The 69522-nt window shown below is 42.7% G+C and overlaps 6 protein-coding genes across 12 annotated transcripts; 2 read left to right on the top strand and 4 right to left on the bottom strand.

Moving 5' to 3' along the window:
- The first annotated feature begins 10563 nt into the window (after positions 1 to 10563).
- sox10 (SRY-box transcription factor 10) lies at positions 10564 to 15030 on the top strand. Its single transcript, XM_071539957.1, has 3 exons — positions 10564 to 11009; positions 13598 to 13866; positions 14249 to 15030. Exons 1-3 carry the CDS (start codon positions 10564 to 10566, stop codon positions 15028 to 15030), a joined length of 1497 nt encoding a protein of 498 aa, XP_071396058.1.
- A 4935-nt stretch (positions 15031 to 19965) lies between these two features.
- On the bottom strand, positions 19966 to 22160 carry polr2f (RNA polymerase II, I and III subunit F). Its single transcript, XM_071539952.1, has 5 exons — positions 22033 to 22160; positions 21759 to 21828; positions 21425 to 21555; positions 20752 to 20823; positions 19966 to 20582 (listed from the first exon to the last, which is right to left on the bottom strand). Exons 1-5 carry the CDS (start codon positions 22050 to 22052, stop codon positions 20492 to 20494), a joined length of 384 nt encoding a protein of 127 aa, XP_071396053.1. The 5' UTR covers positions 22053 to 22160; the 3' UTR covers positions 19966 to 20491.
- Positions 22161 to 22903: 743 nt separating this feature from the next.
- Positions 22904 to 32088, bottom strand: LOC139661488 (MICAL-like protein 1). The gene is made up of 15 exons (XM_071539935.1): positions 31822 to 32088; positions 31169 to 31217; positions 30864 to 31005; positions 30455 to 30543; positions 30199 to 30341; positions 29271 to 29920; positions 29080 to 29125; positions 27133 to 28753; positions 26751 to 26870; positions 26277 to 26403; positions 25901 to 25991; positions 25618 to 25691; positions 25387 to 25501; positions 25243 to 25289; positions 22904 to 23362 (listed from the first exon to the last, which is right to left on the bottom strand). Exons 1-15 carry the CDS (start codon positions 31962 to 31964, stop codon positions 23238 to 23240), a joined length of 3582 nt encoding a protein of 1193 aa, XP_071396036.1. The 5' UTR covers positions 31965 to 32088; the 3' UTR covers positions 22904 to 23237.
- A 1178-nt stretch (positions 32089 to 33266) lies between these two features.
- Positions 33267 to 43617, top strand: LOC139661487 (ADP-ribosylation factor-binding protein GGA1-like). 5 transcript variants are annotated; one of them, XM_071539933.1, is made up of 18 exons: positions 33267 to 33319; positions 33914 to 33998; positions 34433 to 34508; positions 35184 to 35282; positions 35443 to 35566; positions 35843 to 35943; positions 36152 to 36232; positions 36752 to 36889; positions 37079 to 37160; positions 38243 to 38360; positions 38521 to 38666; positions 38968 to 39041; positions 39234 to 39409; positions 40390 to 40468; positions 40511 to 40623; positions 40749 to 40914; positions 41309 to 41419; positions 42203 to 43617. In XM_071539933.1, exons 1-18 carry the CDS (start codon positions 33277 to 33279, stop codon positions 42311 to 42313), a joined length of 1923 nt encoding a protein of 640 aa, XP_071396034.1. In that variant the 5' UTR covers positions 33267 to 33276; the 3' UTR covers positions 42314 to 43617. The 5 variants fall into 5 exon arrangements, with proteins under 5 accessions (XP_071396034.1, XP_071396033.1, XP_071396031.1 ...); XM_071539932.1 differs by having other exon boundaries at positions 39234 to 39421; XM_071539930.1 differs by having other exon boundaries at positions 38243 to 38356; positions 38517 to 38666; positions 39234 to 39421; positions 40390 to 40619; positions 40745 to 40914.
- A 179-nt stretch (positions 43618 to 43796) lies between these two features.
- LOC139661481 (probable ATP-dependent RNA helicase DDX17) lies at positions 43797 to 53408 on the bottom strand. Of its 3 annotated transcripts, none has more exons than XM_071539920.1 (13): positions 53180 to 53408; positions 52853 to 53012; positions 52561 to 52657; positions 52319 to 52452; positions 52045 to 52110; positions 51733 to 51874; positions 50464 to 50624; positions 50082 to 50254; positions 49723 to 49833; positions 49448 to 49509; positions 49224 to 49283; positions 45869 to 46105; positions 43797 to 45421 (listed from the first exon to the last, which is right to left on the bottom strand). In XM_071539920.1, the coding sequence occupies exons 1-13, from the start codon at positions 53227 to 53229 to the stop codon at positions 44913 to 44915; spliced, it is 1962 nt and encodes a 653-aa protein (XP_071396021.1). In that variant the 5' UTR covers positions 53230 to 53408; the 3' UTR covers positions 43797 to 44912. The 3 variants fall into 3 exon arrangements, with proteins under 3 accessions (XP_071396021.1, XP_071396023.1, XP_071396022.1); XM_071539922.1 differs by having other exon boundaries at positions 45878 to 46105; XM_071539921.1 differs by having other exon boundaries at positions 52853 to 53009.
- Positions 53409 to 55946: 2538 nt separating this feature from the next.
- Positions 55947 to 67861, bottom strand: LOC139661495 (transmembrane protein 184B-like). Its single transcript, XM_071539944.1, has 8 exons — positions 67628 to 67861; positions 63960 to 64125; positions 60616 to 60706; positions 60375 to 60450; positions 59844 to 59935; positions 58890 to 59059; positions 58605 to 58799; positions 55947 to 56963 (listed from the first exon to the last, which is right to left on the bottom strand). Exons 1-8 carry the CDS (start codon positions 67859 to 67861, stop codon positions 56734 to 56736), a joined length of 1254 nt encoding a protein of 417 aa, XP_071396045.1. The 3' UTR covers positions 55947 to 56733.
- Between the last annotated feature and the right edge of the window lie 1661 nt (positions 67862 to 69522).

Genomic DNA, 69522 nt, shown 5'->3' with positions numbered 1-69522 from the left:
AGAAAAAGGGTGTGACTGAGAACAGTTAGAGAGCAGAGAGTTTGGCTGCTTACTGAGGAGAAAATGTGACAGCATCACATATTTTAAGATCTTTATTTACACCAAAACCCAGACTTTTCGCAACACTACACTCATCTCATCTCATTCCATTTCTCTCTCTCTCTCTCTCTCTTTCTCTCTCTCTCTCTCTCTCTCCCTCCCTCGCTATATCAGTTGATCAGATTCCCTCTTTTTGTGAGAGAGCAGGAATTCCCCCTGGAATGTGTTTGCCCGAACCAGAAAAGGGCAAGAGTTCCCTCATGGAAAAAACAAAAGAACAAAACAATAATGCTTTCCGTCTTTCTTGGAAACTTCTGCCCTTTCTGCATCTTTATTATACTTTTATATCTATACTCTTCTTGGATCTTTATTTCCTACATAACATACAGTATATTTATACATCTATTTTACATTACAACCAGTTGAAACGGTTGAAAGGTTTGTCTTCAACCTAAAAAACAAGTCTGCTGAGAGACTCTTAGCACTGAGATCTATACGCTAACACCACACCAACCACATGACTAACAGATAGGATTAATGGATGTAGATATGAAAACAACTGGATGTATTTCCTAATTTTCATAATGCAAAAAAGCTTTCTCTATCCCTAACCTAAACACCAACTTAGATGTAGGCTGTTTTAATATGCTGAATGTAAGATTTTGTAATTTATATATTGTTGTGAAATTGGCTGTGATGACATTTTAATGTTAGTTTAAAAAAAAAAGTAAATTAATTAAGTCATGCTTCAAAAGTCTAGAGTATAGGGGAAAAACGCAAAACATGCTGACAGAAAGCAGTTCATAGTAGCTATAAAATGTAGCACCAATAGATAAAAAACCTCCAGTGTTGCTTGCAGAAGCATTAGATACACTAGGCCACTTTGCACATTGGTAGCTCCAAATGGCAGCGAGAGGTAACTGTTTGAATAATTGGAACTCCAATACCCAGAAATCCTGCAACGTGACTTCAGTAAACTGCACACAGCTCGCTCATTTTCACTTTATACCAAAGGAAACCAAAGGGACGAGAGAGGAAAAGATCAAACGCTTTCTCTGCTGCTGTTTAGGACACAGTTTGGATTTCACTATGAAGTTTTGATCCATCACTTCCGGTGTGTGGAGAAGAGTCCATACCAGACACTAGAATTTCATTTGGGCAAATAGGCCGAAACTACAGAGTCTCCATTAGGGAGGATGGGACGCTTTTCACTGTCGGAGCCCCAGTTTGTGATTTATGCTGACAGGACAGGTGTATTTTTACATAAAAATCTTACTTATAGTGCAGCTTTAAACCTTTTCACATTTAATCTCAGGGTTCATTAAAATATCTTGTCACGTATTGACCCTCCAGCAATCAGTCTAGGCCCTGACCCACAGTTTGAGAAACCAGGGCCTATATACATGTTGCAAGACATACACAACCGCCCCCATGACTAAAGCTGATTTTCTCCAGTGTCTCTAACTGAAGCTTGCAGGGGGATCTGTCCCGTCCCGGGGCCGAGGGGGGCGGGGCGCTCTCCGCCTCACGGTCACAGGACCGTGTGTCCCGCGTTAGGCTTCTGCCGCCGACCCATAACCTCTGCTGTGGTCACGAGTCCTCCTGACCTCTCACTGTCACCCCAACAGCTGCGTGTATATGTGTGCATGTGCATGAGTGTGTGTGTGTGTGTGTGTGTGTGTGTGTCAGTGTGTGTCAGTCTGCTGGAATGTGTGTATCTCCATGTACGCTCCACAACAAACTACATCATCTGTGTCACATGGCAGGAGACATGTCTGTTCCTCAGCCTCTCGCTCTGTATTATCTGCCTGTGTGTGTGTGTGTGTGTGTGTGTGTTCATGTTCATGTCTGTTTTTATTTGTGCAAGTGATTTTAGTCTTTCTGCTCTGTGTTCCTTGTTTGTATTGTTTTTTAAATCTTTTGTGCAGCACTTCAGTCAACAATGGTTGTGTTAAATGTGTCTTACAAATAGAAGTGAATAGACTTGACTTGACTGAGGACACTTTTGCGAACAGAGACTAAAAGGCTGTAAATATTTACTCTTCTGGCACATGGACACATGCCTTCTACACTGTGGAAATCTCAGTTGCCAGAGATTCCTGTCTGAAATAACAGCCAGCTTTCAATTCTTATCTGCTCTTCGCTTCAGTGCAGCAAAACTCTGCTGCTCTGTCTTGTATTTGGTTTCACCAGCTGACCAACAAATGCCAATATGCTAAATAATCTGCAAAAGCCCAAACTGTCTTTGTTTTCTCTCTTCACATTACCTGAAGGTCAGGGTTAGTGGTAAAAACTGTTGTGATCTGCGGCACAGGCTGAGCCTCAGTAGTTACAGTACTGAGAAATAGAATATATATTCCTCATTTAAATTAAATCAAGACAAAGGAGAGACATTTTTATGAGTAATTAATTGTTCATTATTTGTGGGTAATTTGTTGCATATTCATTAACATACCTTTAGTGACAATGACCCTAGAATTTGGTTTGATATCAATCTTATTACAGAAAGTATGTAGTGTAGTCTCAATTGAATTTTATTTAAATTAAACTTTATTAATGTAAACAATAAATAAAAATCTAACCATCCCTCTCTATTTTGTAGGAGCAAGTAAGATATACAATAAATCACTGACTGCAAATCATTTTTAAAATCATCTACAATCTAGTATCATTTGACTAGATTTGTTTCAAGGCTTAGTATTTTTCTCACATCTTAAAGGTTATTTCAATTAATTTAGGCTATTATTCTACTATGTAATGTACGTTTAAGCTACTCAACGAATTTTTAGCGTCATTATTTGAACACAATCATACATTTTATAATAACGTTACTTGTAACTGTAAAACTGCACTACCAAGCTGTTGACATTGAATTAAACTATTCCCTTTATTTTTCATTTATTGAGGTTGAACTTTATAGACTAATAAGGCGTCAACACAAATACTATCCCCCCCAAAAATAGAACTGCATTGTAATAAGAGTGAATAGAAAAATATTATACAACAATGCACATTGTTTAATATGTTGTTTTAATAATGGTTTGCGCCATGATAATATCACAGGCAGCTTTTCTATGGAAATCTGCCATTTTTATTGAAATTATAAAGGCCTTTATTATCATGATTTACAACACTAAATCATTGTATGATAGGCTAATAGACGGCTTTTATTTTACATTCTTCCACATGCATTACATGTAGGTCTAAATCTTTTTTCAATATCTACCTTTTCTATTCTCTCTTCGCTTTGATATGAACTTCATTTCTTCCAGTGTAAATAAAGTGTGTGCAGGCTGTCGAGACATTCCTCATTCTGAAGGTATTTTCCGTTTCACGGGGGATTTATTGGGGAAATTATTAGGCAGGAATAAATGAATGGTTCTCCCTTCTTACGACTCTGGGACAATTACTTATTCTAGTATTTGTTTCAACGAATGACAAACATAATATAATTATTACGATATTATTCGATTTTGTTCAGTGCTAGACATCATGCCCAACACATGCAATTAGACCTAAATCATGGCTAATCTCAGAGACCAATACATTTCTCTCACGCATATTGTGGCCTTACAATAGACTTTACATCAGCTGACTTTTTATTGTCTTATCTAAACCTCATTAATCATTTCCCTATGTGACATTCTGGTCTTGTCTAAACCCAGTCAATCCATTCCCCTGCTCACACCTTCATCACTTGCGCGCACACACACACAAAAAAAAAACTCACTTCAGTCTGAGGCCGGACCACAAATCCCCAAGTGAAGAGCAGGAAAGAAGTCCCCGGAGCGGCTTTCTACATGTCCCCGGTTTAAAGCTCCAGGAGCCGGACAGTCCCGCCACAGATCCCCGGGCAGAGGAGCCGCGGTCCTGGAGCATTTTGCCCTGCTATATGTCAGCGTTTGTTGAGACGCGGACAAAGAATGGGAGTAAAAAGGGAGACACAAGCCTTTTTCCTCTTTTCTTTTCTTTTTTCATATACACAGAACTGCTTTTTGTTCCTCATTTTTTCATTTAAGGGGGTAATGGGAAGGGGGGTGCTCGTTTTGATCACATGATTACAATTCACCTGAGATAAAACAAAGGGCGCAAAGAAAGGAGGAGAGAGGGGGAATGAAAGAGAGGGAGAGAGGGAGAGAATCAGACAGAGAGATGCACTCATGGTTAGGATTCCCTTATCACAGTCAACATTCATGGATAATGAAAAAAGCGGTGATTTTTTGGATTGGGGGGCAGCGTGTCGCAAGGAGGGAGATACAAGGGGTCATTGTTGGGAAGAACAGCGCTGGTGTTTGTATCCGTGCGGCCCATAATGTTCCCTCCCGTCTCTCCTTTCTATATTTTCTACAAATACTGTTTGGTTTCAGATGTGCGCTCTGTGGATCTAAGTGAGCGCGCGCTGATGCAATTATAAATCTCACACGTGGAGATGAAGAGGCGCACTGTTGGATGCGGCTCATTCCGACACATTCACTCCAAGGGCCAAGTAGGCCTGTTTGAGTTTTACCTACACACACATGCAGTGGTGGATAGATGGGTAATATGACCTCCAGTCAGTCACCATGAGGGAAAAACCACCAGTATAAACAAACATCAATTATATTTCCAGAAACGCACTGATTTATGCTTTTCCCCTTAAAAACCCGATCTGTAAACATCTTACATACGTTTGATAAATACGTTTTGCTTTTATTATGATGCATTGGTACTATGAATTTAAATCCTAAATATATATGGTAAACTGAGTTTAAGTGACTTTACCCTCCATTGCATCCCTGATTATAAACATCCAGTAAACCAGAAATCTGACATGTCCCGTCGAAGGAATATTATTTTTTTTAGTACAAATGCAGATTTGATGGGACTGTGTATATTTCAAGTATTTATTTAGATCAATTCTGTGCGTAAAGGTGCGTAAAATCTGAGTGCTGTTCTCTTTTAAGGCAACAGTTTTTCAAGTGGATACATTTTATTATATTTTGAGAACCTAACAGCAGAGGACCAAATATAAACTGGTGTAAAGTAAGTAAATAAAGACAGTCTGTGTGTCAGTGTGAGGCCCAGTTTGTCCTCCTCTGCTCCTCTACAGGGGGCAGGAACAGGGACGCTGATTCCGCCACAAAGCTTTAAAATTTCCCCCCGACCCCTCCGCTAATTAGGCCGCTGTTCACAGGGATCAAAAGAGGAGACAAGTTTTAAAGATGCGTGTCTCTATCATGTGACCGACAGTGACAGCCAGGAAGCTGTGTTGCCCCCCGGGGCATCTTCCCAAATCTCAAATCAATGGCAAGGGCTTCTAAAAATATCCAACACTATAAAATCATCTTTGTCCATTGGTTTAAATGGATCACATAGCCTCAAGAGGAGTTAATTCACCCTGATTGAACCAGGAAAAATGAAATGTTGATCCTCGAATAACAGCAGAATAACCAGACACAGATTTGGATTTGATTTTGAGAAAATTATAGAATGCACAAATTGTATGTGACTCGGAAACATAACCTCCGCCAAGGAGGTTATGTTTTCGGTGCCGTTTGTTTGTTTGTTTGTTTGTCTGTTAGCAGGCTTACGGAAAAACTACTGGCCCGATTTTCATGAAACTTCGTGGAAGGGTGTAGCATGGGCCAAGGAAGAACCCATTCAATTTTGGAGCGGATCCGGATCCGAGTCACGAACAAGCAATAATAGCACGAACCTTGGCGGAGGTCTGCGCTCTCCGAGTGCCCTTCCAGTATTTATATGTTTTATGTTCTTGTTCATTTGGAATGAAAGGTATGGACTAGCCTATCTAATATGAAAATGCACAATTTTAATTCCAATGAACTAAATTCCCTTTCTCAGTTTGTATGCTGAAGGTAGCCTGGTTGAAATGCTCATTTTGTTTTTTGGGGTTTTTTTTTCTAAAAAGTGGCAAGATTGCCGCAACATCTCAATTTTCACACCAAATACAAAGCCAGTATAATTTCTTGTAGGTCATTTGTAATTTGTGGAATCCATCATGCGAATACGAACGTACATACAGAATATGCATTTTATTGTGGATACCATAATGGCAGCAGGCATGTCCTTTAACCAAATTATCACAATAGGCCAACTGGGTCAAATTATGTGCAACATAAAAATACCGCCACAGGTGGATAGACTTCACATATGCAAAACTATGTGCGTAAAACCTCGTGCGCAAAATTCATGCATAAATCACAAAGGAGATCAATTGCATCCAACTTTAGACTAAAAAAAATCAAGCCTACAGTGTTTTTTTATCTTCATTTGTTAGAAATATCACAAGTTTAGAAATTACACAATTATCAGGTACCCTAATATTAGAGAGAGAGAGAGAGAGAGAGAGAGAGAGAGAGAGAGAGAGAGAGAGAGAGAGAGAGAGAGAGAGAGAGAGAGAGAGTCAAATAATCCCCAGCCAATCACAGTTGCCAGTCTTGCATCCGTGCAAGTTTGCTGCTCCTTTAAGACTTTCCCCCCACTTTTTTTTCTCTCTCAGCCTCATACAAGGGAGCTCTTTAAGCCCCGGTACCGGCACACAGAGCAGGCATTCATAGATGGGCAGCGCGAGCGAGGGGGCTGGGGAGCGAGCGTCACTTTGGAGACTCGGGAACTCACGGATTCTCGTGCTAAACCGGCGACCTCCTTTTTCATGACTGAAGTAAGGCGCTTAGCATTTCCAACTCTTTCCTCTCTGTTGCTGCTGCTGCTCTGACTGCTTATTTCTTATTCTGGTCGGAGTTATAAATTGTAGCCTATCTATGGAGAACCCAGACTCGCAGTTAGAGATGTAATACTATTACTAATGATAATTACCATGATTATTATTGTTACACAGAAAAGGGAGGGTTCTTCTGAGTAGAACCGTAATGACTCAAAGAACTTGGTTTGTTAAAATAATCAGAATAAACAACCCAGCGCTGTTTTTAAACGCATATTTTGCTGATTTGTAACATTTGACGCATTTTACACGGTTCTATGTAGAACCATTTGAAAATAGTGCTATAAAACCCTTTCAAGAAAGGTTCTTTATAGCACCAAAAGGGTTCATTTACAAGGTATAAGCCTAAAGAACCTAAAGAGTTTTCTGGTACTAACCCTCTTTGATAAGAGTGATAATGATAATCATAATGTGGTTATGATTATTATTAATTCTTGGGATGATTTTCCTGTTATCGTGTCAGTGCAACGAATGCTCATTTTCAGTGCATTCCTGCGATGATTTCATTTTTGTACATCTTCGATTAATAAGGTTTTTGATAGTCCTCCAGCTTAGTTTGCCAGATAATTAATAATTCATATTGCTCTATAGGTGGTTTGTTTTTACTGTTCGACTCCATCTCTAACTTTATGAGGCTCCAAAAACTTTTTTTCCCCATAAGAATAAAAGAAAATTGCTAAAGAAGGCGATCTGTCAAAGAAGAGTGAAGCTATGAGTCAATTATTTTTAAATTGTCTTTATGTAAATATTTAACATATCAGCCTTATAACTCGAACAGGAATTGGATCCGGAGAGAAACTACAACGTATTGTCTCTCACTATTTGTCTATTAGCCTATTATTACATTTTTGCATTTTAGATTACAATGCACGGCTTTTAATTGAATTTGTGTTACTGTCTTGTTAAGTGGAGTGGCCTATATTTATAGCCTATTCTTTTGGGGCTATTTGGGCTAGATAACATCATAAATATAAGCTATTGTAAAACTAATTGAAATAAACAGTGATGAAAAAAGGAAAATATTTCCCAACAAGCAAATTAAGGCCAAGTTATTGTTAAGTCAAGCGGCGATAATGAGTTCTCTTTCACATTGCCGTAATTCATTATGGCACACTAAATGCGCTCAGTGATGGAAAATTAGCAACAAATTAAGCATGATTTGAAGGGGGTTTAGAAAACAATCTATATATTGTGAACAGATAATATATTAGATAAAAGTTGTCCAGTGTGGACGGACAGAAATTGGCATGCAGCTCCTTGTAATCAGAGGATAGACGAGCTACTGTCGCCTCTGACTCAATTCCTTATTCACTCACTTTCTTGTTCCTAATTTGAGCCGCAGTCTGATGAGAGCAAAACATTATTTATACATAAATGTGTCGAGTGACGAAAGAAAATCAATCACCACTCAATCAAAATGACTGTCAGTCGTCGCTATATCATTCTTCCATAACAAACGGTTACATTATATTCAGTTGCAGTGTATGGCAACACGTGCGCAATGACGCATTGGGTCGTTTACGCACGATCTTTACGCATTGTCTTTCCACAGAAGAGAGGCAAGATGACACAGTCTGTGAACTGCTACGGTCCAGGTGGCGAGCGAATAGTTTTTAATGCGCCGTGGACAGATGGTGAAGCTGCTGGAACTGGATACGACTCCCGCTGTCACTTTGATGTTAATTAATGGCTGGTTTTCAGAACATAAACTCATCAAACCTTCATTAAGACTGTGATTGAACTGCATAGTCAGCCGAATTTCAACTAAACATTGTTTCTCAGGTGATGAGATGGTAAATTAAAGGTGGGTTAACTAAGACCAGTGGGTGAATATCACAGGGCAAACTACCACCAATATATACTGTATATAACATTTCCTGAAAATCATTTATTTTAATATTTGTGCTTTTACTTTACTAGACATTTACTATGATGTATACGTTGAATTTACGTCTTAAAAATGTATGTCAGCCTAAAAAAAAGTGGGTAATCTATTCCTCGCATAAAAAAGTGGGTGACCTGAGTTTTAAGTGAATTTACCCTCCTCTAATCCTGGCTCCCTCTCCCAGTTACTGCAGCACAGTGAACCCACACATGAAAAATACAGACTATCACATTGACAAGCCATTTCATAATGTCATTGGACGTGGGCGAGAACGGGTGAGATTCCTGTGATTTTTGTTGCAACGCGATACCAAGGTGGAAAACAAACCGGTGTTGTTGAGGTTCACGGGAAGTGCGCTGATTTAGAACGAGAAGGTCGAGGCAGCGTGTTGATTTAATGCACCAAACAACGCCACATTTTGCTCCCCCGGTAGACTCGCCCCTATGTATACTTTGACAAACAGACTGTGTCTAATTCACACACGCGTATAGACACGCAGCAGCGCGGGGTTTATATTTCCAGCGCCAGCCCGTGTTTATCCAAGAGCTGCCGAGTATAAATCCAAGGTCTGTGCTGCTGCGGGCTCATATTATTCCAACACTTTCTCTCCGGGGAGCTTGGAATAACTGCAAAACCTTAAACAGTAGCTTGTTAGGGCGACGGAGGCCTGGGCTTGGAATAACACAGGCACTGCGTTAGTTGGACCAGGACCTCTGCATATAACGTGTTGCACATATAGGCCTGAATTCATTCATTCTCGTTTATTATAAAAATCTATAATAAGTTTTGTGAAGACTCAACCACGCCTTAATGAGAAGGAGCTATAGATAAATTACATTTCGGAAAGCTTCTATCAAGACAAAACTTGAAGTCCCTATGGATATACATAGGGGATAAAACTACTTCTAAGTATAAGATAAGGTCACTATAAACTCACGATTAAATACCACAGACACATCATAAGGCCCTAAAGGAATATTATAGGACTATTATGATTATTTTTCGTTAGGGACTTATATTTCTACAACTGAATACACTTAATCTACTGGATCCATTCATCAATTCAGCTTGCCTCTGGTTTCCCATATATGGCAGTAAACAAATGTGAAATCTTCTAAATCGTGCCTTCCCACTTCCCAATTCCCAATTCCCACTTCCCAGTCGGCCGTGTATTCATGGCGTTTAAATTAATCACTTTCATTGGTGTTAACTGGGTATGGCAAGGTGTGGCACTCGCCAGACCTCAATCTGAGTGAGTCCAATTTTGATCTTAGTTTTTATCATTATAATGGCAAAGATCATGCAAAATCACCAGGGGATTTAGTTGGAAGCCACATCTTAAAAAGGTCATACCAGAGGAGCATCCAGGACCAATAGCCCTAGTTTGGTGACACTGACCAAATAATAACATCTCGTTGCCAGAAATGCAGTCATCATGTCTTGGGTGAAGTTTTGGAACTGACGCTTCTCATCACTTTGTGTCTTTTCAGGTCCTCACCAGTTCATATCGCACTGATCACCCGCAGGACAAACCGAGGACAGAGAAGGGGAAGTAAGGAAGGAATTGAGACTGGGTGGGCTTGGCGCAGAGAGGTGCGAACCGGCGAGTAAACTGGGGTCCGAGGTGCGCACTGAGCCTATGATACCAACAACACGGATGGAAAGAACTTTAATGTGGAACCCTAATAGAGTCCTGCAGCGGAGGCTGAGAGTAGAGACAGACTGGCAGTTTATACAATAGAAGAGAGCAGAGGGAGCCGAGAGGTCAGACAGCAGTCAGCCTACACTCAGCCAGTCTAGCTGTCTCCTTCACTAGAGGAAAGCAGAGGAATAGGGCGCGTGCCAGCAGAGCTGAGCGGATAGGAACAACAGTAGCCTTGCACCCTCTGCGCACCTGGAGGCTTGTATCTTTAGGAAGATGTCCGGAGAGGAGCAGAGCTTATCGGACGTGGAGCTGAGTCCGGGGGTCTCGGACGACAGCCGCTCCCTGTCACCGGGTCACTCCTCCGGTGCCGCCGGCGGCGGGGACTCGCCTCTTCACGGGCAGCAGCAGCCCCAGCTGGCCGGTCTGGGCGACAGCGCGTCCTGCGCGGCGGCGGGCAGGTCCTCCGGCAAATCCGACGACGAGGAGGACCGCTTCCCCATCGGCATCCGCGAGGCGGTGAGCCAGGTGCTCAACGGCTACGACTGGACCCTGGTGCCCATGCCCGTGCGCGTGAACACCGGAAGCAAGAACAAGCCGCACGTGAAGAGGCCCATGAACGCCTTCATGGTGTGGGCGCAGGCGGCGCGGAGGAAGCTGGCCGACCAGTACCCGCACCTGCACAACGCGGAGCTCAGCAAAACCCTGGGGAAGCTGTGGAGGTGAGGGAGGCGCTTCATCTGGACGGTCCAGTGCTGATACTCAAACTATTATCAAGTGACTGTTAGGGGTCACTAACAAGTCTACTGAGTTTCAGGAGGCAGGGGCGTTGTTAGGATTTCTGAACATGAGGCAGTTAGGAGGCATAGTGAGGGGGTCCAGGGGGAAAAAAATTAATTTCAACAGCAAAATCAAATCTGGTCCACTTTGACCATACACAGGTCTTAAATCAAGCAGCATACATCTAAAACTTGATTTATAATCTCAAAACATTTGGCCCGAAAGAAAGCCTCTAGCGATGCCACTAGTATAGATATTCACTGTCTTGGTTAGGGTTAATCTTAAGGTTGGGGTTAGGGACAGAAATAGGTTGAGGTTAGGGTTGGGTTTAGGAATTTGTGAATAATACATTTATTTTGGCTGGAAGAAGCCCGTAAGGTACTGGCACAACATACCAAGAGCTGGAAGCAGAATTGTTGGATCCAATGTATTTTCAGAAAGGAACCACCCTGTGCCGGGTTTAAAGTGGGTTCGGGGGCAGGGTTGGGTTTAGGCTAAGGTCAGGTTTAGGTTTAGTCTGCAGAAATACAGCAAATACACAATTGACTCTTTGTTGACCAACTACTCTGTCACCTGATAGTTCGTTGAGTATCAACATTGGACTAGCCAAATAAAGTGTTACCAGTTCAATTTTCAGAAGTATCTGCATCTGGATGAAGCAATCCTGGCATGTTGTTCCGACATTTCCCCAAATAATTAATAAAAAGATTATGTTTTCTAAGGTCACAAGTGCAAAGTAGGGCAAAGTAGTAGATCCGCAATCAATTGACCTTTGACCCCCTGTGCCCCAATTCTCCATTGTTTTTTCTCCCTTTCCTTCCTTTTTTACTTTCTACTCTTTCAGTCTTTCATGGATTTAAAGTCTTAAAAATTGCGAGTAAAGCTCAACTGATTCTGTTGTATCCCGACATAAATGTGACTTTGTCCATGAAGTCCTGACCAAATAACACAGTATTCCCTCATATAAGTTGATCTTATGGTCACAGCCCACCGGTTGAGAAACACTTGTCGAGAGAGGACGTATCTGATGTAGGGTGAGTGTGCTGTGGTCACATGTTCCTGAATCCAGGCTAATTTCATAGACCACTTAATTCTCAGCCATTTAGTCGGAGCAAATGGCTCCTGAGGGAATTACTGGGCTTTTTCCAAACCCCTCAGCTCAGTTTTACAGCTCAGATTGTTGCAGCACCAACGACAGAATGTTTTTCCATTCATTCATGCATTCAATCATTCATTTATTCATTCATTCACGCAGTGGTATATAGCTCCACACTCTCAATATACACAGCATGTAGTCAACATTTGAATGGTTTAGAAAATCAGACTGTATTTTGCCTCTACAAATATTGCACTTATTTGATGAACTGTATTTCAAAATCAGCAATATTCTCAGGTCAGCCAGAATAAAGTGAGTCTTTATGGCCAACATTGTAAAGAGCCTTTGCATTGTCAGATCGCATGCTTAAGTGTTGGGCCAGTGGTTAACTTCCCTGCCTCTGTGAACACATGTGCCACTGCTGGCCTCGGTTCAAATTCTGCCAGAACATCCTGTGTCTCCTCCGCTCCGTATCCCTCCTTCCTCGCTGCTTCCTCATACAGAATACTCACTATTTGTGGATGAGAAGGTCAGAGAGGGCTAATTCATTAACCTTGTAAGGACCATGGATTAATTTGATGAAGACTTGACCTTGGGCTCAGGCATGATTGGTTAATTGGCCCAGAAACATGATGAACTGGGAGACTGAGAAAGGTCAGGGTTTTCCCATGCCAGTCCTGCCAGTAATAGTTATATGGATCTTGGTTTCGTGTTTGCAGACAGGATGCATCTTTGGCCTTCATAATTGCATTACTGTCCAGCAGTCAAAACCCCCTGGCAGGCATAACTTTAGCTGCAGCTGTGCGGACGTAGTGGAGTGGGCTACCTGGAGAAAAACAAAAGGCAATTTGACACATTGCATATGCGTTAGTAAATGTATTAATATGCACTGAAAATGTATCACGTTGATTATGTGAAAAATATGTTGCCAATGAGGCATATCACTGTCATCAGGGAGAGATCATTTCGACCCATATGCCGTGTGTTGATATTCTTTGATGCTCTTGAATCCAGACATTGGCTCCTTAAATGTAATTTCCTATTCCATTAGCACACGGACCACATGCCAAATTACATAGGAGGATGTTTGATTGGTGCTGGTCAAGGTTATTGACCCCGTCCAGAATATTGAGCGTTAAAGAATTCAGCCCTGCATGTCTGTTATCTTAACGTGCATTTCTTAGTCTTCGCGTTACCAAACACACACGCTCTAAATGTTCTCAGATGACGATCATTTCCTTACACCAACAGAAAAGCTGCCGAAAATGGAGTTCAACACATTTTTCATATCACTCATAGAGTATATGCTGCAGCTTAAAACCAACAATGTGACCTAATGCGGTTCTGATTCTTGGTAGAAATGTGTCAAGAGATACCCCTATTTTTCATTCCATCAATAAACCCACCTACCTACATATTCCCTCTTCACCCAAGGCTCCTGAATGAGAACGACAAGCGGCCGTTCATCGAGGAGGCAGAGCGGCTGAGGAAGCAGCACAAGAAGGATTACCCGGAGTACAAGTACCAGCCGCGGCGCCGCAAGAACGGCAAGCCCGGCTCCGGGTCGGGAAGTGAGGCCGACGGCCACTCGGAGGGTGAGGTCAGCCACAGCCAGTCCCACTACAAGGGCCTCCACCTGGACGTGGCCCACAGTGGGGGAGCCGGGTCCCCTCTGGCCGATGGGCACCACCCTCATGCTGCAGGTGGGCCGCAGGCTCCCTCCCACCACCCCACTGACACGGCACTGCCGCACATAGAATAGTGTGACGCATATACGACCAGTCAAACGTTTGCACACACGCATTTTTCTTTATTATTACTATTTTTCACATTTTAAAATAATAGTAAAGACATCAAAACTATAAAATAACACAAATGGAATGTAAAAGCAAAGGCTTAGCATTTAAGCATAAGCCTTTAGATCAAGATGGCTTTAAGATAATGAAAAACATAGTACATTCAATCAGGTGTGTCCAAACTTTTGACTGGTAGTGTAATTATATGTAATAATAGATACACACCTATTCAAGTCACTGTACAAAGAAAAAGAAGTGTAACTAAATGTTTATTTTTGTGTCTCTACAGGCCAGAGCCACAGTCCTCCCACTCCACCCACCACCCCCAAGACAGAGCTCCAGTCTGGGAAGTCTGGGGAGGGGAAGAGGGAGGGTGCTGGGAGCGGCGGCTCCCGCGGTACAATGGGAGCGGAGGGAGGCTCGGGTTCTGGGAAACCTCACATTGACTTCGGCAACGTGGACATCGGCGAGATGAGCCACGAGGTGATGGCCAACATGGAACCCTTTGACGTCAACGAGTTTGACCAGTACCTCCCTCCCAACGGGCACCCGGGGGTGGGGCAGGGCGCCGGGGCGGGGGCGGCGGCGGCGGGCTCCTCGGCTTCCCCCTACGCCTACGGCATCTCCTCGGCTCTGGCGGCGGCCAGCGGACACTCGGCGGCCTGGCTGTCCAAGCAGCAGCAGCAGCAGCAGCATCACCCCTCCCCTCTGAGCTCGGACCCCTCCAAGGCCCAGATCAAGAGCGAGGCCGGAGGTCCCGGGGGGCATTTCTCAGAGGCGGCGTCGGCGGGGTCCCACGTCACCTACACCCCCCTCAGCCTCCCCCACTACAGCTCCGCCTTCCCCTCGCTGGCGTCCCGGGCGCAGTTCGCCGAGTACGCGGACCACCAGGCCTCGGGGTCGTACTACGCCCACTCCGGCCAGGCCTCGGGGTTGTACTCGGCCTTCTCCTACATGGGACCGTCCCAGAGGCCGCTGTACACCGCCATCACCGACCCGGCCAGCGTGCCCCAGTCGCACAGCCCCACGCACTGGGAACAGCCCGTCTACACCACGCTGTCCCGGCCATGACAGACACCGAGACCAGAGGGCGCCGGCGCAGGTTCGGCCCCTATGTCCGACCCACAGAGGAGCAGCAGCAGCGGTGTGGGGGGTGTTGGGGGTGTTGGGGGCGTTGGGGGTCTGGGCTGGGGGGAGTGGACAGGCACTGGGGGAGTCGGCTGGGGAGGCAGGAGGGGAGGAACCCTGTTCTGGTCTTGCCCAGACGCAGAAAGGCCATCACAGCCCAAGGATGAGCTTGGAGCTCGGCGCTTTTGAAGCACGGTTGATCATCTGGGGTAACACAGTGTAGTCAGAGAATGTATTACTTCAAGATCGAAACCGTGAAAGAAACCTTTGGGGGGTTTGGATCCTCATTAAGGAGGCTGTGACAGAGTGAGCCAAACTCATTCTATATTAAATGGTTTTATGGTATCGGAAGAATGGAGTGCCAAACTAGTTGGCTATAGCCCATTCACTTCTCAGGCAAGTTTAACCTGGTATCAAACAGATGTTAGTTTTGTATTGTTTTGGTAATCAATATAACAATATTTTATAGCATTCTGTTGTGGTTTCAGAGGCACATTTGTTCCTTATTCAATACAAAATATTGTTCTGTGTTCACTTCAAATACATTTTTTACACATGGTGAGGGCTCATGGAGCAAAAATGCCATCAAACCTTGATGAGGTTAAGAAGTATTCACGTTGTCAGAAAACAGCTAAATGATAAAATGATAAAAAATATATATATATCATTGACTAATATCAGGATAGCTTATTGAATGTGCTTGAAATTCAAAATATATATTCATGCATACAGATGAGATATGAGGTATGATTCTAGAGATGTTTTATTTGTAAGATGACCAAAGTTTTGAGACCAAAACTTTATTTCATATAGAGAAGAAACTGATTTTATAGATGTTTCTCCCAACATGACATCTGACACTACCTTAGATTATGTAGCAATTTAGTTTTCTCTTAGCTGACAACATTTGTCCAATGTGACTTATTGTACCTTACTCAAAACTGTATTGTACTGGTATCAACCTCAAGTTAATATTTTGGATTTTTCACAATATGGCACTGATGAGTGTGATGATTTTCAGAAGTATTTGATGTATTCATGAAGGACATTCATGATGATGGACAATTCTATTTATACTGTATAGATAATCCATTTTCATTGACCAAAACTATGGTCTCTATGTACCTTAGAATACATAATACAAACTTTTTTTTTCATTGTTTTAACAAGTTACTGTATTATTAATACTGTCAAATGCTTTTTGCCATTATTATCTCCACTGAAAGTCTGCACCACTGCCTTTGCATTTTCTTTGTGCATTCAAAATTTGTATATAGTACAGTATTCAATGTGAAATGTCAGATTTGTTGATTGTAGTTGTGTAATTTTTGTTACCATTTTAGGACAATTTCTCTGTGTGAGATGCCAATATTGAAACACAGTTGCCAGAGATTGAGCGAGTAAAAACTTCGATGTAGGAGTTGATAAGTTTAAAAAACATGAAATCCTAAATTTGCCTTGTCCTTACTGAAATGCCTGCAACAGAGAAGCCAACAATCTGTATGTCATGTTAAAAACCTGTTTGTTTTTTTCAAAGGTTCAGACTTTATTTTATCACCGGATCAGTTGCTCACTTTGGGAAATTCGTGTCTGTGATGTCTCATCTGTATTTGGTCTCTATGGCTGACTATGTTTTGGCATATGGAAAGTAATCTCTCCCCCTTGCATCCTTAACAACACGCCTGTAACTCAGGTTTCATGTCCTCCACCTTGGAACGTGAAACAATTACTCATTTTATTTGCTTTATTTTTATGTATATCACATATTCTGTATCACTATTTGACACAAATCCATACCATATGCATTTGGTACTGCTTGTTTTACTCTCTGGTCCATCAGATCTTAACATTCTTATTTAACCATGTACCTCCAGCACAAGAGGCAGAGCAGAGTTCATTTTACATCCTAATTGCTATGTGTGAAATACCTATTGTTGCTATGAATATTACATTTATTATTTATATTTGCTGGTATTTTGTTTGTGTGCGCTGTTCACTGTTTTTCTCCATCACGAAGAAAACATTTTGACTGTTATTGCCATTTTACTGTTTTGTATTTCCCACTCTTGTATAACTGCTGCCAGCACAGCGCAGCAAAACAACTTGTAAATAATAGCGGGAGCGAAAGCTGAAACATGTGACGATGACTAATGATCTTCTTCTCTCACACTAAATAAAGCTGTATTCTTTCTGCTTTTATACAAGTCTGTCTCCTGAGACCTTGTTACAATGGGACAGGACTTTAAAAGGATGAAAATAACTGTCACTAAAGATCATTTTCTGAATCTTCAAATTTTTCAAACAACAAACAAAATGTGTGGCTGATTATAGAAATATGTCTATTGTTTGCGATGACATTTTCACGCAGTGTCATTATAAATTATACAATGCCACAAAGGCGAGCGTCCATGGCATCCAGTGACTCAGTCAGTGCTTCGCATTCTCAGCATAATCTGTTCAACTGGGGGATAATTCAGTTTGGCCGGCTGGGACCGGACAATCCACAGCTCGCCATCGGCCATTAGCGGAGAGCTGGACATGAGTGACGATGCATGTGCAGGTACTGAATGAGACTGTGGGAGGGATGCATTACATTACAGGAGCATCATCAGACCCCCATTCATTCATCCCCTCTCATATTGTGCAGTGTGCGGTCGACAGTGGCTGAAAGTTCATATCACACTACAGACAGCATCGCTCTTGGTCCCATTGCACTTCAGCTAATCCTGGATGAGAGTGCGATTGGTTATGCATGCCTATATGCATATTTCAAGTTTGTTAAAGTGTGCATTTGTGCATGCGTGTGTGTGTGTGGCTATGTGTGTGTTGCGGGTTAAGCCTGACTCCTAATTCCCTCTATTTAATCGGCTGTGTGATACTTTGGAAAGACAAAGAGGGCCATTGAAAGGGAGCTGGGGGAGGAGGGAACCGGGGCAATGAGGGAGCCATACCCATAACTGCCTGGCCTGTAGCTTCGCCGGGATACAAAGGGACTCTCATACTCTCGGCACATAGACCCCACAACCCCCACTGCCCACCCGACTCCTCTCAACCCCCCTCGAGTGAAAAAAAACACCCCTCCCTTCTCAGGTTGGAACTGTAATGGGATTAAAACATTCCAAAAGTAAGAGAGAGAGAGAGTTAACCAGAAAGAAGACTTGTAGGGCGAATTATTTATTTATTTACATGAATTTAGAGCAGCAGACTGTCACATAACACAGCATGGCACATCAGGCAGGAGCAGCAGACCCAGGAACAGGTAGGAGTACAGCAGAGTCCCGCTCCTTGACACTCCTTGAAGGAAACTGGCAGTTGCAGAGGTCAAACCTGTGACCTTTCAGGACAGTGTCTCTAGCCATCAGGCCGCCCTGCCACCATACAAACTAGAAGAATACAAGAAGAATAAGGGTTCAAAAGGCTTCTTAGCTGGGTGGAAAGGTTGTGTTTGTGCTGTGTACCTCACAGGCTCTCTGACCCACTGGAGGTCTGGTGAACTCTGAACCAAGTATTGCAGTATTTCATCTCATTCTGTTCATGTGTTCAACTTCTGATTGTTTTAGTGATTATTTTTATGTGTGATATTGCACTTTATGAGACTAACTAATCATCAGAAAGCCTTGGATTTGGCACAAAGTTGGCAGAACCATAGAGATTGAGCTGCTTATGGTCTCTGAGCATAACATGCTGCATAAAGATATTAAAACAGACATTTTGGAGATGGAAACCATCAGAAAACAAAAACAAAATGTGTTTGTCCACTCCTCGGTCCTCTAGAATGCATAAAAGATGTGTTCTTATGCGGCTCAGTTGGTATATCAAACATATCAGATGTGTTGATGTTGATGAAGAAGAAGAAGAAGAAGAGCGGCCTGCTAGTGTCCTCTGTGTGGCTGCTGGTGGTGACGGTCACATGCTTTGCCCCCTCTGTCCCGTGAAAGGAGCGCTGTGCCACCCTGAGGCGCTCCCTCTCCTTATCAAAAGATTCACAGATTAAAGCGATTCACAATAAATCAGTAAAACGCAGCACCAGGCAATCCGTGGATAACAAGTGTAAACTGGGCTTTACCCGGTGATTTAAAAAAAATATTTGCGAGATAGAACACACTGACACAGACATGTTTTTTTCTAATTTTATTTAGCTGTAAATGACATTTATTCATTTATTCACTGTATTCATCCACATCATGGTAGAAGAAGTTGTTTCCATCTCGGCTATTTTGCTCCACAACTGTACTTCTGTCAACCGCTGACGGATGATGTATATTTGTATACTTTCTTATTGCATGGCTGTATGGTTAAAATAAAAGCACATGCATACATACTGTTCATATAATTCATCCCTCTATCCATCAGAAGCTGGAGTATCATTACACAGCTTCCCTTACAACAAAGCTGCTAATCCTCTCTTACTAGCAAACTTTCACCCCCCTCTATCTTCCATCATGCATTGGGCTTCTGGCCGCCTGGGCAACAACCCATTTCCCCTAAACAATAAAGTGATTGTTTCCCTGCTTTGTGTGTGTGCGTACGTGTTTGCATGGGGAGAGAGAGGGGTGAGACAGGGAGCATTATGACAGTTACAACCTTTATCCATCAGCTGCAGTGGGAAACCTGCTCCATCTTTTTTTGACAACTGGGTAAAAAAAAACACGACTGATTGTGACATCAATGATAGTTTTAAGTTCAAACTACAGTTAATGTTCTTCAGATAAACTTGAAAGAATTAGATAAATGTATTTGGGTTATGCAAGAGCGACTCTGCTCTGCCACCAAGCCTGAAACACGTATGCTTGTTATTCAGGAACATGACACAGAAATACACACTTATTACAAACCTCTGTGTCAGTGTGTGCTGTAAGAGATATGAATGAGACATGGCCATTTATACAAAAGATTTTATTCACAACAATAAAACAGTTCTATCACATTTTCTAACTCAAAACAATAAATGTTGTAATCAAGGTTATTTTGTAAAACAAAGTAAAAGTTTGACTTAAGTTACATTTCCCCCTTGTGGATCCTAGTTGTAGTACAGCTGTAATAACATGTAACACCAGTCTAGAAGTAGATTAAAGTTCAGATTTGACCTGGGTCAAGTATAATGCAGCAACACATAATCAGACTGAAAAGATAACACAGGATTACAAACTCTTGAGCAATTCATTTTTTTGGATTCAATTGAGTAGCTTGGGTCGACCTTTGCGGGACGTCCAGTGTCTGTTCTGTAAATCAAATGTATTCAGACTTAACAGGCTCACCATGGCACCTGCCTGCAACATGGGTCATATCCAGGAATCAATAGATGGGTGAGGATTACACCAGTTTTAGGATTGTTCTGGGTTTGTGGGGCCGAATGGCCCGGTGGGACGGCGGGTGGGACCCGGCGCTGGTCTGGACAAATTGTTTAATCGGTAATGATGAGCTCGTCGCAGCCCCAGTCCTCATAACTTCCATCAGGGAGGTACCTCCGGATGATGATGGGGATCTTTCTGCTCCTGTTGACAGGGACAAACACAAGTCACAGTAACATACTGGGACTCACAGAGAATACTGACCTGGAAAGCAGTTTGCCTGTATATGCTCTTTTAATAATATCAGAAAGAGAATAAAGACATGTAATTATAACACAATGACTCTACAGTTTAAACTACCATGATCACTTACTTGAGCTCTTTCATAGCAATTTGCAGGGGGTCTGTCTCTCCTTCTAGCTCCACCATGACTGGAGCACACATCCTATTGGAAACAAGTAGGGTGGTTGATGAGGCTGAATTACAGTCAGTCTGTAAGTGGTTGAGTCAGTGGCAGGTTGCTACTGTTTTTGATACACCACCGAACACCCAAACCATCCTACAATTTGGGCTGGGTGATACGGAATAAATGATATATCATGGTAATAATAGGGACATTTTTCAATATCGATATTTATATAACATGATATCTGCTTGTGTGCGAAAAATCACGTGTTAAATAAACAAACTGATGTTCATTACATTGAATTGCATGGTAAAGTCGATATCAGACCAAAACTATGCAACTCAAATGATATTCCCTAAAATACGGCAGATGTCATTTTATTGGTATCATTAACTTAAACAACAGAATTGGGTATCACAATATTATGATATCATAACTTAATCACAATATGACCCCATTTAAAGACGATATATGATAATATTGAATTATGGCTCAGCCCTATCTACAGTTCACCCGAAGGAATGACTAAACACATCAGCAGAGACAATCTTTAACTAAAAGTACAAAACCTTTGTGACACAAATCAACTGCACAACTTATGATGGTGCTGCAGTACATATACAGTAATAATAAGACTCACGCTATCTGCAGGGCTCGTGTCCCCAGCACTCTGGCCCTCTCATATTTGGTCATGTATGGTGTTGTGATCCTCTTCTGGTTGGCCTGCTGGCCCTCTCCTGCAGGCAGGATCTGCACATTCTCCTGGTCTTCCTGGGTACAGGAGGAGAGGAGACACATTCAGACCCTTCATCCACCAAACAAGGACTCAAGTACAAAAGCACAGGGACGGGGTGAAGAAAGAACAACTGTAAGAAGAACAAAGACTAAACACAGGTTGATAAGCTGTAACTCTGTTTCACAACGTCCTCGACATGGTGTGATGCAGCTGGGAGAGGAATGAAAGTCGAACTCACATCTTCTGCGTTTTCCAGGTCATCCAACCCCTCATCCTCCTCGGCGTCATCAAAGTCTCCATCATCGAAGCTGCAGTTTTGACAGTAAAACAATTATTACACGAACCAAGGCTACGAAAATGGTTTAAAAACGGCAGTCTTGTTGGCTAACTAGCTAACTTAGCTGTATCAACACAACAGGCTGTCGACCCACGTTGTGTTGCCGTTACAGTAACGTTAAATACGCAGCGTTACATTATTTTTTTTCGCTAACATGTTGAAGCTATGTACTTACTTATCTTCGTTGTCTGACATCTTCTCTTTTTAAGAAGCGTAAATATCCCTTATGAATATTTCCTGTTGAAGTTTTCGCAGACACTTTGTTGTCAGCAGACCGCTCAGCATGAGCGCTACGAACTTCCCACTTCCGGTGAAGTGGTGCGTTCGGAAATATTCCGGATACTCGCGGAAATATTCATGTTTTGTTCCGCTTGTCCTGCAGTCTAATCTTCTGGTGTTACCGAGCCTTGCTGTTATGTGACGGGGCAGTTTGACCCACTTCACTTCTCTCTTTTTCTCCATGACATTTTCGCTTTTCCTCATTTATGGTGATGAACTTGCTTGCAAAATGTGAACATACTGCTCTGTTGAGGAATGTGCTGATATAACTACACGTGTAAAATGCAGACAATTCAACTGCAGAGAGATATTTACACTGCTCATCATAATAACTGACTGAACAGATACTTTTGACCAAAAGGGTCAAATCACAAGTGCGAAAATGGGCTAACCTTTAGACAATACAGAAACATATACATGGAAAACTGAAAATACATAAAAATTTGACAGTTTGCGAGAAGGGAAATATGCTCACTACACTGTTGTTAAATGTAGTATGTGAAATAAAAGTGTTACATTCATTCTTTTCTCATTCGTTTTAGATGATTATCTGATTGTTTTGAGTGTCAGATAAGAGGATTAACTGGTATTTCAAAATCTGTTCTTGTGAAGCTCTTTCACCACAAAATATAAAATGAAGAGTCTTTTTCACAAAATGCGCATGACAAGGTAGTTTCCTAGATAAATATTTATTGCATATTCTCTCAAGCAATACAAGTTTATATCTTGTATTAGAATAAAAGAAAAAAGAAAAAAAAATATTCACCACATTAAATACATTATCACTTCCATCAAAAATACACCATGCACCCTTCAGTGAGTTCAAATAAAACTGGTATCCAGTTCAAATGTGCAAGAGAAAAATATAGAATGAATACAAAACACTGCATGGAAGAAATAATATTTCATGCTTTCTTCATTGCCCAACTGCTGTTCAACATGAGATTAATGCACAGTTTAATATTATGATCATCTTCTGTGGTAAAATAGTGCAAAAGCTTCTATCTTATCTTATCAAAGCACGAGTGAGCTTCTTTTGTGTGAGTCCAGGAGTCTTTGAGTCAATACAACATGGCTTCATGCTGCAGTCATGATAGTCCTTCAGCTGGTTTTGTCCTTGCAGTCTTTGGCACTCTCTGCTTTAAGGCTCAGCATCTTCAACACTTTCATGGGCTTGAATTTTCCTTTTGACTTCTTTAGCTCTTTCAGTCCCTCTTTCTGGAACTCTAAAGAAGGAAAGTGCAGTATAACATAGTGAAACAAGGGTATTAATGTGTTTAATGACTCCTGGTTTGAAGGCAAGGCAAGGCAGCTTTATTTGTATAGCACATTTCATACAGAGGCAATTCAAAGTGCTTTACAGAGTAATAAAAAATACAGTAAAGGTAAAAAATTACAATTAAAAAGTGCAAAAGTACAGACAAGAGATCCACAAGATAAAAGACTTAAAAAGTAAACTAGTGCAGTTCAAATCAAGTGAAATAGAAAGATAAAAGAACACAACAAATACTCCCACTTTTAGATGCATATTGTGAGTGAACCCATATGTTTTTCTTTAATTTTCTTATCCCCTGCCCTTCCTAAGTCTACTATATATATTTACGTCAGATCTCACTGCCTAAGGCAGACGAGAATCATAGATTCCCCTCTTGGTCCACAGATGGATGAGAATCATACAGGGTAAAGATAAAGCTCTGCCATCTAACTCTTGAGTTCCTAGATACTCTGTCCCCCCTCACATATAGTGTTCACTCATGCAAAGTGCTTTACATAAATAAAATAAAAATAAAGACATAGATAAAAAGACAGTGCAAGAGGATTAGAAAAGTGAAAAGTGCATTAAAATCACATTTAAAAGAAAATAAAAAAAAATAGAAATAAATCAATATTACAGTGCAGATGAGTGTTACCCTAGATTTCTTAAAAAGCCCTGGCGAACAGAAAGGTTTTAAGCCCTGATTTAAAAGATTGTAAAGTGGAGGCAGACCTCAGATTTTCTGGAAGTTTGTTCCAGGCATGAGGAGCATAAAAATTAAAGCTGCTTCTCCATGCTTTGGTCTGACCCTGGGAACAGTAAGCAGAGCAGCACCTGAAGACCTGAGGGGTCTGGTGGGTTCGTAACACTGAAGGAGATCAGAAATGTATTTTGGTCCTAAACCATTAAGTGCTTTATAAACATGCAACAGAATTTTAAACTCAATTCTTTGGCACACAGGAAGCCAATGCAGTGATCTCAGCACTGGAGTGATGTGGTCCATGTTCTTAGTCCTGGTCTGAACCCTGGCAGCAGCATTTTGGATGAGCTGCAGTTCTCTAATAGCGTTTTTAGAGAGACCTGTAAAGACACTCTTAGAGTAGTCAAGCCTACTAAAAATAAATGCATGAACAAGTTTTTCAAGGTCCTGCTTGGACATGAATTCTTTAATTCTTGCAATATTTTTAAGGTGATGGTAGGCAGATTTTGTAATTGTCTTGATGTGGCTGTTGAAGTTTAGGTCAGAGTCCATAACTACACCAAGATTTCTGACTTGGTTTTTAGTCTTCAGTGAGAGGGATTCAAGGTGAGCAGTGACTTTAAGTCTCTGCTCTTTGGCACCAAAAACAATTATTTCAGTTTTATCTTTATTTAGTTGCAGAAAATTGTGGCACATCCAGTCATTGGTTTGTTCAATGCACTTATTTAGTGAGTCTATTGGGCCATAGTCATCAGTTGATAAAGCTAAGTAGATCTGTGTGTGGTCTGCGTAATTATGATAGGAAATACTGTTGTTTTGCATAATTTGAGCTAGTGGCAGCATGTAGAAATTGAACAGAAGAGGCCTAAGGATCAACCCCAGGGGAACTCCACATGCCATTTTTGTTCGCTCAGATACACAGTTACCAATACTCTGTCTTGTAAGTAAGATTTAAACCAGTTTAGGACTGTGCCAGACAGCCCTACCCATATTTTCAGTCTGCCTAACAGTATGTATCATGGTCTACTGTATCAAACGAAGGCAAGACTAAGTTTACTCAGCTTGCTTCAAAGAACTTCTAAGCAGAGAGTAAAGGAAGAGACATGACAACATGGAAGACTATTTCCCAAAAGTGGCACATATTTTCTCACCTTTTTGTGTCATCATGGCTTCGAACAGCACATCTTCTTCCTTTTCCCTGATCAGAAAAACAAAATTGGATATGAGCACATTTCTATTGATCCTCAGGGAGATCTATCCGTGTGAGAGTACCAGGTGTGTTTCTCCCTGCGCACCTTTGTCTGTCCTGATCCAAGCTGCTGATGATCTGGTTCCTCTGTTCAATGACGGTGACCAGCTCATCCATCAGCTGCTGCTCTCGGCCCCGATCCTCCAGACTCCACTCACTCTCTGGATGTCAAGAAAACAGTGGGTCACATATTGCAAAACTTTATCATTATTATTATTATTATTGTTGTCAGCTCCATTAGCAGAAAACAGAGTGAGAAAGCGGTGAACATACTGACCGGGTTTATTGAGGAGACATCTGAGCTCATACTCCACATCCGCCTGTCTCTCTTCTAAAGTCTGTTGCTTTGTCCTAGAGAGAAGCACAACACAAAATGTCCATAAGCTTCAAGGTAGTTCCCAACATATTACTGTCATGAAATATGTGGCAGGCCGAAAGAACAGAGGAGTGTGAATGCACAATCAAAATGTCACCAGAACAAAACCATTGACCTGGTCTACTAGGGATTTTCTACAGTACAAAGGTTTTTACCATTAACAAAATCAATTTAGCACACTTACAGATAAACCAGCTCTGCATCTCTGCGCACCAGCACATGTTTCTCATGGATAAGAGAGAACCAGTCCATCAGCATCTCCTCCTCCACTTTATCTGAAATAAACAGGTAGAACCACAAAAACAGAACTATGTAAACGCTCTGAGTGAAAAATATCCTTATTAAGCTATTATTAAGTATTTATGTCCTCAGCATAGACAACAACAGTGGTCTTGTACATTAGATAAACTGTGTGAGAGTCCACATTTGCTTATATTGACTACACACTTTTTTATTTATTCTGTGCAGAATATATGATATCAGTCCGGTAAATTACTTAAAACCACTGGACAATTTCTTCAAATTTCATGTTGGTGAAGTGATATGGGTATTGTATTAACCATTTTTGCAGTCTCTGAGGTTTCTCTCCAGTTCCACTCCTCTCAGCTCCAGTGTCTCCAGACGTTTGTCCAGTTCTCCCATCTCCACCTGCAGGTCTTCTATAGGAACACACCGGTCTGACTGCACCTGACAAGACAAATATAAAACAACAACTGAGGAGCGTCTCAGTCCAAAAATCTTATGTAGCATTTTTGCAAAACATTTTTTTTTACCTAAATTATGTCACTAGTCAGTATTTCAAAAATTCAAGTGATCATATCCTCTAAAATACTTCAGGTTTCCTTTTAATAACAGTAATCATTTTGTCAGTGTAGGTGTTACATTTATTTATTTATTTATTTATTTTTTACATTTTTCTGTGTCAGCACGGTTGGGGCAGCAGTGTCGATACAAATTTAGGACACTGTAATCAATCAATATTCATGTTTTTTAAATGTTAATGGACTTTTAAGGCCTAAATCCACCCGTCCTACCTTCCTCTTGACGAGGGGGAAGCCATATCCAGGAGCAGGGCTCCGCCTGGATGCGGGGGCCTGAAAAGTCTTAGATTTGGGGATAGCAGCTTTTCGATCGAAAGGGTTCTCTTTGCAGGCCTGCGAAAAACATAAAGTAAATAAATAATCTAAAATGGAAAATAGAAAGCAACTTTATATGTCATTGGTTTGTTGACTTAAACCATAAAAGACACTAACAATAAACCCTTGTGGCACTTGAAACTTGCTTAACCTGATATGTTTGCGTAACATTAGTATTCAGTGACATCAGCTTCTGGCAAGTTATGCTGAGTGACATAGTTCTGAGTACACAGTCTTTGCCTGCAGTTAAGTCATTTTATCAAACAAATCATCTACCTACCTTACTTTGAGATGGTGCGGCCTGTTCACACTCAATTGCTTCCATCAGGTCAGCAGACACAGAGGGACTCTGAAGGAGGGCAGAGGAGACAGCTGGCACAGATACACTCTTGGGGAACGGACGACTCTGGGCCACATCTGATGTGGCGAGTCCCCCTGCTGCTCCAGCTGCACCACCTATGGCATCAGCTTCAGTCACATCTGGTAAACAAAGTCCAGCAGAAGCTCCGGCCAGGTCAGGAACCTCTGCAGCTAAATCAGGTAATCCAAGATCACTAGCTGCATCTACTAAACCGCCTCGGCTTTTTGCCCCCGCTAAGCCCGGCACACCATGTCCACTCACTGCCCCGTCAAAATCAGGTGCCTCAAGTCCACTTGCTACCCCTGTTAGGCCAGCTACACCAAGCCCACTGTCTGCATCTGCTAAGTTCAGTACACCAAGGCCACCGTCTGTATCTGCTAAGCCTCCGATGCCTCCAGTTTCAACCAAATCTGGTACATCAAGTTCACTAGCACCTCCAGCTAGTTCACCAGCTGCTCCTGCTAGCTCAGAGACCCCAAGTCCACTAGCTGCTTCTGCTGGGTCAGGGACCCCAAGTCCACTAGCTGCTTCTGCTAGCTCAGGGACCCCAAGTCCACTAGCTGCTTCTGCTGGGTCAGGGACCCCAAGTCCACTAGCAGCCTCTGCTACATCAGGGGTTCCAGGTCCACTAGCTGGCCCTGCTAGTTCAGGGACCCCAAGAGCACTTGTAGCTTCTGCTGGATCAGGGACCCCAAGTCCACTAGGAGCTTCTTCTAGCTCAGGGACCCCAAGTCCACTAGCTGCTTCTGCTGGGTCAGGGACCCCAAGTCCATTAGCAGCCTCTGCAACATCAGGGATTCCAGGTCCACTTGCTGGCCCTGCTAGGTCAGGGACCCCAAGAGCACTTGTAGCTTCTGCTGGGTCAGGGACCCCAAGTCCACTAGGAGCTTCTTCTAGCTTAGGGACCCCAAGTCCACTAGCTACGTCAGGGACCCCAAGAGCACTTTCAGCAGCAGCTAAATGAGATGTTTTCATACTAGGTGAACCAGATGCATCTGGTGCTTTAGGTTTATTAGCACTTGCTCCACTATCTCCTCTTCTACCGGACGGGCCGGAGGAAGCAGCTGGTTGCTCTTTCTGAGCCGAGTCCATAGTGGTTGGTGCTGTACCTTTGAAAGCCGGTTTCTTTGGTGGAATGGGTTTATCCGGTGGCTTTGCTTTGTCATCAGGTTTAGATTTGGCAGCAGCATTTGCCGTGTCACTTGATCTCACCGGAGCATGTGTGTCACCTGAATTCTTTGGCAGATTACGGCCATTCTCTGATTGGCTAGATGCCTCTGAGAGTTTAGTCTGGTTTGCAGCCCCAGTCTTGGTACCCTCTTCCCTTGCATTGTCCTGAGTGTCCTCATCCGCCACCTCTCCAAATGGATTGGGAGGAGTCACCCTGGGCCTGAACCAGCTCCCCCCAGGGACAGAGCTGGATCGAGGAGGGGTTATTGGGGCTGGAGCAGGAGGGAGCTGTGTCCAGGGCCCGGGATGCACGATGGTCATCCATGGATGGTTACTTCGGACTTTATGGCTACCACTGGCCGGGCTAGTGCTAAAAGGTGTGAGAGAAAAGCATAGGTCATTTTAGAGGTTTTTGGACAGTGACTTAACTTTCGAAAAGCATGTGTTATGGACTCCTTTTTTAGTGATTTTATTGCACTTGTTTTTACACCCTTTGTAAAGCATTTTGTAAACTCTGCGATTAGATAGGTGTTATGTAAAAAAGTGTTACCATTGTTACAATTATTATATCGAATGGATAAGTTAGGTGCTGCAAGTCTGAAAGTTGAAAGACAAAAAGAAATGTCATGTATTCCAAGATAAATACATACTGATGCCAAAGTTAAGTGGATGACTGTTTCTGACAAATAAACTTACTTGCGGGAAGAATTAGATGAAGATTTACTTTGGCTGGGTGAATTGCCTGTACAGAGGAAGAGAGAGAGAAAAAAGAAAGAAGAAAGAAAACAAATGTGGTTTCATTCAATTTTTTCACCATCAACATCTGTACAGATTGTTAAAGATAGAAAATTAGCTGCTTTAATAAATAATACATAGAGAATATTCACCTGTAGCAGAGGAGCTGTCCATTCTCTGAAATGTTTTGGTCCTGGGTGCAGGAACAGGGGGTGCAGAAGAGTTAAACGTGCGCCTCGGTGCTGGAACTGGCCGACTACATCCTCCTGAAACTGCTGCACATAGTGAAGTAGGAGTGCGCCCAGAGGATCCTTGACTTTTTACTGCTTCCACCTGTAACTTGCTGTCTGCCAGAATGAGCGAGGGTCCAGCTTCTCCAGCTCCTTCCGGCGCCCGATCTTTAAACCTGTGAGGAGGAGGAGGAGCCGGCCTCTTTACCTCGCCCTCCGATCCACGAGCTGAGTCTGTACTTTCTCTCTCTTTCACCTCTCTGCTCCTCTCCTGCCTCGTGTTTCTTCCCCTTCCCTCTGTCTCCACTCTAACACACACCAGTCTGTCTTGTGACTCTGTTTTCTCAGCGTAATGAGGGAGATGGTTGATGTTGTCAGTGAATCCACCCAGGAATAGAGTCCGTTCCTGACAGTTCAATTTGGGCAGATTCTCAGTAGATCCAATTTGCTGACGGCTGAAGTCAACACGGGTGTTTCTACTGTCTGTTATGTGGTGGGTGCAGATCAAGGAGCCAGCATCACTTCCCTGTTTGTAAGAGCCTGGTAAGAGAGTGCTACAGCACACTTTGCATCTGAAAAACAAGAAGAGGAATATCACTGTGAAGGCATCTGTAACACATATTTCATTCAACTGATCTGTACTAAAGTCTAAATAACTCACTTACCATATAATCAAATGCACCAATGGGATCACTTATCACTAAAAACACTAATGGGAGCAGAAAAATTATGAGTGGACATGCCTTTCCTTTTTCTATTATGGATAATGGATAATGATCCCAACAGAAATGTGACTACAACATCTCCAAATAAGAATAAGCTATTGTTACCTTCTGAGCGGTGCTGTTACCTGAAACAGCTGCGATGGTAGATTTCTCCATCTATTAGGTGTCTCTGTACAAGGTGGACAGGCTTCCTACACAGAGAACAGACACTGTGCGTCCTGCTGCTGGATAAATGATCTTCTCTGCTGGACCGCCGATCAGGCAAGCTCTGAAAACAGAAGAGAAACCAGCAACTGAGGTGACTGAGGTAGTTCTGGAAAAAAACGGCAGGCTTGTAGACATTAGCAGTGTATGTGCTTTAAAATACATTTGAGCGATTACCTTAGGGGGTTTCAGAACATCAGGAGTTCTGCTCTTTGTGGGATTGGCTAGGCTTGTGACATGTGACGACCTCAAACTGGCAGGACTCGCTGCAAAGTCAAGAGAAGGCATGTTTGACAAACCTCTGGATTTAAATGTGCTGTCTTGCTTTTGGCAGAGGAGAGCTGTGGGCTATTTGAAGGTTTTTATTCACATAATGGGAGGAGTAAGAGGATTAGACAGTGGACAGGAGATACTGGTAGTAAAGAAGTGGGATGAGAGGCGGCATTTAAAGATTTAAAGCTAATTCCTCCAGGGGCATGAGCTTGTAGATCTTCTAAGGAGCCTAAAACATCACAGGTTCGATCCTAGCAACAACCAATTTGCGTCCTTAAAAAAGAGTCTAAAGGCCTAAAACATAGACACACACCATGAAACTTCTTGTTGAAGAAGTAGTAGTACTGGGAAAGGTAGGTGATGACACTCAAGCGATCAGGCACCTCAGTGGAAACCATGTCCTTTGGGTCCAGCAGTGCAGGGATGCCCAGCTTTGTCTCTGCAACCTCAAATGCCTAGAAGGAAATCAGAGATACTGTTGTGTTACATAATAACAAATGACACAGAAGCTGTCTACAGTTTAGTGTGTTAGTAATGCTCAACAAACATCAAGCGCCGTGTTGAGTGAGGCATGCTTGCACTGCAGCTTGCACTCAAACACAGTTGGAAATAACTCACCAGTCGGTTATTTTGATAAACATTATCTTTGGAGAGGGAGCTGAAATCTCTGGAGCAAGGTGAGGAAAAGGAAGGGGTTGATTAATTAGTGATGAAATGACAGATGAAATCACATCAGTTCAGATGTTCATTGCACTGTTAGTTTCATACAGAAAAATACTGAAGAATGTCAGAAAAAGAACAGTGTTGACTGATGAAGAGTGGTTATGCAGACAAAAGATCAGATGTAAAAGGTAAAAATACCAAGATAACTAGTCCCATCTAATAGGACGAGAGAGAGAGAGAGAGAGAGAGAGAGAGAGAGAGAGAGAGAGAGAGAGAGAGAGAGAGAGAGAGAGAGAGATTAAGGAGGAGAGGAGAGCCGCTTATGCCCAGGCAGTTTGCAGGTCCTCCCCTGCTCGAGATTAGACAGCATGTTGGTCAATCTGGACCAGGACAAAGACTCCCACTGAGCAGGGACAAGAGACAAAGGCCAGGATTCTGCCTAACGTTTCCAACACTGTAGAAAAGTCAAAATAAAGCAGCACACCTGTAGATGAGGTGGGCGATGCACCTCCACTGTCTCCCCCTATCCATAGCGGATCTGGCTAAGTGGGTTTGCAGGACAGAGAGATCCATAACAACAACCACCAGTCTTCTAATGGCCTACTTACATCAAGTCAGGTCGATGTTTGTGGATGATGGCACAAAAGGCAAGTCCGTCTCTGAACGAGGTTGACATGTTCTTTATGTCCACGTTGGGGTAATTAGCGCATTTTACGCGGCACCATTCAAGTAAAGCCTTCGGTGATCCCATTTCTTGCGCGGGGGTTGGCACGAGGACCGGGTGAACATGCTACAATATGTCAGAGAAGATCAAATGAAGCTGGTCTACTGTTACTTCGTGGAGGAAACGGGAAACTAGCATCTGTTACCTTGCAACTAGTATGTGCAGAAGAAAGAAACCTGTAGCGTCGCCCACCAAACTGCAGCAACGAGTCTCCGTGGCAGCAGGAAGAAATGGTTTCCTGTTCGTTCATCGAATAAAACAAATTGGTATCCGCGCATGAAAACGAGGTCAGATTGTTTCAGTGTTGCCAACCACAACAAACTCTGAAATCTGGCTGGCTCCCCCTCATAGCAGAGTCCAAGCTGCAGCAGTTTGTCAACAGTAACGTCGACGGACTTTTCTCCATGGTGAAGTGACGTTGCTCTCCTCCTGACCAAAACATTAGAGTCCACCGAGCATTATTGGTTGACTTGTTTGCAGAAAGCAGAGGGAAATTCAATTTAAATGGAATCCGTTACTTGCTGTAGCCTACTTGTTGTGCTGCACATGCACTGCAGTGCGCAATAGCTGCCGCTTGAGGGAGACATCGGGCTCGATCTCTAAAATTAGGTAGAGTCGGTTTCTGGTTTCAAGTTTATTTCTCAGATGTTGGGGTTCGGGGCCATAGCTAAAGTACACCTATTTTTTTATGAAAACGTTTTAGATTCACTTCAGAGTTAGGCTATGCTTTCAGCAGATTGTCATTTAAAATATGTTATTTCAGTATTAAATCCGCAAATGGATGGTAATAGGAAGTTTTATATTCATTGCATAAACAATAACACACTGCACGTATGTGGTTTCACAATGTACACCACTATTCTCCAGTGGTTTGTATCGACAGCAGATCCATTACTCAAGCCCACTGTATCAAGTGCTTTTCAGCTTGACTCATCAGTCAATGGAATGTACAAGTTCCGGTCAGACATTTCAAAATAAAGCCCTAATTGGGGAACTGGTGCAAAACTTTTTGAGTAATAATACACAGTACCAAGAGAGATTGAATAGAATAGAATAGAATAGACTAGAATACAATGGAACAGAATAGAATAGAATAGAATAGATTTACGGATAAACATATAGTGAATGCTTTCACTATATATTTATTTTATTTATATGTATGCTTTTTTCAAAGCATATGTTGATAGCCATAGAGGGCTAAGAAAATGTCACGCTTTCATTTTGAAGGCAAAATCCTCTAACTCCCGGTCTGTTCTGGTCTCTAGCTTGACGCAGGTCTCCGACCGTACGTGGTCGTGAGTCCCTCGCGAGACCGATGCATGACATAAATCTCGTAGTGATGGCTGCGCCGCCCGATGCGGAGAGTTTGGAGTCTCGTATCAGTGAGTATTTCAAAGTTATTTACCAAGTCAGTGTTCGCTAGAGAGGTCGACGTGCAAAATAATATCCACGAGTTGCAGCGAACAAGATGACAGCTCGTGGCCGTAGCGTGTACTGATTGAGAGGAGCAGAGACCCTAGTACCATCAGACCAGGATGCTAACGCGTTAGTTAGCTCCGTAGCTGTTGTGCTTGCCAGCTGTCAACACAGCCTGACGTAGCGTTAGCAAGGCTTGCTAGCTCAACAAGGTAGTGAGCAACAAGGCAGTGAGCCACCTCCTTGGGTTTATAGGTTAGATTACAACATGGGATATGGCCTCAAAAGAAACTTCTAGATGAGAGAGTGGCAGAGTGCGTCTATCGAGAGCAAGCTAGCTACACTCCATTAGCACCTTGTATTTTTCTCAGTACGGAGACATGACTGCTAGGGATATGAGTCTCACTGGATTTTGAATCATGCACAATACAGGAAGCCTGTTTTGCTTGGTTCAAGTTATCAATATCGAAAATAATGATGCCATGTTTAAGACATTTTAATACAGTCAAAATAACGTCTGTCTGCTCTATTGTGTGATATCCAATTTCCTAACGTTTCAGACAGAGCCACCAACCCACTGAACAGAGACACAGACTGGGGCAGCATCCATGCCTTCTGTGACCAGCTCAACAATGATCTGGAGGGGTAAGAGAAAGCCACAGGGCCTGGGAATCTCTTGGGTTTCTTCCTTTAATGTTGGGCTAGTTGGTACTGATTAATTTTTAAATATTGGACATTTAATCCATGGTAGTCCTCTTTTTTTTTTTTTATACCCAGGAGGTCATATAAATGGGGCTGTTAACCCTCTTGAATTTAGAAATCATGAAATGCTTCTCCTTTGTTAATTTAGATGCAAAATGTGGAGGAAGCAATACAATTATTCTGTCTACTATCTACATATTAAGACTGAACACTCCCAGTGCATCCTATGAGTCATAGTTGTGTGTTTCTGAACATAAGATCTGTGTGACTCATGGCACACAGTACTGCAGTTGCAGTTGCCGTTGCTCACTTGCCATCTGACGCTCAGTGCAGTGCAGTGGCTGGAGGTTCAATATTCTTCATGACTTGTATTACAGACCCCAACTGGCCACCAGGCTCCTGGCCCACAAGATCCAGTCTCCACAGGAGTGGGAGGCCATGCAGGCGCTCCTGGTAAGTTCATGAGAGAGGATTGAACCAGGGTTAGATGATATATCAGTGTGCTCATATATTGTGCTGATATTGCCCTTTTATAAAAAAAAATCAGATATCAGCCAGTCACTTTATGATGGATATGATGCAGTTTGTTTGAAAACATATTTATTGTTTAATTGATCAATGCTAAAATAGTTGTCTACGGGAAGCCCTTAACCTGAATTTATTTTAATGTGACATTGTGATTGGATTGCACACAAGTATGCATTATTATTACTATCATTATTAGTAGTAGTGGTAGTATATCTGGATTTTAGTGGAGAGTTTTAGTGCCACATGGTTTAAATGCTGTTTCATAGGCTTTTCTATCCTGACAAGAATACAATTCTTGGGAAACAGTGGACACATGGAATTTTTGGCATAGAAATGCAATAATTGAAGATACTGGATACCAGTAAAAAAAATATTGCCTATTGGCAGCTTTAATCCAAAAATATGATAATCAGACTCCAAAACCCCATATGGTTCAAACCCTAGATCAGACAGTTGGTAGGAGTTGATATTTTTCATACTTTTTGAAAGGACTCTGTGCTTTTGAGTTTATGCTGTCTAAACATGTATTGAGTAGTTTTAACTAGCCAACCTAGTATGGTGTCGCTGTCTTCTGATGTTGCCTTGTGTTTTTTTAACCAGGTGCTGGAGACGTGTATGAAAAACTGTGGAAAAAGGTTCCACAGTGAAGTCGGCAAGTTCCGCTTTCTCAACGAACTCATCAAAGTAGTTTCTCCGAAGGTAAGACCTGGATGTGTGTCTCTGCGTGCATGTGTGAATTTAAATGGGTTTTTATTCATATATGGCTGTCAGCGTCAATCACTCAGATTAAATTCTGTCACTTTCACTGTTAATGACTCAATTTTGTCGTCTTCTTCATCAATCCACCCCCTCTACTCAGTACCTGGGCTCGCGGTCACCAGAGCCAGTAAAAAAGAAAGTTCTGGAGTTGATCTATAGCTGGACCTTGGGTTTGCCTGATGAGGCCAAGATCTCAGATGCCTACCAGATGCTGAAGAAACAGGGTACGTTTTTCAGATCGACTTGTATACTCAAATTATAGATTTTGACTCAGATCAGAACATATTGTGGGGCAAGTTAGCTTATATGAATCCACCCATATTTGAATGAGCACTTTTAACCATTTCACCACAAGGTGCTTTACATGGCAAGAAAGGACAAATCTAAAGATAAATACAGAGAGAGATAAAACACAGCAGTGAATGAGGATGATGGATGTACTAATGCATGTATTAAGTATTTAACTCATTGTCTTTTCATATTCCGGGTTTGTAAACCAGGTATTGTCAAACAGGACCCAGAGCTGCCGCCTGACAAACTACTGAACCCTCCTCCACCCAGACCCAAGAATGCCATTTTTGAGGATGAGGAGAAGTCGAAAGTAAGAATTTGTCTAAAGAACGAAAAGAATCGCTATCATTTGAAAATCTTCTTTTTGGGGACACATGTACATGTATGCCAGGTTGATCCCCACTTCCCCGATCATGTTTCTTTCATCATTGTCCTCTTTTCCCTCTGGGATTAATAAAGAGTTCGTTCATTCATTCTGTCATTCTTCACCATCTGACCTCTGCCTGCCTCTTTGCCAGATGCTGTCTCGCCTGTTGAATAGCACGCACCCTGAAGACCTAAAAGCAGCCAACAAACTCATCAAAGAAATGGTCCAAGAGGTAAGTCTCTTTCCTTCTCCTTCCGCCTTCTTTTAAAAATTACATTTTTCACATCTGTTAAACATAAACTGCAGCACCACTTTGTAGTGTCGCAGAGAAAAGTATAGTCTTGTGTGTGTGTGCGTGCTTGTAAGAGAAGGATTAACGATACCAGCGTGCTGCGTTGAAGGAGATGGCAGGAACATTAGCTGAACGAGGAAGTGGGTTGCTTGCCCTGGAGGGTTTTGTGTGTCACTGGCAGAGTGATTCAGCAGGAGCTCTGAGAATAAATTTGTCCTGATTTTGGGGAGTAATAGGAGCTGCTCTTTGCTTTTATCCCTAGACATCACTAATGGCCTCTCCCTGACCTTTTCTTTTTTATACCTCTGCATCCTTCCCTCTGGCTATGTCTTTGTCTGTCTATTGTATGTTCCTATGGCTCGCTTCATGTCTCATCATTTTCATATATGTGTGTGTGTGTGCGCACACTCTCACGTGCGTGTCTTTGTGACTTTGACTCTGTCTGTCTGTCTGTGTTAGGACCAGAAGCGAGCAGAGAAGGTGTCGAAGCGGGTGAACGCCATCCAGGAAGTGAAGGAGAGCGTCAGTCTGCTGACTCAGCTGCTGGAGGACTACGACAGGACCGCCAGCGAGCAGAGCAACGCTGAACTCATACAGGTCTTGATCAGTGGATGTGCACATGTACACACGAGCGAAGACAAAAGCTGAAAGACTGAGACAGAGAAAACAGACGGCAATGCTAAGCTCTCTCAATCAGAGGGAGATGCATGTAAAGTGTACATCTGCATTGTAGTAACCAATCAGACAGAGAAACTTAACTTCAGGTGTTTGATGCTGTGTGTTTAGGACTTGTACCAGCGCTGTGAGAAGATGAGACCTACGCTGTTCAGACTGGCAAGTGACACAGAGGACAACGACGAGGCCCTGGGTGAGTTTTACTTTATTCATCTACCATTAATTATAATGTAAATGGAATAAGAAGTCTCGTATGACCAGAGAAACAAGGTGTTACTGTCATTGGGAGGCAGGGTGGTCTAGAGGTAAGCATGGCCGTCCCATAATAAAAGGTTCACAGGTTCAATCACTGCAACAGCCATATTAGCCTCAAGCAAGACATTGCACCCCTACCTACCTCTTTGTAAGTAGCTCCGGATAAGGTAATTGCAAATATAAAAACTATCTGAAAACCCGTTGCAAGTCCAGGCACAAACACTGCTTACTGACAGCTTGGTCAGCTTTACATATAAACAGACTGACAGATGTATCCTCTGAAGTATTGTCAGTGTCCATGCAGAAATCGTTTATCTCCAATCTTGCTATTTTGTACTGTAATTGCCAGTTGACATTTTCTCCCACATGTAGAAAATGTGTCATGGTCCTAGGACTAAACCATTTATAATGCATTGTTAAAATGTCAAAAAATACATGGATATCAGTTCAGATAATTTACCAGTCTTCTTTATTCCTGAAAAGTCAAGTTGACATATTGGGGACAATGCAATGTAATATCGTCGCTGTTGGGTGAAAACCTGGTATCTCCAAATTGTCAACTTTTCAGGAACTAAGAAAGTCACCCTTGTTTTTAGCTTGATGACAATGTATTTTTGAGTTTATCCAATGGTTCTGAAGGGGTTTCATAAACTCAAGAGGTCAGGGAATTTTCTCAACCCATAGAGGAGCATGAAATCTTTAATTTGAAGTAAAAACAAGAAAATCGCCAAATTGGAGTTATGGGGTTTTCACATGATAGTAGCGATATGATACCTCTAGGGAAAGTCTGGTTTCACTTGCTCCCTCCAGTGAGGTCAGAGGTCAGGGTCAGCTACCAAACAGCACCCCTGGAGCAGGACGGATGCTTGCCGTCACGGTTTCTTACACCCGGGTGTTCCAGATGGAGGACGGTCTTCCTAACATCTAGGCCCCCCTGCCGCCCAATAGGAGACAGAACGGTTCTGAAGGATATCAACAATATGAAAACTGTAAGGAGTGTATCCTCATGTCTTTCCACAGCGGAGATCCTGCAGGCCAACGACAGCCTGACCCAGGTCATCAACCTGTACAAGCAGCAGGTGAAGGGCGAGGAAGTGAACGGCAACAACACAGTAAACACACAGAGACAAACGGGTGGGTGAAACATCAAGGAAAACCAATGTGAAAACTCAGACAGCACATAATGAGTGATCTCAGATGTTCACAAATATGTCCATAATCATTTGTAGTGCTGTTGCTGAGTTTTTGTTCTAAGCATTTCAATTTGTGCTGTCATTGACCCCATTCCTCACAGGAAGGACGGCGCTACTAGATCTGTCAGGATTGGACACGTCACCCCAGTCCCCTCCCTCCTTCCCAGAGTTCCCCACTCCGACAGACAGCCTGAACGCCCCGTCCCAGGAGATGGGGATCAGTCTCCTAGACGATGAGCTCATGTCACTAGGTAACAGCCTGACAGACAACACACTGTCTTCTAACTTTACCTGTTGTTTTGTTTGACCAACACAAGATTACACACACTGCCTATTTCTATATATATGTACTGTATATACTGTATATAGATACACACACATAGATAGATAGATAGATAGATAGATAGATAGATAGATAGATAGATGGATAGATAAAAAATCTTAATGTCTATATGTGTTATGCAGGTTCCACACAATTGTTATGAGTGTTATGGTAGATAGATAGAGAGAGAGAGATAGATTTTTTTGACTTTGTGTCCTTGCCTCACCCAGGTTTGAGTGAAGGGACCCACACCTCTAACCCTGCTTCCCAGCCTGAGGACTCCACAGCATGGGACTCCTTCCAGGTGAGAGAAGGGAGAATTATAATTGTGATTATTCACTAATCGTTCATATGAATAACATTTAGGTCATTAGTCAAACACACCAAATCTCTTTTCCAATTTGGAAAATATTACAATTCATTCACAATTAATGCTTCAATCTAATCACTAAGACATTGGTACTATTCTTTTGTGTCTGTCGCTTTCCACCAACAGTCCTCTGACAGCATAGACGCAGACATCCCAGCAGCACCCAGTCTTCTCCTGAGTCCAGACCCACCCTCCCACTCTCAGCCCCTGTCCTCTGGCTCCACCCCTGGGAGCTCGGCCCTGGACGAGCTGGACCTGCTGGGGAAGACCCTGCTGCAGCAGTCCCTGCCTCCAGAGGGCCTGCAGGTCAAATGGTAACTTACTAATAATACTAAACTACCATCACATTACTGAGATATTGCACTGCTTCACTGAAACTCTATAAAACAGTGCCCTTTTTAAAAAAAAAAGAAAAGTGTTGCTTCAATTGCATTTTATGCTGATAATTTGAAAAGGTCTGTCGCACTTTGTTTCCATAACGACTGGCTGCAGTAGCTGCCACTATCAGCAAACAGAACTTGTGTGCAATTGCCAGATACTAGAAACTCCTAGAACACAGCCAATGTGCTCCATACTGATGAGAGTAACAACTACTACCAGCTTTTCTACCAGTTTTTTCCTCCTATGTACCGTGAAACCCTGCCTCTTCATTGTGATTGGTTGCCTCACAAAAAAGCAGTCCCTGTCATATTTGCGCTTCTAAAAAGTTTAACTTTTCTCAACTTTAGAAAGTACTCCACTTTACCTATAAATATGCCAGGATGGCTCAGGATAAGAATAATGTTCTTTGAGATGTTTTGAATAATTGTAGTTTAGTTAAAAGTGTTTTCATATGAAGACTAAGTCCTCACAGGCAGAACAGAAACTACTGGACCTTGATTGGTTGACAATACCAGGTCCTCTAATGCAAATGAGGTAAACCTGCTGAGTGGAGGCTTTCCACTTCAGATTCTGCAAACCTGTCTGGTTGGAAGGATTTCAGTAATTCTTTAGTGAGGCAGCCAATCAGGACCAAGTCCAGTTGTGATGCATTGACTGGAATTGAATCTGAAACTACATGTAAAAAGAGAGTGGATTTTTCAAAATGCAATAATAATAAATTTAACCACTCAAACAAAATGAAATTTTGACAACGTATCCTATAAACATCTTTGATCATATATGTACGTACATATAGGAAATTTTAAATTCCTATAATAGGGCCACTTTAAATTTGGTCCATGATGAAGATGTTAGAATTGAGCATTATGTCAAAAGGGCAGTTTTTCTTTTCTGCTTTCAGGGACAAGCAGCAGTCCAAACCGACTCTGCGAGATCTCCAGAGCAAGTCTGGATCCAACATCACCCCAAGTCCCATCCCAGTCTTCACCTCTGAACCCCCCGGGGCTCTGCTGAACTCTCAGCCCGGCCTTGGAGCTACATTGCTGGATATGTCCCCTACTCACACGGAGACTCCCCCGGCAGAAGTCACCCTGACTGATGTTTTTGTACCGCTAGAATCCATTAAGCCCAGTAAGTAGATTAACCTGGTGAACTTAGTGCTTACACCCACCTGGAAGTGCGAAGTATTATTTCCCCTTCTCCCCTGCTGTTTCTCTCTTCATCTCCCTGTTTCTTTCTGTCCTCTCCTCCTCCAGGTAGTCTGTTACCGGTGACTGTGTTTGATGGACACAGTTTGCGGGTTCTGTTCCACTTTGCTTGCGACTCACCTCCGTCTCGTCCCGATGTGCTGGTGGTCATCATCTCCATGCTCTCCTCTGCCCCCGTCCCTGTGACCAACATTAACTTCCAGACCTCTGCTCCAAAGGTCAGCTCTCAGGAACTTAGAGGCCCTTGTCCCCTATCAATTTGATATTGGCACTATATTGACCAATAGATATTGATCTGAAGCAATAGATATATGGGTTACGCAAAAGAGGTTGCTAATCACCATTATAATACATTTTATTTACATCAAAAGCAGAGTTTACAAATTGCTTCACAAAAAGGCATCAAAAGAGACGGCAAAATATGGTAAAATGGAGATAAAAACTGGCAAACACAAAACAAGAGTGGGCAAAATCTAATTTGTCGTTAACAGTGTTATCTATAATGGATTTCATCTCATAAAGACATTACTGTTACTTTATAATCTCTGTAACGAGAGGATGATATGGCTGTTGTAAATGAGCCTGTGATGTTTTTTTATTTATCGATTGCAGTCCATGGCGGTGAAGCTGCAGCCACCATCGGGAACGGAGCTTCCAGCCTTCAACCCCATCCTCCCTCCTGCTGCTGTCACACAGATCCTGCTGCTGGCAAACCCAAACAAGGTAGGCCAACATGGTTCTCTGTCAAGTCAAATCAAACTTAAATGATGATACTGGTGTGTTTTTTTTTTTTGTTTTTTTTAGTTTGAGCCAATCACCTAGGTTGCCCCTCTCCTTTACATTATTCCTGGTCTGGCATGCAATCAGCACAGCCGGAGACAACAGAGCTCATTTTTGTCCCTTCAGAAGAAGCCATTTGCTGCTGTTCGTTCTTGTTCAGTATGAAAAACAACTTCCACAGACTCACAAATTGCCCGAGCTAGATAATCCATCACAGTAAATATGAAGCCTTAATTTAGTTCAGTCAGTTTCTGTTTTATTTCATGTTGTCAAAAAACTATTTGGGCTGTAACTTTAATCCTACTGCTCTAACCAATTCAGTGGACTGTAATGGTTGTGATAGTAGCTTGTACTTGCCCAGCCTCCTTTGAATATCCTGAACTTGTACTTCTGGACTAAATACTCGACACGGCTGTATGTCAGTTTCCCCTCTGTGGCATCTGGCTGACAAGTTCATCTAACTTTAGATCATGAGATTACTATAAAACTAAGATGCAGTCTGTGTAGCCAGTTTAAGGCATTATTTTCCTCCATATACCCAGGAGGAGCCTGATACTGAGATGACTGTCCACCAAATAGACAGTTGTTTTTATGGCTGTAAGCACCTATTTATTCACCTCCCGTATCTCTTGTGTGTGTGTGTGTGTGTGTGTGTGTGTGTGTGTGTGTGTGTGTGTGTGTGTGTGTGTGTGTGTGTGTGTGTGTGTGTGTGTGTGTGTGTTCCAGGAGAAAGTGCAGCTGCAGTACAGGTTAACCTTCACCATGGGAGAGGAGCAGCACGACGAGAGCGGCAGTCTAGAACAGTTCCCTCCTCCTGAGACGTGGGGGAACCTATAGCGTTCACACGGGACCGCAACCTGACAGACTCTCTGCTTTCAGACTCCGCTTCCTTCCCAGTCCAACTCTCCAACTCAACACGTCGCATCAACTATTTGTTTTTTTTTGGGTTTTTTTTAACCACACTGTATTTTTTCAGTTGTTTTCTTTGGATTATCCTTCGCTCAATCAGTGTATTGTGTTTATGCTTTGCTCTTACGTGTCTAGGGCTAGTCTGCTGTACGTGGCTGCTTTAAAACAAAAAAACCCTGCAACTGCTTCCCCGGCTTTGTTGCAGCTTTGTCGTCTTGTTTTTAACAGGTAACGCTATGAAGGAAGAACACCTACATCTGGTGTGTGCATAATTACTGTCATCATCGTTTGGCGTGCTTGATTTTCATTCACCCGGTGCACAAAGTTGGGTCTTTGTCGAGAACGTCAACTTGCGGCCAGTTGCGTTCGCCTTCACTTCTGCATGCTCCGCCCACCTGGGGAACCGCGCTCGCAAAATCAAGCACACCAAAAGAGAGAGGAAATGTGAGTCACGTATTTGGGGGAAAAAAACAACAAAAAAAGCTGTACTGAATTCACTTTTGTGTTTATGTTGTGTCTATTTTGTGACGCGTGAATATCATCATCATTTCTTTGGTCACGACTGAGTTCACTTTTTGATTTGCACAGGGAATGACTTCTTGGTAGTACTGTTGTTTTTCCTTTTTCCTGTCTTGTGGAAAGAACAAACTTACTGTAACATTGAAGTTCTGTTTTATCAGCCATATGTGCCTATTTTGCAGTTTGTTTCATATCCATTCTAGTGCACTCGGATGGATTATTTGTCTTGGTCTCATCTGTTACATGTCAGTCACATTAGGTCTGCAAACAGCTTGTCAGAGATACAGGTCAGCTTCAGAATAATCTTAGCAAATTGTTAATATTATAAGAGCATTTTCAGCTGCCTATAAATGAAATGTTGACAAAAAAAAAAATCTTTTGTTTAGCTAGTGACCTAATTCATAATTTCTGCTCTTATTTGGGGAAATTCAATATGGGTGACTTGAGTATATGCAAACTGAGCTGCACCCGGGTGTTCTGGGCAGTTTCTGTCTCTCTCGAACAGGCTCAACTTGTTTCGGTGATCTGCAATGCATGCTCGCCACGCTGAACCACCCCCTCCTCCCGACAGTCTCTCAGTCACATTCCACTGCACTACTTCTCTCCAATACAACTGCTTTGTAAATACTGATGATGGCAGTTCTGTTATGTACATTTTGTCTAGTGCGACGTGCAAGCGCATAACACTGAAAAAAATATATCTAATGGGTAATAAAGGTTTTTTCTTGGTGATTTGAAGCATGTTCATTTGCATGTTGTGTAGATAAGAAATCATTGTATGCGTATTCCTCCTCCCACCACACTGCAACTCAACCTATTGTCTCTTAAGCTGCTCTTCACTTTCACGTCATAATACAAAGAACCTCAGAGTACACAATGCTACACTGAAAAGCTTTATTGAAACCTGAAAAACAAAAAGACGGTAAAAAGTGAACATGCTGTTGGTAAGCTATACATAGCTTATCTATCATCACTGTAGCAAAGACTTAACCACACTAGTGATTAATGGACCACAATAACTTGTGGTTGGACTCAGGAGATTTGAAAGTAAATAAAAACTTAAATGCTAGGAAGACTTGGGAGCTCAACTACATGCTTGTGATTTTGACAGGTGCTACAGCTCCACAAGGCCCCTCTAGGTTTGCTTAACTGTATCAAACCTTTACTCAATATCCATGTATGTTTTTCTGAATTAATGTTCCTAAAAACACTAAGGTAAAGAGTTCAAAGAAAATGTGTTCTAAAGAAGAAAAAGGAAAATCTCACTGAGTATACATGAGAACAATCTTTTTAACAATAATTGTATTGAAGGTCTATGGATCTCCATGGTTTACCTTCAACTAACTCAACACGTTCTTGCGGCTTACAAAGTTTCAAACATAAAAGTAAGGATATCATGTACTAAACCTACAACAGATCAGCTTAGAAACAAAACAAGATAAAGTAACTGAAGCACCTACCTTTGAAACACCTAAAGGCAAAATCAGATACTTTATAAATCCACTGAAGCAGCTCACATCAAGAGGCTCACAATACAAAAAACAGCAGGTTTGTACAAAAAGGTGTGAAATTATTTTCAAGTTTGCAGACAATCGTGACAAACTGAGTCGACTGACAGACAAGAGTCAGTTTTAGCCCAACATTAACTGATGAAAGTTGATTCATTTGACTTTCATGAAAGAACAATCTAAAGCAAAAAGGATTCACTATCTCATAAGAAACAAAACAATTTGGGAATCCAGTCCAGATCTTGCTGTCATGGAATCTGATGTTGAAGAAATAACCATAACTCACCACTCAAATATAATATCACCGAGGCAGGAAATTCAAAGCACAGTGCACAAATGTGTTGCAACCCAAGCAAGCTCTTAATTGGAATGTTGATGTGACAGTGGTAAATCGTCAAGGACCCAAAGCTAAATCCTTACAAAGTCAGACGTTTATGATTGATTTTGAGGATAAAACAAATGTCTGAACGTGTAAGTGTGTGCGTTTTCCTCAGATCACTTTACTTTCTGCTTGAGGGTTGAGCGGGTGACGGAGACGCAAACTGGAAAGGCGAGTGCCCCATCAGGCCCATCATGGGCTGGGGAGGGTTAAACTGCTGGGCCATGAGCGGCTGGGGGCCGGACGGGGGCGGCGGCGGGGCCTGCCCCCCTCCGCTGCCCCCTGACCCAGAGCCGCCCCTGGAGCTGCTGTACTGGCTGCTGCTGCTGCTGCTGTTCTGGTACTGGTCGTAGGAGCTGGAGCTGGAGCCGTAGCTGCGCCCTCCGTCCCTGCTGCTGCGCTCTCTGTAGGAGGAGGAAGAGGAGGAGGAGGAGCGCTCGCCGTTGCGGCCGCTCCCTCCGCGGCCGTCTCGGCTGTCCCGACCGAAGCTGCCGCTGCCTCCCCGGCTGTCCTTGCTGCTGCCGCTGCTGCTGCCCCCGCCCACGGAGCGCATTCGCCGGTCGCACTCATCCTGGTACATCAGGTTGGGATTGTTGGAGTTGGAGCCGCCGCGGAAACGAGGACGGCCGCCTGCAGACGAGAAAGAGAGACAAAGAAGAGAGAGAGGGGACAGATAGAAAAGAGAAGAAAATGCAACATCGGTCAAACCACCACCTGATCCCATTCACATTTTCTGCCTGTTGATGCACAACCTGCAGCACTAACTCAGCACTCCATCATCATTTTAAACCTTAAAAACTTTATGTTTAGTCTACTGTCATAACAGTAAAGCCGCAAGTCTATGTGCAGTTTTCTGTTACAAACTGGCCTGCAACTATTGTGTCAATCTATTGTGTAACTGTTTTGTAATCTGTCGGCACCAATTAACCAAATCAAAAATGGTTCCTATTAAAATCAGTTTCTTGCAGTGCTGGGGTCTCTGCAGCTAATTTATGTCCACCACATGAAACATCTAGTACTCTCCAACTTTCACAGGTTTAACCTGGGAGCTATTCCAGCAGGAGGTTGTTTCCTCACCTCCTCCGCCCCCCCCACGGCCAGTGTCGACCAGCTGCAGCAGTTTGGGGTTGATGGCCTGACGGGCCTCCTCCAGCACCCGGATCAGCTCACGGGCCTGCCGGAGGTTCCCCGGGGTGAAGAAGGTGTAGGCCGTGCCTTTGTTGGTGCTGCGGGCCGTGCGGCCGATGCGGTGGATGTAGTCCTCCGAGGAGTTGGGATAGTCGTAATTGATGACAAACTTGACATCCTCCACATCTTAGATTTGGAGCAGGAGGGGGTTGAGATGGGGCGGTACGGTGGGTTAAGTTACAGGGAGGGAAAAGAGAAAAATAGAAGTTAGAACAAAACTAACACTGATTGACAACTGAATGAATCAATATGCTCCATTCAGGAATTTTGGTTTTGAGTTTTGTGCTTTTGGAATTGGGGACACTCAAACAGACAATACCTGCAAGACACCCATCATCCTCCAAGAGCCTTACTTACCTGTCAAATGATGACTATTTGGTAGAATTTGTGCATTACACAATTAGAAATTGATTTTACTTACCATGCTAATTAATGCTAAGTACTTGCCCACATGCAAACAGATTACATGTGCTGTCTAATCTACAGATTAACTGAACTGCCTGAAGATGTCAAAAGGAGAGACAAATTTCATGGGGTAAGTCACCTTCAAAATCAAAAAACTAATCAGGTAATCCTTGAGTAAAAAAAAAAAGAGATGCAGCAGTCAAAAACGATTGCTGATTAAGAGTTTAAGCATAGGAATCAACTGAGAAAAAAGTTATTTTGGGGGGAAAACAAATTGTGGAGATTTCTTTCGTTTGTGTAAAACAAGTCAGAGGTCTGTTTCTCATTACAGTTGACAAAGGGCTCTGAAAACACTGCTGATTAGAGGAAAAACAAGTCTCCTTTTGGAGCACAACGAAGGCGGGCGGAGCGGGGAAATGGGGAAGGGGGGAGGGGGGTTGAGGTACTTACCCTGTATCAGAGATTTAGAGGTGACTTACAAGGTTTACCCCTCTGTCCCCCCACCCCCGCACCAGTCCTGGGAGGTCTGCAGGGGTAGGAGGAGAGCGCACAGGACAAAACACCGGTCCTTCCTCCCACCTCGCCACTCCTCCACATCCCTCCCAATGCTGGAAACTGTGGTGGATAAGACTATATTCTTATCTCTGCCTCTTCATGTCTCCCAGTCTTTTTTTGCCTGGGAAAAATTGGTGGTGGCTTTTGGGTGTTTCTGGTTCATGGTGATGAGTCGAGAGGATCTAAAACTTGTCACTTAGACTCGCCATTTCTTACATTAATAGGTGTCCAATTGTGGCATAGGATGGTGGGAGTGGCAGTTGAGATTTTCTCAAAGGGTTATGATGGTCTTTGATGGATGTGGCTTGTTCCAAATGCCTCCCGGGTCACTTCCAGTCTGGCAGTGGTATCTATGAGCCCAGCTATTCAGTGCAGTAACAAGAAACAGACACTAGGGTGACGGTGTGGAGATTGTTGTTGTTTTGTTTTGTTTTTTTAAAGGGGAGCTGACAAAGGGCTTTGCCAGGGAAGTGCTGTCTTTAAGAGTTTGTGCCAAAGTACCTAAAGTACCTTTTTGCAAATCATCGAGCGATGATGAGTTATTTACGGACTGGACTGGCAGTCTGTGTACGATGTACACAAAGAAAAATGGTCAAAGTGTATAGAAGAAGGGGGGGGGGGGGCGTGAAAGCAGGAGGAGGGCAAAAGGTCACAAAAGGGAGACTAAGCAGACAGACAGCGGTCAGAAACAGTTTAAAGAAAAGAGAAGGAGACAAAGAGCAGAAGTTAAAGGGGAAGGGCAGTGGGAGGAGGGAGAAGAGAGAGGAAGGGGAAGGTGAATAAATAAAGAGAAAGAAGGAAACAGATTGAAAAGGAGAAAAGTTGTGACCAAGAAAGAGAACGCGAGCAGGAGAGAAAAACAGGAGGATGGGGTCCGAGAAAGAGAGGAAGAGAGAGTGAGAGAAATGACAGGACGACAGAGGAGCGAAAGGGAGGGAGATCGATACAGAGAGGTGGCTCCTCCAGGCCAGGACTCCTGCCAGCCAGGACCAGACATGACGTCCGCAGAGGGAGAGGCCGGCCGGCACAGCCCAGTGGTGGGGGTGTCAGGGGCTGGCATCAGGGGCTGCAGGGGGCAGTTCAGAGGGGAGCCTCCAGCATAGCCGTCCATGCCCGGCTTTGGCTGCTTCCCTCCCTCACTTCCTGGCAGTTGTCTCTGTCTCTGTCTTCTTGTAACGCACCACTGTATCTCAGCTTCAGGGAACTTTAATAAGGCTATCATAGAGCTCGAATAAGGCTATCATAGATGAGTGTATCCATGGTCCAATTTTGGGGAAAATTTTGTTGTCTGACAAGCTAGTTTACATGTTTATCAATGGTAATGTTGCTCCTGAAGGCCTGTGCAGGAAAGGTTTCGTAATCAGTATCCCATAGCGATAAATACAGAGCTATGGCAAACTTGTCCAAAAAGTCTCTGGGTGAATCTGAGTTAATTTAAATGTTTGCGCTGAGTCTCTGTTACAGTTGATGTGGAGCGTTACTGTAGTGATGGCATGGCTGAGGGGAGTCCACCCTCCTCCATACCCCCCTCTTCGCCCTCTCAACTGACCGCCGCCCCCAACCCCAGGATCAAATTTGGAAGCCCAGCAGCGGCCCGCGCTCCCCCACCCTTGTCGCCCAGGCAGCCAGTGTCCTGGAAGGGGGGAGAGGTTTGTTTGAGGGCTCTGTTCTAGGTTTTCAGTAGAGATGGCTGTGTCTGGGATTGATTAATCAGGCCGTCTCTCTCCCCAACTCAGGTTTCGATTTGTCATGCCTAGGTCCGGCTGCAGGCTCCCGAGGGCCTGTGTGCTTCTAGTTGCCGGAAGAGAGACTTGGAAACAAAAAAAACAATAAAAATAAAATGAAAAGAAAACAAATGAACATAGAATTAGGTTCAAAAAATTGATTGCCATCTTGTAAGGGGCTGCTTCATCAACCATACCCCTTACATCTTCACACTTTATTCAACATCATTTCTATGTTCATAGTATTTTTCAATGTCTTATTCAATAGGGCAAAATGGCTTAAAGCCCCGCTTCAAATATGATATACTTCTCAGATACATACTGTATCTAACAAGTATGTTCGTTTTTTGAAAGAATGTGCAGAAAGAATGTGCATGTGTGTGTGGTTGACTACAAATCTACTGTGCAGAAACATGCAGTAAAAAAGTGATTATTATATACTGACCATTGTTCACATTATATTATTCTACATATTATATTATCTAGTCAAACAACTGTGTGTGAGAGTGTGTGGTTATGCTGAGGAAATATTACTTTGCTCTTGAGCACACATGACATACCCAAACCACGTGAGGCCACATCAGTAGCAATGAGGATAGGAGCTTTGCCGCTACGGAACTCTGCAACACAACATGAAGGATGGACAACTATGAGCTGAATGGCATATCTTCAAAGAGACGACATCAAATAAAAGGGAATTACACTGCGACAACCAAAAGGGCACAAAAGGACAGTGTAGTTGATGCTAATCGTTGTGGTTCACATGTCCAGATCTTTGTTGTACCTGACAGCACCCAGTCTCTCTCTGGCTGGCTCTTGTCACCGTGAATACACATTGCTGGCCACCTAGGAAGCAAACCAGCAACCTGTCAGCTTCAGCACTTGATGAACATGATTATCACACAAGAGATCTTGGGTCATAAAAACTGTAGAGACTGGCTGACTGTCTGGAACACTATCAAATCATAGGAGGTCTCATCAGTCAAACAAGTTTTGTGTAAAAGGCTTTTGTGAGCATGTTCAGGAAGTGTGTTCTTCCATCTTCCATGTCATACTGACCCATCTCGTCTCATCCTGCGTGTGAGGTCGTCACATCGTTTCTTGGTCTCCACAAAGATGATGGTTTTGTTCTCCTTCTCAGCCATAATCTCCTCCATCAACTGGAGCAATCTGAGGACAAAAAAAACGATTGCCCATTAGCATAAATAAAAGGGGGAAAAAAGGAAATTTGGCTTCAGCTTGTGCCTTGACTCATAACAGTCATACTTAATCACTTTGGGCATAAGCGGGGAGGGAGAAGAGAGGAAAGGCAGGAAAAACAGAAAGTTGGAGGAAAAAGAAAAAAGGGGAATATAACAATGGGAGAAAGCCATGAATCAAAAATAAGAGTAAGAATTGCCAAGCGCCCAGCCTCTTACTTGTTGTCCTTCTCACTCTCCATGCAGACGTCAACAATCTGCAGGATGTTGTGGTTGGCGCTGAGTTCCAGGGCTCCAACATTGATCTGGACGTAGTCCTTCAGGAAGTCCTCTGCCAGCTGGCGAACTTCTTTAGGCCAGGTGGCACTCCACATCAGGGTCTGTCTGTCAGGCTGGGCAAAGAAAGAGAAAGAAGGAAAGAAGGACGGAGATTAAAAAAAACTTGCTGCTTCATGCTGCTTCATCTAATACCAACCAGCCAAAACATAATGCATATGGTAGCAACAGAGGCATCTTGTTGCTGTCAACCACTACTATCCTACAAAAACATAAACAAAACTTGTACGCTTTTTATTTAACTGAACCCCATTATTAGCTTTACCCTGATCTGGTCCACAATCTTGCGGATCTGTGGTTCAAAGCCCATGTCCAGCATGCGGTCAGCTTCATCCAGCACTAGGTATGTGCAGCGCCGCAGGTTGGTCTTCCCGGCCTCCAGGAAGTCAATCAGACGACCTGGGGTGGCGATGCAGATCTCGACACCTAGGAGAGACAAAAGGAGGTTGAATTACGATCTATAATTGATCCTCTTCACCAGGGTAGGAATTTCACGGCGGCCACGACAGCCATGGCCGTCCACGCCCCTATGGCCACCATGGCATTTGTGCCCTGCTACTGTCAAAATCTCGAGGTTGCTTTAAAAGGGTCAGTGGTCTCTTAGAACTGCAGCAGTCCTTGTAGCTTGGATTGGTCGTGCGCACGCGCACGCCAGCGTCACATCGCATCAAAGCCACTAGCAGGCTACATTAAATTCATTTCGGAATATCAAGAAAACGGGAGTGCAACTGAGAAGGACTATATGCAGGTAAGCAAGCTAGCTAGTTATTGATAGATAGATAGCTGACTTATTTGTGCTTAACTGAATCAAACCTCTCTAAAATCTGCCATTTTTGGCAAAAATAACATAAGCCTTGGTGAAATATTTTGGCAAGAACATAGATTTTTGTCAGAGTGACTGTAAAATGTGAAGTTTGACTGCTACGTTACCGTGGAAATGGCGGACGTTGTATCGTTCCAATCGTGGTGCGTTTAGGGTCATTGGAAAGCTCGGAATTTCTAGTTTCCAGCGATACCAAGCAAGCATGTTATTATAGACTGACCAGAAAATTATCCCGGATCTTTTGATCACAACTTGCATATATATATTTACAAAGTTTAAATTTGTACGACTTTATTGTTAAAATACTTCGTAATAAGACATAGTTTGGACAACATACAATTGGTTTACGGATTCTGAAAGCTGAAGACCCCATGTTTTCAAAACAGTACAACATTCATATCTTCTATTAATATTTGTAGGCTCCAAATCCTCTTATTTCACTCAATGGCCTTTGTGCCCTGGCATGTGGCCTTTGTGCCCTAAAAAATTTAGTAACACCGAAGGCCAAATGGCTTTGCCCCTAAAATGACAAAATTCCAAGCCTGCTCTTCACGCAATACAACATACAAATTTAATCCAATGTCGGTGTAATAAAGACAATGTGACATGGATGTTCAGGCTGAGATGCTATAAAAAGGGATGAGGTTTATGTCTGGTTACTAATGTTATGTAACATAAAACAGCATTATCCAGACAGGAAATCCCCCTCACCTCTCTCCAGGTCACGGATTTGGGGTCCCTTGGGGGCGCCCCCATACACACATGTGCTTTTGATGCGGGACGACTTTCCATAGTCATATGCCACCTGTTGTACTTGCTGTGCCAGTTCTCTGGTGGGGGCCAGGACCAAGCACTGCAGAGGACACAAATAATGACATACCATCTTCTGGTTGGAGCAACAGCCAATGTATACGTGTATCAAGTAGGCTTTTAATCTGCGTTCCTTTCCACCTATGACTACTTCTAACTATGATATGAAAAGGCAGACTGCACTCTGTATATTCTGTTGCTCTCTTTACTTACAATGGGTCCATCTCCTCGCTCCAAGTAGGGCTGATGGTTGATGTGCACAATGGCAGGCAGGAGATACTGAGGACAGACAAACAGGGAGATTTCTTATTACAGATGATGATATTTATGTACATGTAAATCCCTTATAATAATAATAATAATAACTTTATTTATTAAAATCATCCTTCAACAACTGACCTCCCACGAGATCCAGGCTGCTCTGTAGTCTACAAGTACAGTAATGTATCTGTCTTGGTAAGGACAGGAGTTGGGGAGGATATCTCACCGATAAGGTTTTCCCAGAGCCGGTCTGAGCGATGCCCACCATGTCTCTCCCACTGAGGGCCAGAGGGAAACCCTGCGCCTGGATGGCTGTGGGCTCCTTGAAGTTCTGCTGCATCAGCACATCCATTACATACTCTAGATAGGGGGTAAAAAAAACTTCAGGCTATTGCGGTAGTACCAGATTAAAATTAAGTGCAGTTCCAAGGTTTGTATGTGCAGATACACATGTATGCTTGTACTCACGAGGGAAATGCGCCTGATTGAAGTTAGTGACAGGCTTTGGGCAGCCTGAACCTCTGACAGTGATTTCTTTCTTCCTGCGAAACTCCTCAATGTCATACTGAAACCACAGGAGGACAACCCCCATGTGTTAAACCACCACAGACTAAACAAAGACCATGTAGGGGTGGGTAGTGTTTGTCAAACAGAGCGTATTACAGAATAATTTCTCTGTTTTTTACCTGTGTCAAAAGTTTGCAGTATGGTAGAATGCATCAAAAACACCATTGGTTTGAGTGTGACATTAGAAAAATACCTGACTCAACCGCTGCACTTCTGGATGTTCACTATAAAAGTTCTTTTCAAACTTGGGAAGCTCGTTCAGGTCCCATTTCTTCTTGCGTAAACGGTCCCCTGGGTTCCCAAACTTTTTATTGGGGGGAGGCCCACCTCTGCTGGACCCAAAACGAGGGCTTCTACAATACGATGAAACAAGCATCACCCTAGAGCTAACTTTGCTTTCTCTTGGACTACAATATAATGTCTCACTATATTTAACCGTTACAAAAGTCTCAACACACAAAGTCCCTCATAATCAAAACAAGTAAGATAGCGTTAGCTAGCATGCAGCTGATTAACTTACCCCCGGTCACGACCACGGTCCCGGTCTCTGTCTCCATATGACCCTCTCATTTTGAGCACACACGCTTCTTAAATAAGGATAAAGTGTGAAATACGGCGAAACGGCTGACTAAAGAACCGTTAGCACGGTGCACGTCTTGTCTCCGAGGCTAGCTGGGCTTTGCTGACCGTTTCGGGCCTAGCTTGCAAACGACAACCAACGCGCACCCTAGTTTGGCCTGATGCTAACTTTTAACATTAGCTAAAGCAAAAAATAAAAATGATCCCTTGCTAGTTCGTCAAATAATTCAATGATAACACAAAGCCATGTTTCTGGCGTGACACAAGCCTATATATATATTTTTTTTTACCCAAATGTCAGTAACGTACAGACTCGACGGGAAGCAGTAGTCGTGCTGTGTTGTTTTTGTTGTTGCTTTGCAGTCCGGCGACGCGGCTTGCAGGAGCCAGTCCGACTGGCTGGTGCTGCGACCCCACGCCCCTGAATATGCACTTTATTATTTCACTAAACACCAGGCCAAATGTAGTGCTGGAGGGCGGCCTGCGCAGACTTCATTCCAGGATTTTTATATGCGAATTGCTCTTTGTTTCCAAGTTCATATGCAATGTATTTCAGAGTTAAATCAAAGTCAAGAGAATTTGAGAATTTCACATGAAGGTAAATAACGCATTGACATCCTCTGGTGGTCGCTTTCATACTTTGTCTTGAGCAGCGATATTTGACATTAAACCTTTTCACTTTTTAGAAAAGTTATTATAAAATGCTTATAGAGTAACAAGGTGGTTACGTCAGTGGATAAATATATCGATTCCTGGTTTATAATAAACTGTAATCCATTAAGTCTAGCAATACAAGTAGAATCAATGTCCAATATCACAAAATATTGCTAATTTTATGAAGATTGACTGCAGAGCTGGTGGTATACAGTAATTTAACAAGTGGTGGAAGTTTGCTTTTAAACAAACAAAGAAAAAAATGTGTCCTTTTTCAAATTGTCTATTGTCTTTTATTTCCTTTTCAACACCAACAGAGACAAATATAGCATCAAAACCTAAGAGATAATATTACCAATATACAAATGAAGAAAAATTATAAAACAAAATAAAAAGAATGAGTCATGAAAATACAAAACAAAGCACTATCCCAACTCGAGTATTATAGTCATCATCATGAATGTTTCACAGCGCTTATTTAAACTCTATTTACAATATTCATTCCTTTCTGGTATAATATATTCAGCTTTGTCATTAAGATACAACTTTTAAATCACATAATATCAAAAGTATCATTTGATAGTGTGTCAAATCAAGACGCTTGAGGTTGATATGCCGTTACCTCAGGGGCAAAGTACAAATAAGGCATTGAATGTCACTCCTTTTCAACATCACCAAGCCAAAGGTACATTTAGAACAAATTCAGTCAACCGCCGCTCTTCATTGAAGTACTGTTGTTGCTTGAAATTTAAGGGGTTCAGGGGTGAGAGAGATAAATGACTGATGTGTTGAGTAGTGTGTGTGTTTGTGTACAAGGGGGGTTGGATGGGATGTGGGGCAGGAAACCAACTTTTCCATCCACTGGCAGATTCCACAATTCAACAACCACTGTCACTATTCTATCAGTTTTAGATTAGAAAGGTGCTTGCACACTTTGCCTGTCAATGTATAGAGGGCACCCACTTATCAGCCCCAGATAACACCTTCCAGCATCAAAACAACCATGTGCACCTTCTACTGGCCACTGCTAAAAATGCATATTAAACATGAGTTGATAATAGTATGAACTATGACAGCCAAAGTGGTGAATGTGATCCTTTGGGTATGGATGTAGCATCATTCTCACCACCAGAGGATAACTGGCCTGGCTGAGGGTTTTGATTCACTTGAAGCTTTTGTCCGCTCCCCATCTTTCTACAACACATCATTCACTTGTCTGCAGCAGTGTGTTCCTATTGTACATCTTTCTGGCACAACCCTGGACCTACATGTATATTATATATAGCTATTGTACCTGGACATTATCTATATCACCTTGCCCTTACACTTATTTACATCTGCATATCAACTTTTGAAAGCCTGTGTCTATTCCAGATGTAAATGCAGTCAGATTTAAAGCCTTGTTTGTACTGTAATCTATTTGTCTGGCCTCATCTGTCTGCCATAGCCAACCATAGCCCAACTCACTCACTACCCTATTATAGCAGTGTCACCCATTATCAAGGGTGCCAGTAGAAGCAGGGCCTGATCTGTGCTGCACAATAATGCCCCAATTATGGGATTACAATCCACAGCACTGCAGAGCTGGGCCAGTGTCACTTCCTCAGTAATCTGTAATCTGCGTGGGCGTTGTCCGTCCATCAGTCCCACAGTAAATCCTCTCTCCCACAGCTGTTCCCTCAGCGCTCCATAAACAACACTTAACATTGTGGGCAGAGCCCCAGTCAGGCAAACGGCCGGAGTCGCACTATTACCTATTACACTTGTTCATATGAACACACGAGAAAACAATAACACATAGTATACTTAAAACATCTCTGGAATAAACAGTTTTCCAACAGGCTAGTCTTAAATGAGTCGCACCTTTAAGGTCATAAAACGTTTAAATAAAAGAATTATTTGCGATAAAAACCATATATATTAAAATAAAGTCCAGCAATTCAAAGGCTCCTTAGTTTTGCCTGTCAATAAAATCAAATCTGAATCTTAAAATCGGTGTGTCTTGCAGACTGGGGGGGTGGTGGGGGGTGGGGCGTGGCTCCCTGTATTTGGCAATGTTTCAGTAAGAGGCAGACTTGGCAGAGGGGTGAGGAGGAGTACGAGTTAACATTTGATTAAAAAATGAAAGAATGAAGGATAATATGCGTTTCAGCTGAAGATGGCACTTGCTTGCTCTAGCATTATAATGTATCTATGTGTCATAAATTGCTGTGGTGTTTCAAGCGCAGTATAAAAGGTGCTATATGCAGGCACATGTTTATATTCACGGGTGCGTGTAGATACTGTATTTTCTATGAGCGATGACCTATATGAAGTCAGTGAATTACTAAGTGTATCAGCACATGAGCAGTGAAAGTACATGGTACACAACGCAATGCGACTACTTATGTACCGTATACCAATGCAATGAATCAACCTAAATGCAAGTCAATGAAAACTCTTGAAAAGTTCATGAACCCAATGTCTGCACTGTCAACTCCTCTACTCCCTAACCATAGCAGCTACAACTACTCCATCCTCTCCATGCTCCCTCTTTCCTAGTTCACCAATTTATCCCCTTTTCCTCTCTTTCCTCATAAAAACAATCCATCCCTTCCTACCCTCTGTTCTCCAGTGGAACGTCTCAGAACATATTTCACAAATCTGACATGAATTTGATCTTCTTATTGTTGTCTAAACATGAAAAAAAAACCTCATAGAATCTGATTTGCTCTGTTTAGGTAGCAACAAAAAGATCTGATTTGTGTCACATAGCTGATAAAAATCCAATGTGGGCTTCGAGAGTAAATCCAGCCTCTGTGTCAGTGTGTGTGTGTGTGTGTGTGTGAGAGTGTGTGAGTCTCAGAACTCGTCATCGGAGCTGAGCAGCAGGGTCTTTTCGTTGTCGCCCCGGGTGCTGAGGTTACTGTGGCTGCGGGACAGCGGCGGGCCCCCGCACTGCTCCAGGGTGGACTGCTGGGTGTACTGCTGATAGGCCGGGGAGAAGTTGTGGATGGCGTCCTGGACCATGTCGCCAGGGTTCATGGTCTCCTTCAGGCTGCTGGAGATGCTCTTCATGGGGGCACAGCGACCTGCAGGAGGGAGTGGAACATTAGCGACAAAACACTGGGCATGATGGGAGGGGAGGGAGGGATGAGGGGAGGGGGAGAGAGTGTGAGAGAGAGATGGAGTGCGAGAGAGTGAATGAGGAAGTGTGAGAGAAAGGCAGAAGCGATGTTTCCCATCCGACTGATGGGTGAATTTTTCAAAAAGTTTTAAAATGTCACAAAAAAAAAAAAAAGAAAAAAAAGAAAATTAGATTAGTTTCCATCAGCTGGATTGAAGAGAATAAATCGGCTTTGTGAATGTTTAAAAAACACATCCACAAGAAAAATGTCTTTCAAGAATTGATTAGTATTGGGCAAGTTGTTATTGTTCTTTAGTGTCAGCTAATGTTAAACATACTTCATGCTTTCATCCCAAGAAAAAAACAAGGAAATGCACTTGGCAATATTCTAATGCACCAACTAATGGCCATACAGCCACAATAGCAACAGCGAGTACAATATTTCTTAGAAGTCATGATGGACAGATTTTTTACAGGCAACTTTTCAGAACATCCAAATCCACTTTCGAACTGCTGCGCGATAAAATAGAAGCATTGGCTAATCATGCCAAGCCTAAGAAACAAGTTTCCATCGCTTTTTATCATCTAATTTCTTTATCAACCAAAAATGTGAAATCTTAGGAAATTTTTCCATTTCCAATCAGCTTTTCTAATTCAATACCTCATAATTTGCAAAAATAAAAACCTTTTGGATGGAAACTCAGCTAGAGAGAGACCATGTGTGAGAGAGACAGAGAGGGAGGGAGGGAGAGAGGATGACAGGAGGAGGCCATTGAGCCTGGGTGGGAACACAGAGTAAACAAAATGGTGCCCACACAAACTGAAGAGCAAAATGTTCACAGCCTGCATTCACTGACTGCAAAATAAACATCATGAAACAAAACAACATGAAAGCGGTACCGTACACCCATGATTATTAATTTAAAATGTATACACCTATTTTATGGGGAACTGAATGTCATACTGAAACAGAACTCACAGACGATGTTAAAGTGATGACGTTTAACCACAATCAAACACAAAGAAGCAAACAAAAAGCACTGTAACAAAGGAGCAAACATAAAGCACTGTGGCAGAGACAGACTGAATACAGCTAACATCAGACCTACCGTACTGTCCATAGATAGGAAATGAGCCTTTTAGTGCAGCACAGCGAAGGGGAGAGGAAAGAGGAGAAAAGGGAGACAAAGAGAGACAAAACAGAGACAAAGAACACAGGAAAATCAAGATGAAAATGGCGGAACGCAGGAAAACAGAGAAGAAGAAAAGATAAAGATCCAAAATATATTCAGAGGGTGCAACAGTGGAGTTTGAAAGATAGGAGTGAAAGTATCAAGGGAGAGGAAAAAAGAGTGAGAACAGGTCAGTTCTGACAGACTACAGAAATCAGACAGTATCTTGAACGCTGAACATGGATTCTCCAAACTAATGTTTCTAGCTAGATCAGACAAACAGATAATTCAATTATACTACACACCATGATAACTTAACAGCTCTCTTTCTCATTATCTATGCATTTTGCTCTGCTTTTCCACCCTCAAACCCAGCTTAATTACCACAAACCCCCACACACACACCTGCACACACACCCACACACTCCCCTTACCATAAGAGTCCAGCCTTTTGTCCATGTAGACTTTGTAGGTGAAGGCATGGCGCAAAGCCACAGCAGCAAAGAACATCTCAATGCAGATGATGAAGTTTTGGTAACCAGCGGCGACCGTGCCCTCGCCCACAGAGACCTCAGCAGAGCTGATCTGAGGGATGGCCCCGCACTTCTCCAGGATGGCCAGCAGCATTCCTACGTGAGACACAGAGAGACACACTGAATAAGCATGCGTGCTGGTGTGTGTGTCTGTGTGTAGGGAAGTGCAGAATGTGGTCTTCCTACCCTGCCAGAAAGAGAGGAAGATGACCGACTTGACCATGAAGAACTTGAGAACGGGGCTGTAGGGGACGAGCAGGTCGCGTGTGGCAAAGTAGAAGAGGAAGAGAGCGTACAGCGACAGGCTGACGGAGATGTTGTAGATAATGGTCACATACAGGTAGCCACTGGCCACACTGGAGGAGGGAGGGAGAGACAAGAGGAGAGAGAGACACAGTATGCTTTAGAATCTAGAGCCATACATATCAAGCATCAAAGAGGGAATGCTGATCTACAATTAGATGAAGATGCACAAGACAATTTCACGCCAGTGGCCCCAAATGGCAGCTAGAGGTACCAGTTTAAAATTTAAGGACTTCAATACCTATAAATCATGTAACATGATGTCAGTAACAAAAGAGAGTCCTGACATTGGTGAATCGTTGGTGCCGTCTAGGACATAATTTGTATTCACTCTCACATTTTGATTTGCTACTTCCTGTGTGCAGAGCAGATTCCCTTCCAGTGACCAAACCAGAATTCCGTTTGGGCAAATAGGGCCAATCTACAGCGTCTCAGTTACAGGGGAGGGACGGGCTTTGTTGCAGCCCCAGTAATCTTGCCAAGTGCAGCTTTAGGCCATCTAGTTCATAATTAAAAGGATGGTCAATTGGACCTTAGAGCAGCACTCTGTCTGATGGGTTTTGTTTAATGCTCAGTTTTCAGATACATGAATTAAAAACTGCATGTGAGAGATAAAAAGAGACTTGAATTTGTATCTTTTGAAAATCAACAACGAGGAGAAATACAAATTCCCTGAACATGGTCAGGATATATTGTGGCCTGAAAAACCCTTTGGCTGAGGTCAGTCGGGGTCTAACATGCTGTGACACAACACAGCAGTCAAGTCAGAGGGAAGGGCCGCTCAGGGAGGCATCCATGCTGTGAATGACAGAGTGGGTACGTTGTCTGCAAACATACTTGAAGTCTCCGTCTCTGTACTTCCCAAAGGCCTGCAGAATGACGGTGATCACGGCCATCAGGGGCTTCACCACACAGAACTGGAGAGTCGCCTGAGGAAGCAAGAGGGAGCAAGAATGAGAGGAAGGGAAGTACGAATGAGGAAAAAAGAAGAGAGACAATGTGTCAGGAGAATTACCGGGCTAATATAAAGTGACTGTCCAGATGCAGTGATACTACACTGCCACTTTGTGTCACTCAAAAGTTACGATAGCCAAACTAAACAATTTATTACACATTTTTTAAATCAAGCACAAAGTTTCCATCCAAGACCACATTTTAAACAACAGGGTACCACAAGAAAATTGCTAAGAGAAACAGTGATGTAGTATCTATAAACATTTGGTGGGTCTTAAGTGGAGAGAGTTGTTCCCTATCCTTCTTAGAGCACACACATTAAAACTTAGCTGGGACAGCAGCTTTGGTGCTTAATTATTTAAAGAAATGTTATTGTCAATGACAATGTGTATGAGACAAGAAGACGATTTGTACCTGTTTGCAAAACCTGAGGAAACCAATGGAGTACGTCCTGCCCCATAGACAACAGGTCCCATACACACAGCTTGACCTGGAGTGAAGTGCAGGTTCATACAGGTCAAAACAGATGACAATGAGGCATGTACGCATGCTATTTGAAATGAAATGAATGCATTGATTGATATATGTCAGATCACATTCGAAAGAGAGAGAGAATGGAAGATTGAAAGAGAGGAAGAGAGCGAACAGGACTTACTCAATAGGTTTCCCTCTGATCTCAGCCATGATGGCGCTCTCTCCTCCCAGGTACTCATAACACAGACTGAGGAAGTTGTAGATGACAAAGGCTGCAGACCGAGAGACACACATAGTCAAAAAGTTAATGATTTTTCAGGGCAACCATTTGTGACTGCAAATTGACTCCCAGACCTAAGTAAAATAGCAGTAAATATTTTAAATTATGTATATGAGGAGTGCTTGATGGGTTAGAAAATGAGTAGGAGTCCCTGAATGTCTTAGCAGTGTAGCACTTTATGGGGAGGGCGTCCTGAAGATATCTATATCCAACCTAACAGAGGAATTCAAATGGACGTTAGACTGGAGGTGACCCTAAAAGACTCTAAAGACACAACAGTAAGAAGCATAAGCGCTAGCTTACCCTAGCGATTGGGCGAAAGTGGAGCTGTTAAGAAGCAGTTCAGTGAGCAAAATCAACATTTAGACACATGGATAGCGTAGGGCAACTGCAACAAGGTTGTGGAGGCCTTGGTCTTGGCTCAAGTAAATTGTCACGGATCAAAGCTGTACTAATGGAAAAGAGGAAGCTGGTAGTGCAGCAACTACATAGCCAGGAGGATGTGGCAAGGTGTGCCAGAGCAGTTTCTCAAGCTAAGCAGGGACAATGGATCAACTGGGAAAGTGTAGAAAGGAAGAAACTTAATTGGAAAGAACTTGGAAATTGGAGGAGTCTAGGATTGGATTCATTATTGAAGCAACCTGTGAACTGTCATTATCATACCAAAACCTCAACCAATAGCTAGGTGAAGTCCCCCCATGCATACTGTGTTCAGAACTTAGCATCCTATGTGGCATAACCATGTGTTAAAGTTCTTGGCAGCAAAAATTAAACAAACACAATGAGAAGAGGAGAGAGAGCCCTAAACATCAAATTGACGTCATACATGAAGGTGAGTAAATCAAGAAAGATTTATTATTGCATTGGCACAAGTGAGGGCAGTAAGGGGATCTTTGGCATTGGGAAATGCAAGCTAAAAGAAGAAGCAGCTGAAAAGATCAGTTGGGGTCACAATATGGAACTGTTTCCCATAACCAAGACAGGAGTTATACTGTACATCATATGATGGCATGGCTACAGTGGCAGGAGTGGGCAGTCATACACCGTTGTCAACTCTTGGTATAATTGCCATAATTAAGCTTATGGTTTGCTAATACAGTTTTGTTCTTGAACTGCTGAGCTGGCCATTTCAAGCCAGAACGGTAAGCCATCTCCATCAGCGAGCTTAGAAATGACTGGGTAAGGATGTGAATTAGGCTTAACCCTAAGCATAATTACAGGGCATGGTTCTCCAGTGTTGAGAGCGGGTGTGGAGGGGAGTGGTGAATGCCTGAACTCACTGTGGAGCCTTCATGGGCTCAATAGCATGTCAGGGGCCTAATTCAACGACACACCTGTACAGTGACAATGACATACCTGCTCTCACCCCTTTTCCTCCAACATTCAAGCCCTACATAATACTACCCGATTAGCAGAAGGGGGGGATAGTTACATCATATCCTATATATTGGTAAATGTCTTATCAGCTATTGTGTTAACTGTATTGTCACAATGCTGTTAAGTAACATGCAATTTAAATAAACCTGACTTGACCAGACCCTGATCCCAGTAATTGGTGTCCCTGACTAGGTAATGTGTTTTCATCTGCTGTCCCAGGTGTTCTCAGGTTTAATTTAAGGGTAGCTGTGGAGGCCGACAGATACCAGCTCCCCACTGCCTCAACTCTCTTTACTGTTTGGGTTGGCTGAGATGAAGGCCAAATCTGTGATTGTAGTACTGCAACCCCTGCAAAAACACATTCACCCAAACACTGGCTTTGGGAATATAATGTATTGAACATATTTTTTCAATCTGAAATGTATTGTCTTTATACCTGTATACCTGTATTTTGAGGGTGTAAAAGGTTCATTTGCAATTTTGTTTTTAATCTTTGCGATTGCAAATATTGTTATTATATTGTTATTGAGTTGTGAGCTTCTTAAAAATGTATATTCCATTTATAAGTGAAACGCTTCAAGAACATTGAACATACCTAAAATTCTGATGGTTAAATTAATTCTGGATGGTATCATAAACAATTATCTAAAACATAGAATGCAAGAGTGTGTGCATTTTTAGAATATGGATCCTTGATTGGGGACACCACGCCTCCATGTCTCCATTATGTCTCCAAGACTCTTATGCAATACAAGGTCATCATGAACAATAACTGCTACTTTAATTCTACCATTCAGTCATTGCATAATACATAGTGAGTTACAGTATGTGCAGTCTGTTGACAGAGGAACACAGATGCTGTCCTAATGGCAGCTCACTGAGAGACCGTGTGTGTGTTCATTCATGCACTGACGCACACAATGTCTGTTTCTCTGTATACTGTACACCGACTGTGCTGTGTGCACATTTTGCCCACAGTGGATGGCACATTAATTAATGCCTGTTATGTCTATGTGCTGTACAACTGGATGCACAGCAGCGGTGAAGTCTCCTGTCTGTCTCTATATTTAGAAAGACGGAGCCCTGGGGCCACAGCTGTTGCCCGACCCTGCCATCCCTTGGCCCGTGCACCATGTGCCAGGCAGGGGGAACCTACTGTGTACAGACTGACCAAGCTGTCGGCTTCCACTGCTCTCTACCTCTACCTTCCCATGCAGCCTTGCACACACATTGATATAAATGTGCGTACAAACCTGCACAGAGGCAGGCATGTATCCTCATTAAGGCATGCATGTGATGATACTGGAATGTATACTGGATGATACTGCCAACATACAGTATATAATAACCAATTTTACTGCACACAATATGTTATGTAACTCCTGGGTTGATTTATGCTCAAATTCCTGTGGCAGTAGATGCACCACAGGCCGGTAGGATACAGAACAAGCTGACAATTTATCTGTTCACGAGCGAGCGGCTACTGAAACTCTTCTCAAGGCTTTGCTCGTTTTCATACAGTTGCTAGGAAACAGGTTTCCCCTCCCCAGCAATCCCAACAGGCCTTGGAAACAAGAGAACAAAGATGGCTGCCTTCATAAATGAAGACACTGCAAAGGCCATCTGCCACTGGGGGAATCACAACACATAAATTCTCACACCCTCAATTCTACTGGGAGTCAAAAGGCACATGCTGGAACACACAACTTTCACTCCAACGGCCTTGGTGAAAATTGCGTACGGTGTGTGTGCCAAATAATCTTTAATGGCAGCACATTCACCAGCCTGCATACACGGTACAGTAGCAGGTGTATGAAAGAAGGTACTACTTTACCAGTTCAGTGTACCGTGCCCCTCTGTCCGCTCACCTTCGTAGCAGTCTCGGACCGTGTCGAAGTAGACATAGTACTCCTCATTGGTGAAGAAGAGAAGGCTGAGCCAGGAGTCAAAGGCGTAGATGGGGACTATGAAGAGGATCCTCACTATGTGCCTCTGTTCATTTGGAGAGCTGTAGTAACGCAGGTGCATGTAGATCTGAAAAGATGGGAGAAGGGAGAAAGGTACATCAGAGCTTTCTAAGGACAGTACATAAAAATCGGTGTGTAATTTAATCGTGACTTTAGTGCAAAAATGAGTCAATCCCCGAGCCTAAAATGGAGGCAAGACTAAAATCAGATCTGCTGCCCCATTGGCAATGAATATGTGACCAAATGTGTTGATACTGACTGAACCCAGAGTGATCTTTGGGGATATGGATACATCTTCTGGATCAGAAGTGTAATCACTACTACGACAAAGTTCAGACGGGTGTAAGAGCTCAAATTACCATTCTGTGAGTCTACAACTTCAGCCTTTCATATGCTGTTAATGGGGCAGCTCCAAAATAGTTTTGTGATGGCATCACAGATTGCATTAGACTGTTTAGATTCCAGCTTTGGGACAGAGCTGCTCATGCTCAGAAACACTGAGAGAACTGACTAACATCGCTGAAAAACTAGTGTGGGTTTTCCCTTTAAAATACCAAAACCTCTCTGTAAGATAAACAAAGGAAGAGAGAGAGACAGAGGAGGAGGAGGATGTTGGTACACATGCATATGTACATACACGCATGCGCATATGGACTTAAGTGTGTACTTGCACACACACACATAAAACATAAATGAATGTAGCTGATGTACATGGAGTAGACAAAGGCTAAAGAAGGAAAATGCTTTTTACAAAGCATCCATCAACTTCAGAGGATATAAAAAGTAACCTATTTTGTCGCACAGCACCAACTGTTATGCAACGTTAGTTACATATCCGTTCACAAGTGTTTGCCTTCTGAAACTAATCTCAAGGATTTGATCTTTTGCATAGTAGTTTTAGGGTGGATTAAAATACCAAAACTTCAGTCTGTAGTAGCCAGTGCTCTGTTCTTCGCGGTGGTGGCATCAAGGCGTGGAGGTCAGCAGTCTCAACAAGCAGTTAGTCTATGAATCAGTCTTTTCAACAGGTTTTTTTTTTCTAAAAGCCCGACAATGTCCAAACATCTTATAATATAAGCTGCGCTTGCCATAAAATAAATAATTATGTGTAGGTTAGGCTGTAGTCTATTTGGGACATCCAATCAAATGGTTAATGCGCCTTCCCCTTAAATAATATTTTTTATTAAGGATCAATGGTCGTTCTTAACGGATGTTTGCGCAAAATACTATGTTAACACGTGTAGACTATGAAAGATGTATCATGTTAGTTGCTGTTAGTTGTTGTTATCTAGATTGCGCTGGATCAGTGTATGCTAAAGCCATATGGTTTGTTTGTCTGCCTGGATCTTGCCATCTTGGCAAAGCTAATTAGCCAGCCAATACAGTTTTGTCATTTTTTTATTTGCAAATTAAATTAGAAAACTGTACAGTCATGTACCTGAACATGTTAAAAGACATACCATGCAAAATATAAATAAATTATAATAAAATAATAATAAAAACAAATGGAGGGTTGAACTATAGAAAGACAGACTGTTTGTGCTCAATAAATGTTACAATTTTTTCTAACAATATAGCCTATATTTTAAAAAAATCACATCTAATTTTTCCAAAGAAACAATATAAAAGCTGTCAACACAGTAATCCCAACACAACTCTCTTTTTCTAAACAATTAGGCAACAGCATAAATAGTTGTGGATTTATTGAACATATATAATTAATGTGATTATTAGGTCAACTTAAGGATTTTGGTGTTTGCAAAAGTAAGTGACAGCACTTCCACCGTTTTTGTAGAATGACCCAAGATCGTTTTCTCAGCTACAGTGGTAAGCAAAACATTATAATGTCACAGAGAAGTTGACCTTTGAACTTTTGAATATAAAATGTCATCACTTCTTCATTTTATCCTATTAGACATTTGTGTGAAATTTTGTCATAATTAGCATATGAATTCTTGAGTCTGTATGTTCAAGTCTGAATAAAGCCGGTATTTATTTGACCAAGTAGGATCTCAGAGAGTAGTGTGTGTGTGTGTGTGTGTGTGTGTGTGTGTGTGTGTGTGTGTGTGTGGGCGTGTGTGTAAATACGTGCACGTTTGTGGCTCTGTTTTGGGTAATTGATTCTGTGTGTTTATCCCCCCTATTCAGACAGGCAGACAGCAGGAAGGAACTGGAGGGCCTTTGTCATCAGCACCTCTGCCGGCTCCATCCGGCTCCCTTCCACTTACACAATGCCCCACCTATCACCTTTCCTGGCATGTAAACAGACACACACCTTTGGTAAAATAACAAACAGTGGGTGATAGCGCACCGAGCGAGAAGGTCCACTCCGCTCACAGGGCTTGTTGCTAGGCAACTCCACCCCCGCCCCCCACCCGTCCCCTGCTCTTTGCTGATGTCATAGTAGAGCCAGGAGCACCTGTTGCCAGAGCGACAGAGGGCTCATCTTTAACCCTTTATGTGTGAAGAGCGGCAGCAAACAATGGAAGAGGAATCATTAACTGGAGCCTTGAAGCACAATAATAGATCTCACTTATATAACAGGCGAGTGCTGAACTTCACTGTAACATGAGAACTGATACAAACAAGGCAAAGATACCTTGCTGAGCTTATCCGCACAAATCCACAAAACATCTCCATTCTCCAGAGATTTCAATTATTGGACTCTACTGATTATATAATTTTTCACATGTAGCTAAACCACATGACACACCACACTTTTTTTTCATAGCCTTGCCTCAGTAAATATACTCTAAACCTGGAGTATATATTTCTGTAGCCAAGAGACAGACAGCAGTGAAAGGTGAAGCCCTTTGAAGTCTTGCCACAGTTCCTTTATGGCTCAGCAGCCTGAGGCGTCCCAGGCTGGGTGTGTTCCAGGCAGCGTAATCAACCTGAACTTGGCAGGCGTCCGGATGCAATCTGGAAGGAAATCTTTACATCCATCGTTTGTACTGTCTGGATCTGCAGTGTGATTTGAGGATGCCACAGTGCGACTCTACGGCAGGGGGCAAGAATGAAGCCATACTTACACTATTGGTAAACCTGCCTAAAAAGCTAGCATATTCCCTGCCAGGACCGGCTTTTGTACTTTATTAGGAGATGGGTAGACTACAGCAGGGATAGCAATAAACCTCCTTTATGATGGCTCATTTTACACAGAGACTAAATCTGCATCAGAAAAGCAAATGTCCTGGTGTAAGTGCTCTGTGTAAAGCTTGTGGTAAGTGGTGTGGTCAAGGCCTTATTCTCTTTTGTACGGCTTGCTGCCACTGGAAAAGCAGTGTGGGATGTGAAGTATATCATGGTTTAAAATAAAACAAATGTTTGTGGTACAAAGTGAGTGTTTATTTGCCAATATGTAATGCAAATGTATTATTTCATAGGTCAATAAAATTGCCCCTGAAGAGCACCAAAATGCCCCTACAAATAAAAAACAAAACAAAACAAGTTAATTTCATACCCTGGTACACACATTTATGTGTTTAACAGTTGTTTCAGTTGTAGGTTCAGTTGGTCTTTCTAACCACTAGACCATCTGCAGGCTCCTGATTTCAGATTCTCCTTACCTGGTGGCAGGTGATTAGAAGGGCTGTCCAAACGAAGAACCCTGATATAGTTTGGGCAGTAGAGGTCATGAGGAAAATGGGCTCATCAGGTGTGACCAGCGGGGCCTCCGGTACCCAGGAGGCGTTGGGCCCTTGAGGAGCCACGGTGGCTGGGGGCCCCGGAGCCAGGCCCACTGGAGAGTCATTGCCCAGCCTCTCTGACAGGGGTATGTCTCGCCGCCAAAGTTGACTCATCTGCATGAAGAGAGGGGATGGAGGATATAGAGAGGAATTTAGGGACTTTATCCAGTAATCAGTTATTAAATACAAACACATTTAACATCAGGAAAACACAAGGGAGTTCAGACATTTTAAATGTGTAGTAGACTACACTGAATGATAATCAGTCCTGAGAGATATTTAATGCAGGATCCCGGTGTTACAATGTTTCTAGGTTATGAAACCTAAATCAAACACTGTCATGTGGAGAAGCATACCAATCAGGCTTTGCAGAGTATAGGCCCTAAATCTCCAGAGAACATCCGCTGACAAACACAGGAACAAGAAAAACAGAATAAGATAGGGAGAAGAGCAAACTAGGACAGCATAAAATATATCCACAACAAAAGAGATTGTGTAGATAGACAGATGAAGCGTGATCAAAACACAGAGAGAATGAGTGAAGAGAGGAGGCATAAGGTAGGTGGGTGAGGAGAGGATGATTGAGGGTGGAAAAAACACACGCATACGCATACACATACACACACAGGAGGGAGGAACAGAGTGTGAATCACTCAAACACAGCAAATCAGCGTGACAGCCATGAGCTGAGGGCTGCTGACCCAAATTCTCCTCTTCTCTTTCTCTGTGTTTTGCTGAGGGCAGGAAGAAGTGCAGGGGAGCTGCAAATAGGCCTAGATACAAACAAATCCCTATAGATGGGAATGGGACACCTTGCCACACATCAGCATCAGTGTTTAGGCTGGACACAGACAACATACAGACATGTGGCCTGTGGCCTCGGGTAGAAAAACAGGAAAACCATAACATAGCCAAATATCCACGTCCAAATAGCCTACATATTCTTTGGTCCAGACAAGGTGATTAAATGGATAAAGATATTCTTAACAGTTCCAACCATCCCACAATTCTGTGTTTCATGCAGAAGTTGGCTGCTGTATGACACCAGAATCACCACTGGATAAAATGGCAGACACTGAGTCTGATATAGAAAACCTGATGTCAAAATAGAAGAAATTCAACATTCATAATAGTGTAACTATTTTGCCACTATTCAGTCATTTAAAAGTAACCTGTAAGACTTTCTCTCAATATATCACTGTCAACAAAATTGTGATAAACTTGAACACTACATATTCTAAAGTAGGGCTGCAACTAACGATTATTTTCATTGTCGATTAATCTGTCAATTATTTTCTTGACTAATCGATTAGTTGTTTGGTCTATAAAATGTCAGAAAATGGTGAAAAATGTCGATCAGTGTTTCCCAAAGCCCAAGATGACGTCCTCAAATGTCTTGTTTTGTCCACAACCCAAAGATATTTAGTTTACTGTCATAGAGGAGTAAAGAAACCAGAAAATATTCACATTTAAGAAGCTGGAATCAGAGAATTTTGACTTATTTTTCTTAAAAAGATTACTCAAACCGATTATCAAAATAGTTGGCGATTAATTTAATAGTTGACAACTAATCAATTAATCGTTGCAGCTCTATTCTAAAGTCCCTTGAGTTGCTTTCTATAGGCATGTGTCATTGTTTCCCTCTCTGCTGTTTTTAATGCTTAACCTACCAGTCCCTATGAGGTGTTTAGACTTTGCAGGCAATTGAGCCAGTGGCATCCACATCCATCTTTTCACTTGTCTTGATCAAATATTTGCATAAACAGGGTCTTTGC

This window comes from Centroberyx affinis, unplaced genomic scaffold (genome assembly GCF_046629955.1).
Source record: "Centroberyx affinis isolate AG114_WGS23_722 - 3 ecotype Tasmania unplaced genomic scaffold, CSIRO-AGI_Caff_v1 ptg003533l_1, whole genome shotgun sequence".
NCBI classification, from domain to species: Eukaryota; Metazoa; Chordata; class Actinopteri; order Beryciformes; family Berycidae; genus Centroberyx; species Centroberyx affinis.
This window is presented reverse-complemented; position numbering and strand designations above follow the sequence as displayed.

Bases quoted from the DNA above. Each gene is read 5' to 3' on its own strand.
- sox10 (XM_071539957.1), top strand. From the start codon at position 10,564: ATGTCCGGAGAGGAGCAGAGCTTATCGGACGTGGAGCTGAGTCCGGGG. The intron at 11,010-13,597 runs GTGAGGGAGGCG...TCTTCACCCAAG, and splicing joins ACCCTGGGGAAGCTGTGGAG to GCTCCTGAATGAGAACGACA. The intron at 13,867-14,248 runs GTGGGCCGCAGG...GTGTCTCTACAG, and splicing joins GCACCACCCTCATGCTGCAG to GCCAGAGCCACAGTCCTCCC.
- polr2f (XM_071539952.1), bottom strand. From the start codon at position 22,052: ATGTCAGACAACGAAGATAA. The intron at 21,829-22,032 runs GTAAGTACATAG...TCAAAACTGCAG, and splicing joins ATGTCAGACAACGAAGATAA to CTTCGATGATGGAGACTTTG. The intron at 21,556-21,758 runs GTGAGTTCGACT...TCCTGTACCCAG, and splicing joins ACCTGGAAAACGCAGAAGAT to GAAGACCAGGAGAATGTGCA.
- LOC139661488 (XM_071539935.1), bottom strand. From the start codon at position 31,964: ATGGGATCACCGAAGGCTTTACTTGAATGGTGCCGCGTAAAATGCGCT. The intron at 30,544-30,863 runs GTGTGTGTCTAT...TTGACTTTGCAG, and splicing joins CTTCAACAAGAAGTTTCATG to CGAGTCCTGCCAGTTTGAGG. The intron at 25,290-25,386 runs GTGCGCAGGGAG...TTTTCTGATCAG, and splicing joins TTGGATCAGGACAGACAAAG to GGAAAAGGAAGAAGATGTGC.
- LOC139661487 (XM_071539930.1), top strand. From the start codon at position 33,277: ATGGCTGCGCCGCCCGATGCGGAGAGTTTGGAGTCTCGTATCA. The intron at 35,283-35,442 runs GTAAGACCTGGA...CCCTCTACTCAG, and splicing joins TCAAAGTAGTTTCTCCGAAG to TACCTGGGCTCGCGGTCACC. The intron at 41,420-42,202 runs GTAGGCCAACAT...TGTGTGTTCCAG, and splicing joins TGCTGGCAAACCCAAACAAG to GAGAAAGTGCAGCTGCAGTA.
- LOC139661481 (XM_071539920.1), bottom strand. From the start codon at position 53,229: ATGAGAGGGTCATATGGAGACAGAGACCGGGACCGTGGTCGTGACCGG. The intron at 52,658-52,852 runs GTATTTTTCTAA...CTGTGGTTTCAG, and splicing joins AAGTGCAGCGGTTGAGTCAG to TATGACATTGAGGAGTTTCG. The intron at 51,875-52,044 runs GTAAGTAAAGAG...TGTCCTCTGCAG, and splicing joins AGCGAGGAGATGGACCCATT to TGCTTGGTCCTGGCCCCCAC.
- LOC139661495 (XM_071539944.1), bottom strand. From the start codon at position 67,861: ATGAGTCAACTTTGGCGGCGAGACATACCCCTGTCAGAGAGGCTGGGC. The intron at 60,707-63,959 runs GTGAGCGGACAG...CTCGGTCTGCAG, and splicing joins GGTCCGAGACTGCTACGAAG to CCTTTGTCATCTACAACTTC. The intron at 60,451-60,615 runs GTAAGTCCTGTT...ACTTCACTCCAG, and splicing joins ATCAGAGGGAAACCTATTGA to GTCAAGCTGTGTGTATGGGA.